We start from the raw sequence: 72,089 nt of genomic DNA on the forward strand, positions 1-72,089 counted from the left end.
AGCCACATGGCCCTCTTCTACAGAATCAATCTTTGCCCCAGGAAATCCATCTCCGGGGGCGGAGTCTTTTTTTTTGTGGATGTGGTCACATTGTCCCCCTCTACGGGGCCGATCTCTGCCCAGGAGATCCCATCCACCGCAGTGCAGCCTACATTTGTATTTTTTGGGGGGAGGGGGACAACATTGTCCCCATCCACAGGGCCTATCTCAGCCCCAGGGACCTCCTCCCCAAGGTGCGGCCTAATTTCTAGTTTGTTTCGAGGGAGGGGGGAGGAGGGCCACATGGCCCACTTCTCTAGGCAGATCTTGGCCCCGGGGACCCCATCCCTGGACGCGGCCCAATGATGTTTTGGGGGCAGATGGTGAGCCACATGGCCCCCCTCTACAGGCTGATCTCAGCCCCGGGGACTCCCATCCCCCAGGGCCTGATTATGATGCTGGGGACTGTGGGGGAGCCTGAAGGCCCCCACAGTCTCAGCTGCCTCCCCTCCTCCTGTGAGAACAGTTGTCTTTGTCTGCTTACCTGCATCTCGTGGGCAGGCAGACAGAGGAAATCTGAGCTTCTATGAAGGGAGAGCTGTAAATCAGTTTCAAAGCTGCCACCAAGTTACAGCAAACACTATGGTGGTCATTACAAACCTGGCGGTCGGTGTTAAAGCGGCAGTAAAACCGCCACCTGCCTTCAGGTGTAGAGAGGCAGTTGCAACAAACCAATGCATACCTGGAGGGCATTCATTCTGGTCAGGCAGCCCATCAGCGAGCTTTTCAGACTATGGCCTCAGCACTGATGGCAGCCATTGTCCCTGTCTCTAGCCTCCCCCATCCATCTTCCTCCACCCAGACCCAAACCCCTGTACCTCATCCCAAGCACACCATCAGGCCAGCATGCACACACGTCAACACAAAAGGGAAGCTTAGGCAAACATAAGCACCACACATCCCACAGGCACTCACGCAAGCATCATACACATGCAGACATACCAACAGCCACTGCCTCCACTGTGTCCCCCTCCTCCTCGTCTCCCTCCTCCCTCCCTGTCTCGTCTCCACTCACACCTGCATGCACTACATCCTCAGCTACTACGTCCATCACCAGCACACCCACGCCACACACCGCTCATGTGCAGTCACCACCCCACTACCATTCACACATCCCTTGTGTCCTCTACCAGTGTGTCTGTCAGCCCACCTCCCAAGGTACACAAATGCAGCCACACACCCACCCAACAGCCATCCACCTCACGACAGCCTCCAGCCCATGCACCTTCACCCAAAGTCACCAAACGTACACCTCCTACAACCACTACCTCTTCCTCCACTCCCAAACCCCCTCCATCTACCCGTCCCAGTGTTCCCAAAAATCTTTTCCCATCCAACCTTGACCTCTTTCCCTCACCTCCCCCACCCCTTCAGTCTCCTAGAGCCCGCCTCTCCAGGTCCCAACCCAGCACCTCAGCCACAACATCTGCGGGACCAGTGGTGCCAGTAGTAACCGGCTTCTGGAGTGCACCAGGCAGCAGGGCAGCCAGTGTGGCAAGGAGCCAGAGCACGGACAGTACCCCACCTGTAAAGCACAAAAAGTTGGCTAGTGCCCAGCGGGAGAGAGGAAAGAAATCAGCCACCAAAACCGCTCCCAGGGTACAGTTGGGAGTATGGAAACAGCTGCACCACCATCCAAGGTGGGGAAGGGGCACAGTAAAACCGGCAAGTCTGGGAAGATCTGCACAGCGGACAAGGCTGCCACCAGCTCAACTGCCCAGGACACCGCCGCCACCAGCACCGCTGCCCAGGACACCGCCGCCACCAACACCGCTGCCCAGGACACCGCCGTCACCAGCACCGCTGCCCAGGACACCGCCGGCACCAGCACCGCAGGCCAGTGAGCACCAAAGATTCCGACGCTACTGAGGCTGCCACGAGCAGAATGAAGCACTCTGGGCACAAAGCCCCCTCCAGATCCAGTGGAGTATCACATCCACTACCTCAGTCCTTGGCAGGAGGAAGCACTCTGGGCACAAAGACCCCTCCAGAACCAGTGGAGAAAAACATCCACTACCTCAGTCCTTGGCAGGATGAAGCACTCTGGGCACAAAGCCCCCTCCAGATCCAGTGGAGAAAGGCATCCACTACCTTAGTCTTTGGCAGGATGAAGCACTCTGGGCACAAAGCCCCCTCCAGAACCAGTGGACAAAGGCATCCACTTGAGAGACTGTGGCTTTGCACTCCCCAGGAGACAGCAGTGGGCAAACCTCCCACTGGAAAGACTTGTGAGACTGTGGCTTTGAACTCCCCAGGATAACGCAGTAGGCAAACCACTGACTGTTGAGACTTGAGAGACTGTGGCTTTGCACTCCCCAGGATAAAGCAGTGGGCAACCCACCCACTGTAGAGACTTGAGAGACTGTGGCTTTGCACTCCCCAGGATTGAGCAGTGGGAAACCCACCCACTGTAGAGACTTGAGAGACTGTGGCTTTGCACTACCCAGGATAAAGCAGTGGGCAAACCACCCACTGTAGAGACTTGAGAGACTGTGGCTTTGCACTCCCCAGGATAAAGCAGTGGGCAAACCACCCACTGGAAAAGCATGTGAGACTGTGGCTTTGCACTCCCCAGCATTGAACAGTGAACATGAAGCCCCCTCGTGGATCTGGCGTCGTGCACTCATTCGGCTGAGGTGCCCCCCCTTCCTTTCCCCCTGAGGTGCCTGTTTTTTTTTCTATCTGATGCCCCAGCCGTGTTCTCTGTTCGGGTATCTTGTGTGGGCCTCGCCCATGCCTTTCGGGCCCAGTGGTCCACGGACTATGATAGTGGAATACCTTGGACTTGTATTCTTGGTGTATATATTTGTTTATAGTGTGAATATCTTTATATATGTATATATTTTTGATTACTGTATTTGAATATATTGCAATCGTTTGACTCATTTCCTTTTGTCCTTGCATTCTTCCAGGGGGAGTTGGGGGGGTGTAACTGTAATGTATCATGATGTATTAGTGTGTGTGTTGTCGTGGGTGAGGGTGGGGTTGGTGGTTTTGCGTGTTGCGTGTGTGTGTCACTCAATGATGGCATTCAAAATGGTAGACTACCCAACTGTGAGGGACCTGAGGAGGTCAATGGCCTCCTCACTGAGGGCAGCAGGGGTAACAGGGGCAGGGGCTGAGGTGCCTGGGGCGAAAGAGATGCCCACCCTCCTGGGTGAGCGGGCCCAGGACACACGCTGAATGGCTGCTGGGAGGGCGGTGCTGGTAGTGGGGGTGGTGGCTGTACCTGTAGATGCAGGGGGCATAGAGGGGCCCGCCACCACAAGGGAGCTCCCATCAGAGGAGGAGTCTGTATCGCTGGTTCAGCTCCTGTCCCCGCTGTGGAGCTCCCATCGCCCTCCGTCCCACTGGTGAATTCCGACTCCGTTGTGTCGCCCTCCAGGGCCATGTGGGATGCAGCTTCCTCCTGCTCCGGTGCCACTGCTCCTCTGCCTGATGATGCTAATGCACATCAGAACAGGTAGACCACAAAAAGGAGGGGGGAAGACAGAAGAAAGACATGTTTAGTGCACGCAATACCGCTACCGGACACTACAGGCACAGAAGCCCCCTGCTCTACGCCATGCACTTAGAGTTCCCTAATCAATCCCAGGGACATGGGTTACAAGGCTATGCCCGATTGCTGCACACATGGCTGTCACAGGACCTGACTAGGTGTAGTTGGCACTGTACACAGGTGGGGTGGGGTACCACAGGGCCTGCCATAAGAAGGGACCTTGCCTACTAAAGACGCCCTGGTCTAGGGGAACGCACAGCCCTCGTCCCCCACCCAGACACCTCCAATACATGCTGAATCAGCAGAATGAGAGTGTACTCACCCCCTTGTGGCTGCTGTGATACCCTCAATGCCCATCCAACTCCGGGTACGCCACGGCCAGGACCCTGAACATCAGGGAGGTCATGGTGCGACGGGCACCCCTCCCACGTTGGGAGGCCATCCCCAGCTGGCCCTCCGCCGTCTTCTTGCTCCAGCGGCGAATGTCCTCCCATCTTTTCCAGCAGTGGGTGCTCCGTCTGTGGTAGACCCCCAGGGTCCGGACTTCCTTGGCGATGGCACGCCAAATGTCCTTCTTCTGGTAAGCGCTGACCTACAGGAGTAGTACAGGGGAAAAGGAGAAGATATTACCGTCCGCACCGTCACAGTCATTGGTCCACATCCCTACCCTTGCCATGATACACATGCACTCACCGTCGTTTCAAGCACACCTCATTCTCACCCCCGCATCTTTCATCCACACCACTCCAAATAGGCATTGCCCACACAGCATGCTCACAGTGAACTTACCTGTTTGTCTGGAAGACCATAGAGTAGCTTGTACTGGGGGAGGACCCCATCCACTAGTTTCTCCAACTCCTCCGTGCTGAAGGCAGGGGCCCTTTCCCCAGACACACGAGCCATTGTCTCTTCCAGACTGAGGTCACAGCAGCACTTGCAGTGTAGGTCCTCTCCCGTTGAAGATCAGTTATCAAGTGATTGAACAGAGAGAAAATGGTGGTCACGTCCACGGCAGTGCGTACCGTCACCGCTGGCGTGCATCGTCATTGGCTCCTGGGACCCATAGGGTCCAATGTTAACTAATGCAGGATTGCCCTGCGGTCTTCGACCGCCTACCGCAACGGTGTACAACGCCAGCACAGTTACCTCATATCCCCTTGTCCCATTTTACAGGTCAGGCAGCCGCCAATTCATGGGCCCACATGGCATTATTTTGGACTGCGTCACACATATCTAGGCCTTGCTTAAACACTATTACAGGCATATGTCGATTAGCTAATATTTTCAGATTAAGCTGTGTTTACGTACCTCAGAGTTGTTTGACTCTCTGCTCGCTGTCCTCCTCCATAGGCACCGTCCGCTGGGGCATGTGAGGAGATGGCGGCATCCTCCGGTGTACAGACCGCTGGTGGACCTGTCGACAATGGGGGAGCGACATGTGATCATCACCTACAGACTTGATCGTACCACAATCCTGGAACGGTGTACCCAGTTGGAGCCAGACCTGATGTCAGCTATCCGCCATCCCACAGGAATCCCCCCTCTAGTGCAGGTGCTGTCAGTACTCCATTTCCTAGCAAGTGGGTCTTTTCAAACTACAGTGGCCATAGCATCAGGGATGTCCCAGCCTATGTTTTCCAACGTGTTGTCCAGAGTGTTGTCTGCCCTGGTGAAACAAATGTGGAGCAACATCGTTTTCCCTCAGGTGGAGGATTTGCCTACAGTGAAAGGTGATTTCTATGCCCTGGGACATATCCCCAACATCATAGGTGCCATTGATAGGACACATGTGGCTTTGGTCCCCCCCGCAGGAGTGAACAGGGGTACAGAAACTGGAAGAGTTACCATTCGATGAATGTGCAGATGGTATGTTTGGCCGACCAGTACATCGCCCATGTGAATGCCAAATTTCCTGGCTCAGTGCATGACGCTTATATTCTACGGAATAACAGCATCCCTCATGTGATGGGGCAACTCCTGAGGCACTGTGTGTGGCAATTAGGTGAGAACATGGACCCAATACAGTGTGACTAGGTGTCTGCGTCTGGGGATGTCCCTATGAGTTAGTGTGTGTCTAACAGTTGTCCCTCAACATTTGCAGGTGACTCTGGTTACCCCAACCTGTCATGGCTACTGACCCCAGTGAGGAATCCCAGGACAAGGGTAGAGGAACGCTACAATGAGGCCCATGGGTGAACTAGGAGGATTATAGAGCAGACCTTCGGCCTCCTGAAGGCCAGGTTCCGGTGCCTCCATATGACAGGTGGTTCACTATTCTACTCACCAAAGAAGGTATGCCAGATCATCGTGGCCTTCTGTAAGCTTCACATCTTGGCTCTGCAACGACAGGTGCCTTTTCTGCTGGAGGATGGTCCAGATGGAGGTGTTGTGGCAGCTGTGGAGCCTGTGGACAGTGAAGACGAGGAAGCAGAAGAAGAGGACATAGACACCAGGAACACAGTGATCCTGCAATACTTCCAGTGAGACACAGGTAAAAAGACAACACTGCCTGCTACATCTGATTTGATTCTACCACCTCTCATCTGTCTGTTGATTTCACACAGTGTATGGTCACTGAGTTGTCACTTTCCTTTACGGTTTCACAGATGTGGGTCCCATTGTGTGACATCTGCTTTGTTTCCACATGGACTAGAGCTTTGTGACATAGGTATGTTGACATTACATTTTATAGCACTTTGCCACTGTAATTGCTAATACACATTTTCAAAAGCACAGACAGACTCCTGATTGTTTTGTGATTTAAGGGTGTTTATTTAGGTGCTCAATAGTGGAGGGCGTTGTAAAATGGGCAGGGGTGATGGTGGAGGAATGTCCATGGCAGAGTCCAGTCTATTAGTCTCACAGGTGCATTGTCCAAAGGGGCATAGGAAGTGGAGCTGGGGCAGCTTAAGTATGGACATGGTGACAAAGTGCGACAGAAGGATGACAATCAGGGTGGTCTAATTTCTTGGCGGGGGTCTTGGCACTGTTCTGTGTCTTTGTCCTGGATCTCAGAGACCGATTGCAGGGTCGTTCTCCATCTGCAGGGGGTGGGGTGCTGGTGTGGTGGTCCTGTGGTGGTGCCTCCTGTCCAATAGCGCCGGTGGAGGTGGTGGGCAGTTCATCGTCCAAGCTAGTGTCAGGGGCCAGTTGTTGTGCCACAAAGTCCCTCCTGGTGTTCACGAGTTCCTTCAGCACCCCTACAATCGTGCCCAGGGTGGAATTGATGGATTTGAGTTCCTCCCTCAAGCCCTCTGAACTGCAATGTGGTGTCTTGAGACCACGGAACGCACCTTCCCCCATAGGTCATTCTACCTCTTCCTGATGTCATCCCGTGTTCTTGGGTGCTGTCCCACTGCGTTGACCCTGTCCACGATTCTTCACCATAGCTCCATCTTCTTAGCTATGATGGCGTGCTGCACCTGTGATCCGAATAGCTGTGGTTCTACCCGGATGGTTTCCTCCACCATGACCCTGAGCTCCTCCTCAGAGAACCTGGGGTGTCTTTGCGGTGCCATGGGATGGTGTTGGTGATGTGTGGGGTGGTGTGTGTTGTGATGTGTGGGGTGATATTTAGAGGTGTGTTGTGTGAGTTGTGTGGATGTTGTGTGAGTGATGGTGTTGAGTGCCTGTGAATTCTAGTTTGTAGATGGTGGTGTCTCTCTCTGGCCTTCTGTCGCAATTGTTGACATAAGGACTTGTGGGTGATGTGGGTGTGTGTTTTATATTGTTTTGGGTGTGTGGGAGTGGTGTGTGTATGTGTATCAGGTGTGTGTATTTGGAATTGTCCAATGTGGCTGTGTTTTGTAAATGTGTGTGTATTTTGAGCGCAGCGGTGTGTACTGCCAATGGAATACCGCGGTTGAAAGACCGCCGCGTGGATTCGTGGGTCGTGATACTGTGGGTGTATTCCTGTTGGCGTGACAGTGGAGGTTTTGTTTTTGCCAATTTATCAATGACCTTTGGTGTGGCGGACTTGTGGGGGTGTCTGGAATTTTGGCGGATTCTGACCTGTGTGTCATAATCACTGTGGCGGAATCCCACGGCCACGGCGGTGTGTTGGCGGTCTTCTGCACGGCAGTAAGCGGCTTTTACCGCCAATGTTGTAATGACCCTCTATGTCCTGGGGAGGGCACCCCAGGACATAGCAGGAGTTGGCCGTGGGGGTCCCCAGGGCCATCAGTGGCTCCTTGAGGGGAGCCGTGAGACCTCCTTCACCATACAAAGCCCCAGGAGGTGGAGGTCCCTGGGGCTGAGAGGGGCTGCACACCCCTCCACTACTATTCATAATTGCCCTGGAGAGGTGGTGGTCCGTAGGTGCTGCGGGGGCCAGCGCAGCACCCAGTTCATAATTGTTGAAGTGCCCAGGGGAGATGGTGGTCCTTAGGGCTGTGAGTGGCCACGCGGTTCCCACACATCTTTTAATAAATGCCCCTGGGAGGTGGTGGTCCTTGAGGCTGTGGGGGGTCTGCGTGCCCCACATCATATCACCTAGTGCCCCAGGGAGGTGTCTGATATGGGTTGTAGGGGGCCGTGAGGTCCCCCACACATATTAACTCATCACCCCAGGGAGGTGGCGCCCCCCTGGACTGAAGGGAGCCCTAGGAGAGGGGCCAGGTGAACCTCCTACTACGTTAGAGACCGCCCTTATTTTAAAAAAAATATATCAGTAAAATTCACGGATCCATGGAATTTCCCAATTTTTTAAAATACTTTTAAACCCTGGCAGGGTCTCTAAGGGACCCCAGCACTAGAGCTAAGGAGTCAGGGTGTCTCTAACCTGGCCCCTTTTCTTTTTTTAAAACTTTTTTCTTGGAACTCATCTGAAGTCGAGTCCTAAGTTGGCTGCCAGCACTTCTATGTAGAGATGTTGGCAGCCAGTCACATATCAGAACGAGGACAGTACCTACATATCTATATTTTTGGCCTTAAATTTCTCCAAAATTACTGAATGGATTTCTACCAAATTTGGTGTTATCCGTCCAGTGATTTGGGCTGTGAGCGTGTCCAAAGGTCTCATGGAAAAATGAATGGGGAGCGTGTGTTTTGGGACCCCCCCTTTTTCTTGGCCCCTGCTTGACAATCACCCCAAAACTTTCGATACAGCAGCTGCACTGACCAGAGTATGAGTTTTGAAAATTTTGTGAAGATTCATCAAGCGGCGCTAAAGTTATTGGCAAACTAAAAAACGTTGCATCTATGGAAACTGTGTCCAAACTTTATCTACCTGGGGGTGACTGCCAATAGGTAATATATAATTTACCCATATAGAATAGTGATGACTTATGGCATATTGTCTTTTTATACCATGGATCTAGTTTATAGTTCTGAAGTTTAAGTTTGTTTTTTTATCAGTTGTATTGTAATAATTCTGCTCTTATGGATTATGTACTTCTTTGATATATCCACGATGGAGTTTCGCTCTTTTAACTGTACATATTTATTCATGATTTTTTTATATATATTTTCCTTTTATGATCCGAATGGTCGAAATAAAGTGATACTGACCGATATATATATATATATATATATATATATATATATATATATATATATATATATACACTCACACAGACACAGTTGGCAGAGGTATGTACCTTGTCCAAGTAGGGATCACAACCCTAGTCAGGTTGTCACCACACAACCTAAATTTTCCTGTATACATCCTCTGGTAGCTTTGGCACAGAGCAGGCAGGCTTAACTTACAAGGCAATGTGCAAAATATTTCTGTAGTAACTCATACAGTAACTGTAGGAGGCTGGCCTGGTTTGTAGCGGGTACCAAAGGTGCTTACACCTCATACCAGGTCCAGTTATCCCTTATTATCGAAATGTAGTCAGTGTCTAGAAGCCAGGCTGTCTAGAGGTAGCTGTAGGCAGAGCAGGCAAGGCTGAACTAGGAGGCATGCAAAGCTCTTGCAATACCATTGTAGTCATACAGTCCTCACACACCTGAAAGACAATCCTCAGTGTTACAAAAATAAAAGTATTTTATTTTAGTGACACAAGGCTAAAAATATGTTCAAGACTATACTCCCTTTGATGGTAAAGTAAATCACACAATATATTCACTAGTAACTAAAAACAGGTAAGTACACAGTAGGAAAACTGTGCAAATAGTGAAAATCACAATAGGTTGCAATGGACCTAGGGGAATACTAACCATATACTAAAATAGTGGAATGCGAAAGTCGGTTTTCCACCTAGGCAAGTGTAGTGTAGAGAGGGGCACAGGGAGTGTAAGAAAACACAATAAGTAAGTAAAATACCCCACCCCAGAGCCCATGAAAGCAGGAGTAAAACACAGCAAGTTTCCTAAAACCCACTAGAAGTCATGATAGAAGATAGTGCAAGAACTAGAGGAGACTTCAAGACACCAACGATGGATTCCTCAACCTGAAGACCTGTGGAAGAAGGGGACCAAGTCAAATAAGCACTGAAGATTTCAGGGAGAACAGGAGCCCTTGTTAACCCAGATGAAAGTGCAAAAGAAGAACCACCGGTGAGAAGACAAAGTCAGTATTGCAACAAAGATGACAGATAGAGGTTCTTGGTTGCTGCAGAAGATGTCCCACACCAGATGGATGAATGCAGTCTGATTTACGTCACTGGATTGCGCCAACAAGCCTTGGCACCTACAAAGCTCGCGGTTAGTGGCAAATGGTGCTGCCCAGTACCGGGAGGGACCTGGTGGCCTCAACCTAGGAGGGGAAGGCAGAGGGGGCTCTCAGCAACTCAGAGAGCCCCCAAAAGACCAGGCAGCATGTACAGGAGTCCCACAGCACAGGGACAAAGAAGGTGCACGTGGAAGACCATGCAGCATGACACAAAGGATTCCCACGCCCCCGGAGAACCATTGAGGAAGCTGTGCGTCGCAGAATGAAGTGCTGGGGGACTAAACTGTGCTATGCACAAAGAACTTCTTGGAAGGTCGCGCACAAAACTTGTTAACTACAAATCACGTGGTGCACGGGGGTACTGTCTTCTGTGGGGAGGCAAGCCTTTACCTCCACCAAAGTTGGCTAGCAGGATGTCGGGACTGTCGGAGTCACTTTAGTCCACCACCTGTGTTGCTGTATCCACGCGTTTCATCTGGAAAGGGGACCCAAGCCACCAGTCGTTGTGGCAGAGAGGTGCCAGCTGAAGCAGGGAAGTGACTCCGTCACTCCACTGGAAATTCCTTCGGTTCTTCTGGTGCAGGCTGAAGACAGGCAGTCCTCAGAGGATCCACGACCTGGAAACTGTTGCTGTTGCTGGCACAAGCTGAAGTTACAATGTGGCAGAAGTCATCTTTGCTTCTTTGTTGCAGTTTTGTAGAGTTCCTGGAGCACTCAGCAGTTGATCCATCGGTAGAAGATGAAGAAAAGGATGCAGAGGCTTCCTGCTGGAGTCTTGCAATCCGAATCTGCAGAAACACCTAGAGGAGAGACCCTAAATAGCCCTGAGAGAGGGGGTGGTAACCTATACCTATACCTATCAGGAGGGGTCTCTGACATCACCTGCTGACACTGGCCACTCAGATCCTTCCAGAGTGCCCCACCACCTTGGAATCCAAGATGCGAAAACCCAGGGACATTCTGGAGGAGCTTGGGCCATCACCCCTGGGGTGGTGATGGTAAGGGGAGTGGTCACTCCCATTCCTGTTGTCCAGTTTTGTACCAGAGCAGGGACTGGGGGTCCCTGAACCGGTGTAGACTGGATTACGCAATGAGGGCACCATCTGTGCCCTTCAACGCATTATCAGAGGCTCTGGGAGGATACCCCTCCCATGCCTGCAACACCTATTTCCAAGGGGAGAGGGTGTGACAGCCTCTCCCAAAGGAAATGCTTTGTTCTGCCTTCCTGGGATTGAGCTGCTCAAGCCCCAGGAGGGCAGAAGCCTGTCTCTGAGGTGTCAGCAGCTGGGGCTGCCTGGAAAATCTCACAAGGCTGGGATGGCAGTTCTGGGAGTCCACTGTGGAGCTCCCAGAGTGCATGGGATTGTAAAGCCAATGCTGGAATCAGTACTGGGGTACAATTCCCAGTTGTTAGACACCTTACTTGGCCATATTCAGAGTTACCATTGTAAAGCTGGACATAGGTATTGGCCTATGTGCAGTGCACACTTAAAATGGCATCCCCACACTCACAAAGTCTTGGAAAATGGGCCTGGACGAAGTGGGGGCACCTCTGCTAGTTCAGGGGTGCCCTGACAGACAGGCACTTTGCACCCAGCCTTCAGGGTTCGAGGACCTGACATACAGGTGACTTATAAGTGAACTGGTACAGTGAAAATGGTTGTGAGATAGTGCATGCACTATTTCACACAGGCTGCAATGGCAGTCCTGTAGAAGCCTTTGCATGGGCTCCCTATGGGTGGTAAAAGACATTCTGAAACCCATAGGGATACTCAAGAACCCCAATGCCCTGGGTACCTAGGTACCATATACTGGGAACTTATAAGGGGGGGCCAGTATGCTTATTTGGAGTGAAATACTGAGTTACCAGTATGTGGTGACACATTTAGAAACAGAGAGAGCATGAGCACTGGGGTCCTGATTAGCAGGACTCCAGTGACAATTTAGAAAACAGTGAAACCACACTAACAAGCAAGCCATAAACCATAAGCACTGGGGTCCTGACTAGCAGGATCCCAGTGACACAGTCAAAAGCATGCATGCTGACATCAGGCAGAAATTGTGGTTAACATGCCAAAAATAGGGTACTTTCCTACAGTAACACTATGAAAAACCACTAAAAGTATTGCACACCAGTTTAGGAAAATAGATAAGATTTGTCTGAATAAAATAAGACCAAAATGACGAAAATCCATTATGCACAAGTCAAGATATCACTTATTAAGGCTTAAATAAGTCTTAAACCACAAGAATCAGTGGTTGTATCCTTTTAATACACAGTACCTGAGATGTGTCAAAAATAATTAAGCAGAGGGGTACAGAGGAGGAGATACGTTGGAAAGTGAAGCGATGCGTTGGTTTTTCCAGTGCGTCAAAGGCGATGTGTTGTTTCTTTACACGTGGCAGGGTGATGCATCAATTTCCGGGAGCGGAGTCTTACATCCTCACTGCGGTGCAGGGATATGTTGTTGCCCAGGGACAATGTGTGGAAAATCCAGAATGCACTGGTAGAATGGGGCAGGTGCTGCGTCGGCCTGGTAGGTGATGCAGTGATTTTTCAGCCACAAGGCAGTCGCTGCATCGATTTTTGCAGGTTTTGCTTCATATTTTCCCACAAGCTAGCTTTTCTCTCTTTGGTGAAGTCTGTGATAGCCCTGAGACTTCGGAAGAGGAGGCAAGCTCAGTCCAAGCCCTTGGAGAGCACTTGTGGGGGAAGGCAGAGTTCTTCCAGCAGAGTCAGGGGGCAGCAGGCAGCGGTGCAACAAGCAGGAGAGCAGTCCTTCCAGCAAAGCAGTCCTGATGAGTCCTTTGGGTAGTACTGCAGTCTCCCTGACAGAGTCTAGTTGTTGGTCCAGATGTGTCTGATTTGTTGGGGCACAGCCCCACTATATATACCCAAATGTGCCTTTGAAGTTGAGGACACTTCAAAGAGTGGTTTTAAAGTGAACAAGTTCCCCTTTATCCCAGCCTTTTCTGTCAGGAGATCTGTGGGGGGTGATCAGTCCTTTGTGTGAGGTCAGGCCACTAGCCTTTGAAGTGTAAGTGTGAGCTCCTCTGCCCTTCCCACCCAGGAAGACACATCAGTATGCAGATAAATGCAGATGCAGCTCAGTGTCCTGTGTTTATAGCTGTCTGGGTGGAATGCACGAGGGAAGCTGTCAACCAGTACAGACCAGATGTGTCTTGGAGATAGGCTGTAAGGCACAAAGAGCAGAAATGCCAACTTCCTAAAGTGTCATTTCTAAAATATTCATGTGAATTCCAACTTCACCAGTAAGTGGGATTTCTCACTACTATTCCAAACATACCATACATGACAAGGTTACTCTTCTTAGATCAAAAATAACCACTTAAAAGTACATAAGGGAATTTCCAAAGCTGGCCTGTGAGAGAAGCAGGTTTCAAAGTAGTGAAAAACGACTTTGGGAGTTTTTCACTACCAGGGCATGTAAAACCTATAAGTACATGTCCTGCCTTTTACTTACATAGCACCCTGCCCTATGGGTTACCTAGGGCCTACCTTAGGGGTGACCTATATCTAATAAAAGGGGAGTTCAAGGCTTGGCAAGTAGTTTTAAATGTGAACTCAAAGTGGCAGTGAACGTCACACACAGGCCTTGCAACGGCAGGCCTGAGATATGACTAAGGGGCTACTTATGTGGGCGGGACAATCAGTGCTGCAAGCCCACTATTAGCATTTCATATTCAGACACTGGGCACATATAGTGCACTTTCTTAGGGTCTTATAGATAAATTATATATTCCATTTGGGTATGAGCCAATATTCCTATTTAGGAGAGAGAGCACAAGCACTTTGGCACTGGTTAGCAGTGGTAAAGTGCAAGCAGTACTAAAACCAGCAAAAATAAATCAGGAAAGTAGGAGGAGGAAGGCAAAAAGCTTTGGGTGACCCTTCAGCGAGGGCCACTTTCCAACACTCACACAATATATATATATATATATATATATATATTTATTCACTGAAAAAAATAAAAGTTACTGGGATGTCATAGTTAGGTTGATTTTTTACCCATGTAAAACCATAGAAATTTGGCAGTTATAGTTATACTTATAGGTATACGTATTTTAAGAAACTATACCTCATTGCCCAAAGTTACTTTCTGGCACAAGTTATAGGTTCTTCAGATAAGTATAACTATAAGTATAAGTATAAGTATAACTGCTGAATTTCTATGGCTTTGTATCGGTAAAACGTCGATCTAACTATAACATCTCTGTAACCTTTGTTTTGTTTTAGTGAATTTCTATGGCATTTTTTAATGCACACGCTAATATTTCTGTGCGGTTGTGGCCAGCCAATCAGGGCCTTGTTTTCCCCAGAATCTGAGGAGGATCCTCGTATCCATGGATAGGCCATAAACAAAAAAAAATGATTTTTTTTTGCCCATGATGAGTGCCTAAGTGAACTCTCCATGTGTCCTATGAGGTCAGGATACCTGTATCCTGACCCCTTATATGGTTTGTAGACTGCCCCCCCCCCCCCCCCCCCCAGGCAATGCGAGAAACAAAATGGGGGCTGCAACTTTTCTGTCAGGTTGCGGCCAGCAAATCAGAGCATTGCTTTTTTCCAGGATGCGAGGAGGATCCATGTCAATAAATGTAAAAACAACAGATGATGGACGGAATGCTGAGCAAATCACACATTCACCCCCAGTCACAGATTTGGGTTTAATCCATCAGTTTTTTTGCTTGCCATGCCATTCCAGTTTGGACCCAGCCACATGCAAATCAGTCTTGACCCTGTTCCCCATGGGAAGAGTCCATCCAGAACTGCCAGGCCAGGTCCACCCTGAACCAGAAAGAAGCATCCTGGAACCGGTTTCAGAGTATCACCCTTCATCAGCCAGGCTAGCTTGAATCTGGTGGCATAGCAAGCACGGGACCCACGTCTGGCATACCCTTCCGACTTGGGGTGACAAAATGCAAAAACAAAATGCAAAAACAACAGATGATGGACGGAATGCTGAGCAATTCAAACATTCACCCCCAGTCACAGATCTGGGTTTAATCCATCAGTTTTATTGCTTTGCAAGCCATTCCAGTTTGGACCCAGCCATATGCAAATCAGTCTTGACCCTGTTCCCGGATCCGTGTCAATATACTTACAAATTTGTTTTTTTATTTATTAACTAGAAAACCACTTAGCGGATTCACACCAGATTCCAAAAAGGTCACTTTCTGGACCAGGACCTAGCATTTTGCCAAATTTGGTGTAAATCCATACAGTGGTTCGGCCACTATTCCGGTTCAAAATCCCTATGGAAAAATGAATATGGAAAAAGCGTTTTGGGACACCCTTTTTCTCAGCCCCCGCTTGATGAATCACCCTGAAACTTTTCATGCAGATGCTGAAGTGAACATCGTAATGTTTTTTTTTAAATCTAAAAATAAAAAAAACTATTTTGGTAAACTGAAGACTGTGTCTGCGGTGCTGTGAATCTGACCCTGGAGGTGGGAGGAATGTAAACGAATATATATATATATATATATATATATTGCCTAGTGAGGGTCGCAAGTAGGTAGTTATAGTTTGAATCTAGTTTCTATATCAAAAGCGTTTTTTTACTTGCCTATATCTTTGGCGCCACATGACGAATCTGCACAAAACTTTCTAGGCAAATTTGCCAGAGCCTTCACCTGCTGCCTGGAAAGTTTCGGGGTTATCCATCAGGAAGGGCAGTTAAAAAAGGGGGGTCCTAAAAGACTTTTCCCCCATTAATTTTTCCATAGGGATTTTTTACAGTAGTAGTGCAAAAACTACTGGAAGGAATTACACCAAATTTGGCAGGAAGGTAAGTCCTGGTCCAAAGTATTTTTTTGTTTTGCTGTAATTCCGTTCAGTAGTTTTAGGAAAATTAAAGAAAATCCAAATTTGTATATCTAGGAATGTGAAGGATTTGTGACCCCTGCTGATCTCATGCAGAGATCAGATTGGCTGAAAGCACTTCAACCACAGAAGTTGTTGAAATGCTGTCAGCCAACTTAGCCCCCCAAAAAAAGTTTAAATAAAAAGAAAGCAGCAAAGGTACGGACGCCCTGACCCCTTAGCTCTGGTGGTGGGGTCCCAAAGGGACCACCTCAGGCCTAAAAAGCATTTTTTTTATTTTATGAGCGGAGGCAAGGTGGCTACACAAATCTGCTCATAAAATACAAGAAAAAACAAGCGCAGTCTCCCACGCTTCATTAGTCTAATATCCCTGGGTGGGCCAAGTCCCAGTATGGGGACTGCCATCTTCCCGGTCCTTCTATTTTTGTGTGTGGGAGGCCTGTGCCCTTCCCTGCCCTGGGGACCACCACATCCGAGGGGCGTTGTGCTAATATTATGTGGGAAGGCCTGTGGCCCCCCTGCATCCCGGGGACCATCAGCCCGGGGCAAAATAGAATGTATTTGTGAGGGGCAGTGTTGCTGAGCGCCCCGGGGACCACCACCCCAGGGCAAAAAGTATTTTATTTGTGGGGGTGAGTGACCCCCTGTCACCCTAGGGACCACCAACCCCGGGGCAAATGTTCCAAAAAAGAAAACCCATCACCTCCCCGAGGCTAAGTACTTGTTGGAGGGGTGCTGCATGGCTCCCCTCATGGAGCCACTGATGGCCCTAGGGACTGCCGTCTCCCAGGGCTGTCTCCTGCTATGTGCGGAGGGTGCAACTCCCAGGACATAGCTGTTTGCTGTGGCTTGGCTGCAGCACTGCAAAAGCAGCCAGGCTAGAGAAAACACTCTGCTGTTTGACAGTGGGACCTGTAAAGCAGGCCCGCAGACAAACAGAAGAGTTTTCATCTCTGTTTCCTGCATACTTGCAGGAGATAGAGATGAAATGCTTCAGCAAGCACAGAGTTACTATCAAACAAGCTCTGTACTTGCTGAAGCAATGGCACTGCAGGGGAAGCCTTAAGGCTTCCTGCAGTACCAGATAGACCATAAAGGGCATTTTATTTAAAAAAATTAAAAAATTAAAATAAATACATAAATACATAAGGAGGGACCGTGGAGGAGCCCTTAAGGGCTCTCCTGTGGTCCCAGATAGCCTGTAAAGGGCATTTTACTTAAAAAAAAATTGAAACAAAAAAATAAAAAAAGAAATAAGAAGAGACTGCAGTGGAGTCCTTAAGGGCTCCCCCATGCTCCCAGATTGCCCATAAAGGGCTAGGAAGAAAAAAAGAAAGCCCAGTAGCTCAGTGTGAAGGTCACAGACCTTCACACTGACCTATGGGGGTTTGAGTCTAGCTCAAGTCATTTCCATTTTTTTAAATAAAAAATTATTATACTTTAAAAAAAAATATATATATATTTTTTTTAAATCCAACAAAAATATCTCCTTCTAAGTATATGAGATAATAAAGCCTAAATAAGCACTCTATTTCGCTCTCACTTTCTTTCTCTCTTTCTGTCTTTCTTCATTTAATTCTCCCACTCACACACCCACGCAGACACTTACACACCCACTCACATTCCCACTCAGACACTCATGCACCCACTCACAGACCCACTGAGATACTCACGAACCCACCTCACAGACCCACTCAGACCCTCATGCACTCACTCACAGCCCCAGTTAGACCCTCAAGTACCCACTCAAACCCACTCAGACAGTTATGCACCCACTCACATACCCACTCAGATGTCACTCACCCACTCAAAGACCCAGTTACACCCTGATGCACCAACTCACAGACCCACGCACATACTGATGCACCCACTAAAACACTGATGTATGTGCTCTTACACCCAGAGAGACACTCTGGCAGACAATCTTTCCCCCAGATACAGCCTCTCATACCTATTCTCACACCCAGAGAGGCCACAGACAACTTGCGCAGTGAATGAGCACAGGGCAGTGCACAGCATTGGTTTGGATGGTTATGGGGATTTGCAGGAGGGACTGACAGCAGGCTAGCCCCTGTGGGCAACCTCTACTATGCACAAGAGAAAGCCGTTCACAGTTTGGTGCTTTTTGGGGGGTGGCCTCAGGGGGACAGCTGCTGCCACACACGGCCAAATATTGTGCATGGCGGTAGTTGGATTGAGGTATAGTAATGATTACTACATGTTATACAAATATATAGAAATTCACTGAATTAGGGCACGAGTTATAGTTACTTGAAAGAACTCTAACTGCTAAATGTTCATGGTTTTGTATGAGTAAATTTAGAACCTAACTGTAACGTCCCTGTAACCTTTGTTATTTTCAGTGAATACGCGTGTGTTTGTGTGTTTGTGTATGTGTAACCCAATTAGGTGTAATTATTAGCACAATGTGCACTATGCATATAAAGATGATGAATATATGTTAGACAGGCATCATACACAAATGGCCAAGGTTCAACAAACCAGAGATTAATTGTAATAATACATTTTGCACCAAAGTGGAATTAAATGAAACATCAATGATTGTCTTGAAAAGGTAGTTAATTTGTGCAATTCATTGCAACACTTCTGAAGGTACAGTGTGGCTTAGCAGTACCATGGATGTCATTTAGGGGTCCCTTCCGACCCCGGCAACCCCTTTGTAACCTCTGGCATCAGAGGTGGCATAATCAGTGCCAGGAGCACCGGGGGAACTTGTCCTTATGGACATTGCTTGGGGCTCAACTTCCTTGTTTTTAATTAGTCTTTTTATAACACTAATAATGATTAATACATTATTCACTATTAGTGTTATAACAATGGAGTACAGTTAGCTCGAATATAACCCTCCTTGGTAGCTGAGGTAAGTAAAAAACACTTTTAACTGTATGTTGCGTGCATGCTTGGGGATGAGAGTGTTGTTATGTAGAAGATAGTGTGTGTATGAGAGAATGTGTGTTTGTGTAAGCATATGTGTGTGAGTGAACGAAAAGATGAAATGGCATCAGATGTCAATTCCGCTACCCCTGACATTTTGGTGAATTGACGTCCATGAGCAGCACTCCATTATTTTACCTCTAGCCAAAAACGTCAAGCTGATGCCTCAAAAATAATCAAAGAATACGATAAGGAGTCAGTGAAGTAAATCAATGAAAAATGAAATTTTAAATTAAAGTAATATAATTAATTTGATCACAAAATAGAAAAGTGGCACTTGGGTAAAATAATTGCAGACAAGGAGATAGGTTGAATCTCACTTGCTGTGAAATTCTGTGATTTGAAACTTAAACACCTAATTTGTAATGAAGCGTGCCAGGAGTTGGCTAGCACCATAAACTGGCCTTGTTAGATCATCTGGGACTACTCTGGCGGAAAAGAGAAGAAAGTAAAGAAGTAACAAAGTGGAACATAATGTTTCCATTCAAGTTTAAAAACAGTAAACAAACGCTTTTCACCATCATGAAAACAGGGAAACATCAACGAACACCCTGGTGCGAGTGCTCTACTTAACTAAAAACAGAATTAAAATTATAATACACAATGTTATTTTTGAGGCACAAGCGTTACTGAATGCGTTCTGAACACTTTAAAAGAACTGAAACAGAAAAAATCAATAAAAAGTTAGCTAAATACCTAGGCTGCATGGCTAAGAACAACTGTATCCCACCTCTGTAACTTTCCATCGCAACAGGGAAGCATCAATGAATGCCTGTTGAGAAAGCTCTATCTGAAGAGAAAAACAGTAAATCAATGAGACCACTCTCCTCAGATAGGTGCTCCAAATATGTTTAAATGGAAGGTTGGAAAGCTATAAAAAATACATACACTACGTCAAAGAAGCTTTTATTTTGTCTAAAAAAGCTCTTGCGTTCAAAGGGTCAATGCTATTCTAAGGTGGTAAACCTCTTTCGATGTGTTAAGGAGCTGGATGTAAAGAACAGTATATTATCAGGACAAGTGAAACAAAATTACGGACTTTGTATGTTATAGGTTAATTTAACATTGCTTCAGAAAGTGGATGGATAATAAAATGGTAGGCTGGCGACCATATGTTTTTATTGAAACAGTTTTAAAATATATTATGTTAATACATCCATTGAGACAATTAAGGCTCAAATTAGAGTTTGACGGATAGTATACTCTGTTGTAAATGCCACAGAGTACCTTGTCCGTCAAACCTTCAGTCCTCCCACCTAATTTAGAGACGGGCAGACCTTAAGTTTTCATTGTGGGAGTCCCTATCGGTCATGATGATGGAATGCTTCCCCTCATGCTCGACAGAGTTAGGTCCATCAGTGGAAAGACATTATCACACATGTCCTATTTAGGGTGGATGGTGTAATGTGTTTTTTCCTTTCCTTCCTCAACAGAAAAGACCAAGGGCCTGATTTACACTTTTTTAGCACCGCATTTGAGCCATTTTTTGACGGAAAAGCGGCACAAACTTACAAAATATAATTTAATTTTGAACATTTGTGCCGTTTTTGCATCAAAAAATTGTTTCTGAAAAACGAAAAAGCTCAAAGGTTTGTTTGACGGCCAGCCACAAACAGGGGCATTCCATCAAACTCTTAGTACATTCTTAGTGAGAAATATGTTGCCTTAGAGAAATATAAAAGAGTTCATACAGTGTTGTGCGATCAATTAGTCTCAATGCGGGAATTTATCATAACACTCCTAACATCTAAAATGCAGGGATCAGATTCACAAATGGCATTTGGAGTACATAAACTAGTACTCCAGTAGTACTACTACATTCACAACAAAGTGCAGCTCTCAGACCTCTGGCTGGAAATCGCTACTTCTTTCTCTCCTATATTTCTAAGTGGATATTTCTGTCCCAGCGGCAGAGATCACCAAACACATAGGTAGATGTTTTAGTAGTAAATGTGGGAGGAACAAGGAGGGCTGGAAGGGAGAGGTTTAGTAGAATTTAAGGTGTGCTTAGGGAAGGGCAGGCTAATTCAAAACACACACTGACATATTGCACTTCTAAAGTTACTACAGTTCTAAAGCTGTCAATACTTGTGTAAATGTCCTCCAGCTTAGCCTTTAAGTGAATCAAGTACCAAACATAGCCCACCACTGGTACTAAACAACTGGTACTACAATACACTCCCATGAAACACTAAAACCAAAAACTAAAACACAGTAAAACGAACTAATATAATAATATTACATTAATTAAGCTAATCCAACACTTAAAAGTTATGTATACTTTTAGTGATTTTTTTATTTAATAATAATCTTTAAAAAATTATACATTTAACTTTTACATTTATTTAGGCATTTTCAAGTTTTCAGTTTGATTAAGAATTTAACTTTTATACAGGTTTACTAAATATTAATATGCACAAATCATACAACTCAAAAACAATCAATGCAAATATAACCTTTGGTTCTAAACTGTAATACATTTATCATATGAAATAAATAATTATTACATAAAACAGATAAATTGTTGTAATAAAGAATGAAACAGGTCATGAACATAAGCATAAAAATAGTGTTCTTTTTAAAATACAAAAAGCTTTAAATGAAATCAACCATTATAAATAATATTTGAAAATATATAACAAACACTACTAGTTTTAAATTACAAAATAAAAGATTTAAAGATGTTCAAAAGGAAAACAGCCGACACGTGTTTTGTCTTCAAGACTTTGTCAAGGCTTTAGCTTTGCGGATGTATGTAAATAAGAATATAATGCAGCAGAGACCAGTGAATTCAGTTGGATGATGTAAAACTAACCATCTGTCAATCATGTGGAATATGGTAGCAAGAAAAGGGGGCTATATTAAGTCTGATATTAGATGCAGGGTAACCGTGCCGGTCGCGTCGGTGTAGGTCCAGACCTGCTACCATATTCCACATGATAGACTGATGGTTAGTTTTACATCATCTAACTGAATTCTCTGGACTCTGCTGCATTATATTCTTATTTACATATATCCGCATAGCTAAAGCCTTGACAAAGTCTTGAAGACGAAACACTTGTCGGCTGTTCTTGCTGTTTGGATCTGCACTGTATGTGGTCATTTGATTGGAACTTTGACCATTTGTGCTCACCTGTAATAAATATCCAGTTTCACCTACTTGCCGGACTTCTATTCAATTCTTGAAACACCACTTGGATCTACCATACGAAGTTTTACTTTGGGTGTGCCCTGGCCTTCATGTTCTAAAAATGTCCAATCTACAGCAGGGAAGAATTGTACCACAATATATGATGATAGTGGCCAAGCCAATAAGAAACACCCACCATATGAAACAACACCAAATGCAATGCCACCCCAAGTGCACTAGTTCAAAAGTCAGATATTACTAACCACCAACCACATCAAATAGATCATCAATCAAGGTGAAACAGCATAACTGTAGCCACACCTATACACGCTATTCATGAACATCAATAGGTAGAAAAGTAATGGCAGGGACAATGTGTAGGAAAGCAAACAACTGAACTTCATTTGACGATGAGGCCAATGGCAACTCCTTTGTTAAAGGTGTGCCGAGCACACTGCTGTGCCCCACAACTTGCCTCATAGATCACTGCCACAGGAACCTCCATAGGAAGGGCATCTAGTGGGTATTCCAGGCACCTCAATGATCACCCTTGGGCGGTGTGGGGGGTCCGGTTTTGGATGGGTGGGTTGGGACTTAGGGTGCTTTTACTTTGGGAGGGATTGCCTGGCTGATTCTGGGGGTAGGTGATACAGGGGAGGACTTCGATGTGGAAGGGATGGGTTGGGGTGTGGGCAGGGTCCTTTTTGCTTTGGGAGGGGTGTGGGTTTCACACGGGTAAGGGCAAGGGCAAACATCAAACATTCTTGGGGAAAATGGGGAGGGTGTACAGGTGGGATTAGAGGTTGGGAGGTTGAGGAAGTGCATGTGTCAGGTGTGGCTTTGGGTGTTGTGGCTTTGGGTGTTGTTGATGCTGGTGTGTGAATGTCTGTAGTATGTTTGTGTTTATTTGGTGTCTGTTGCATAAGTGAATGTGGGCGTTTGCATCTTTTAGTGGGTTGTAACATGTATGTGATGGGTATGATGGGAGTTGTTGATATGTCTGTGTAGGTGGAGTGGTATCTGGAGGTATAGCGGATGTGGTGGCTGTATCAGTGGGTGTTGGGGTGGTGTCTGGAGGTATGGTGATGTGGTGGTTATGTCTGTGGGTGTTGGGATGATATCTGGGGATATGGTGGAGGTGTTGGCTGTGTCAGTCGGTGTTGGGTTGGTATCTAGAGGTATGGTGTATGTAGCAATTGTTTCTGTGGGGGTTGGGGTCATGTCGCACGGTATGGTGGATGTGGTGGTAGTTGTGCGTGGGGTGAGTGACTGTTGAGTGCTTACTTTCTTGTTTGTCTTGTGGAGTTTGTGGTTATGTGTGCTGCATGTAGCTGTTGAAGTGTGTGCATTTGTATATGTGAGTGTGCTTGGACAGGTATGGGAATAGGAAAATTAGATGGGGAGAGGAAGGGGGTGGGTGGGAGGGTTTTGGTGGGTTGAAGGCTGTACTGAGGGAGGAGGCCAGAGCCTGAAAAAGATCTCTGTAGGGCTGACATAGCGCTGTAAATGCCTTCCAGTTATGCAAGTATCTAATGGAGCTGGGTACCCTGTCCCTGGATGGCATTCAGAATGGCAGTCTGACCCACAAAGATGATCCTCAGGAGCTCAATAGACTTCTCACTCAGGGCAGCTAGTTTAATGGGGGCAGGGGATGAGATGCCTGGTGTGAACAAGATGGCTACACTCTTGGAGTGGGACTGGCCAACTGGATAGGGAGCAACAGGTAGGGTGGATATGGAACTGGGGTTGGCGGATAAGGAAGAAGCAGGTGCAGGTCCTGAGTGTTCCGCCACCACTACGGAGTGTCCACTAGAGGTCAACTCAGAAGAGGATGATGTGGAGCCGGTCTACTCCATGGCACTCCCCTCACCCTCTGGGCCACTGGGTCCCTCTATGTTCTGATGTCTTGTGACTGGAGGTACTGTGGCCCGCTGCTTCCACACTGATTTTGAAACTGTCTCCTCTGCTTGCCTATGATGATGCTAAAATGACAAATACAAATAGGGTCAGTGGATGTGGCTGAACACACTTGAATAATGACTTTGATTACACAACATTACTAATAAGCGCAGGAGCTCCCAGCCACAGGGTCCTCAAAAGTGCCTTCAACATTAACAACACCACATGCATTTGTGCTACATGAACTGTAAACATGTGCACATGGGAAAATCAGAATCACAGACAACTTCACTTATGCAATTTGCATGAGTGAAGTTGTCTAATCACAATACCCATCGATCAGGTAGGAGATCTGTTCACCTTGAATATTTTGGCTCTTGAGCACCCCTCACTAACCTGTGGGTATCAAATATAATGGCAATGCCAAGGACATTATCACAGATTCCACACAAGGTCCTGCAATCAGCAAATGTTCTTATACACAATACCACATCATGATGAAATGATGTCATATTGCAGTTAGAAGTACAGTAGTTTGAGGAAGGTGACATGGAAATGCCCATGTCACACTGTTAAAACTCACCAATAGTAATTTCACAATATGTACATTGTCTAAACAGTGTAATAGAAGTGGTGCTTTGCTAGATAACACATATTGCACAGAAAAGTACACTTGAGACAATCTGGTCTAAATGTCTGGGAGATTTGTTGACAGATATCCACAGCACAATGAATCATCTAGGCCTAGGGAAATCACCTGTTTCGATTGTCACTGCTGAGAACACCCTTTTAACATTACAAAACTAAAAGGCAATAGTCCATTGGATGTTTTTGTGGCTCAGGGAATCACCAAAATCTGAAGAGGGCCTTAAACATTTTTCTCAATAGGAAGGCACATCTCTGAACCTTTTTATGTCATACAAACACAAATTCCATTGAAGTACTGAGTGTACACACTCACATATGATCCCAACATTTCTGCATGTCACTCCCTGATGCATGTCAACAGTCAGGAAATGAACCTTCAACAATTGACATGTACAAAGCACTTAACCACATGATTCAACATCAATGGCATGGATTTGCACATTGTGAGTAAGTACTGTAGGTCTACCTGTCATGTCCTTCATTGTTTCTGGAACTGTTCATGAGAAATGACACGGGATTAACAGCTTAGGGTATCTGTGACCCAACAAACAATGTTGACACACTCCTGTCTGTGGTACCACATGAACTGTATCCCCATTATTTGAAACTATTTTACATGAGATTTTGGCATGCACACTTATGTAATGGAATCAGACTTCATCAACCAATGAAAACAGGTAGATCATGTATGGAACAATAGTGGAAACAATACTATAAAAGTGCAACGTACACATGCTGACATGTAGACACTAATACTGATGCCAGCAGTGATGTTACCCAAATCATTTACCTGTATGTTCCGTACTTATCAGGGGGAAGTATGCTCAGTGATTGCATACAAAGGACAATGTATGTTATGTCACATGTATGATGGCCACCACCACATGAGAAACAGTAGTAAGGCACCAGCACTCTTGACACACTGAAGAAAAGTGGCCTGTTGGGTATTGATGCCAAGATACTCTTTGAGCAGACACATGGCTGAGTACATTTATCTGTTACCTCATGTTGTTTGATGTTGGGGTTGATACACTGAAGAAAAGAGTACTCTGAAGAGCTCAGTGAGTTTTACATTGGTCTCATACCACAGTTTGCTCAGAGGTACATTGCAGCTTGTGAGGAAGAAAGGATGGTTTTGAACATAGTCAAATATGTATGTGAGATAGCTACCTGTTCCTCTGGTGAGCCATAGAGGGGACCAAACAGGGCAAGGACCTCTTCAACAAGTTTCTCCAGCTCCTATGAAGAGAAGGCAGGGGCCCTTTCACCTGCTTGGCTTGGCATGATTTTTCCAAGAGGGGGCACCTAGCAGCTGAAGTTGAGGGGGTGTTGATGGCAGCAGTGTCGGGAGGCAAATTAGTTATTTTATAAATCGCTGCATTGCCATCGACGGGTATAGCCATTGGGCTGCAACCATTACAGTCACCAACGTTAGCCTTTGGTTGTGTACGCCATGGTTGGAACCGCCCACTTTATGGTTGACTTCCGCTGGCAGCAGGATGTTCCTAAAGTCCAATGAACAAGGTCACGCATCTGCCATTTTGGCAGTGGAAACTACAGTTTTGCTGACTTTTAAATGTGGCACAACACCTATTGATTTGTAGTAGCATCGCAACAGATGTAAAGTTCCCTTGACTTGTAGATTCTCCTACGCAATTATCAATGTAGTGCATTGCTGGTCACAGATGCCATAGTACCACGGTGCACTGTAGCCTGCTGGTGACTGTATGTTTGGCGCTCATAACATACTTTACAATATCAAGAGGCACAAGAGGAGCAGATAGGTGTGTTATGTGCACATTCATGAATTAGAGACATGCCTAGACAACCATGGGGATCATAGCTGGACCTTGAGTAGTAAACAGTTTTGATGTGTAATGGATATAATGTATTTCCAGTCAGTAACGTTTAGTCACAGGACTTTGGTCTTACTCATCAGATATGTTGGTCTGGACACAATGACTAATGCTCCAAACCATTTAATTCTACAAATAGGTACCCTGGGAGAGGGAGGATGTGACAACCTCCAGTCTACCGTCCATTCCCAGACCTCCCTACTATGGAAGAATGTGACATAATAAAGCAGTTCCGTCTAAATAGGCAATCTGTTCAAGATCTATGTCATCAGTCAAAGCCAGGTCTCATGCCTCAAAGCAATAATCCAGCATGTATACCACCCATTGTGAGAATCATGGCAGTATTACACTTCCTGGCCACTGGGTCATTTCAATATAAAGTAGCTATATTTGGTGGTATTTCACAACCTATGTTCAGTGGTGTTTTAAGAGATGTGCTTTCAGCAATAATGAAACACATTGATGCTACATCAGGTTCCCCAGACGTGAGGATTTAGCCAGTGTGTAGGTTGACTTCTATGGATTTGAGGAAGATATGATTTTGGGACTCGGAAAGTGCGAGTCGCAAAATCATATGCAGAATGGTGTCCGTCACACCATCTTTGAATCGCAAGGGGGTCGCAAAGACCCACCTCATTAATATTAATGAGGTGGATCGCAATTTGCGACCCTCTTGCGATTCGAAGGTGGTGGGACCCCTTCCCTTTTGCGAATGAGTTAGCACCCACTTTACATTGGTGCTAACTGCGAATTGCTTTGCGACTGCGTTCGCGGTCACAAAGCAATTCTGCATCGCTGTGCAAATCGCAAATAGGAAGGGAACACCCCTTCCTATTTGTGGGTCGCATTCCCATTTTGTGAGTCGGTACCGACTCACAAAATGGGAATGTGCATCGCGATGCCCGTTTTGCATGGCGCAAACTGCAGATTTCGTAGTTTGCGGCATGCAAAACGGTTGCTATATCTGGCCCCTGGTCACCTCCCACATGTTGTGGGAGCCATTGATGGCACCCACATTGCATCGGTATTACCACATGACAGGAACAAGTCTATCTCAATAGAAATCACTTCCTTTCCCTTTGTTAGATTTATACATTTCAAACGTCTTTGCCCAGTTCCCAGGTTAACCTCATGATTCCTTTGTTATGCAGAACAGCACCATATCCCAGCTGATGTCACAAATGTAACCAGAGAGGGCCTGACTTGTTGGTAAGTTACATCTGTTGTGATCTTGTGTGTGTAATTTCAAGTGTTATAATCAGAAAGTGTGTGACTCATTATGGCACTTATGTTTCATTACAATACAAGAGACTCAGCACATCTCAACTATCCTTGGTTGTTACTGCTGAGGAATCCACCTACGACATGGAAAGACCGCTTCAGTGAGGCCCCTGGAAGAACACAGTGGCCAGTTGAAATGGCTTTTTGGCTCCTGAAAGTCAGATTTTGCTACCTGGACAATAGCGGGGAGGCCCTCCTCTACTCACCCGGGAAGGTGTGTCAAATCACCATGGCATGCTACATGCTACCATAACATCGCTCAGCGAAGGAACATCCCTTATATTCCAGAGGAGTCGGAGCCTGTGGCATCACTGGGTGATAATCCGGAAATTCCAAATGAAGACAGTTGTGAAGAGGAAGGAGCTGAATTGCAACAAGATCTCATCAACAGCTTCTTCTCCTGAGTGTAAGTACGTCATGAGATGTGATGACGTTGACTGTACAATGAACTCTTGTTGTGATGATGTGAGGAGTATATTCATTTGAAAAGTTCTGAAGCTGAAGCTTTAGCAAATACTGGCAAAGTGTGTCTGATGGGTAAGCTTTTGACAATCATATTTTGGAGATGTTTTGTTTGTGTGAGATTTATAACATGGAATGCGTTCTTCAGATGTTTGCCATGTGAATTGTGTCATACGTATGGTTTGATAATAATACTCGTTGTTTTTGCATTTGTTCAGGTACCTTCACCACACTGTGTAAAATCAACATATCCCTACTTCCACAAGTAGCTCGCATTTTCATTGTACGGTTCACATTTTCTTACATATACACATTGATAAATGTGAAAAAAAAGACAGCAGCCAATCAGTTTGTGACTTGTTAATTTATTGCATTGCTAAGAATGAAAACAAACTTGTGGCAAAAAATGAAACATAAATGAAAAGCAAAGGGGTCAGTCATGGTGAATGATATCAAAGGAGTAGATGCCACACCATCTGAAGTCCACAGTCCAGAGTAAACCTTCCAAGCAGAAATGGAATGGGGCTGAGGATCAGTCCACAGAGTGAATGTGTGACACACAAAGTAGGACATTAAGGATGAGGTTTCTTGCTGGCAGTGGTGGGTGTCTTGCCATCCACACCTCCTGGATTATTACATGGATGGGGTCAGCTGCTGCAGAGGCAGGGGTGTCTGAGGGTGGTTCGTCCTCTGGCAGGGCCTCCCTTCCTGTGTGTGCCAAAGATGCACTTGGGCTTGATGGAGTTGACCTACAGGAAGGGGTAGATGTTGGGGGAAAAACCTTGCTCAGGGTTATATGGATGCCCCTCAGCAGCCCGATTACGGTGCCCATGTTGGAATTATGGTCCTCCATATGATGATACATGTCCCTCTGCAGCTACTTGATTTGAGTACGGTTAGCACCTGGCCCATCACTCCTTAAGACTCATGTTAGACCTGCAAGACCAGTGGCCTCACTCTTCCGGACCACAGCAAACTTCCCACAGACCCTACCCACACAAGCCTGTGGCCTAGGCACAGGGTGCCCCCTCCGACTAGGTCCTGGACCCTCAGTGTCAGGATTATTGATTTGTATCTCAGGATCCTGGGCCTGGTGGGCACAAAATGGTAGTAACAGTGCTAGGTAGACAGGTTAGGGGACAGGTTGTTGACTGTGATGTTGAAGCAAATGGGCTGGAAGATGTTGTTGTGGGCACAGTGAGACTTACTGTTGCCATCTGACCAGCCTGCCCAGATGGGTCAGGACCGTCATCCACAACCACATTTCCAGGATTGTCGTCATCGCTGAGGTCTTCATTCAGAGAAGGATTGGGAGTCTGGTTGGTGGACAATGTCAGGCGAGGTGCTGCACCAGTTCGACCTGTTGAGAAATAGCGAGCATTGTTATTGTTTGAAGTGGTGGAATCTACATCCAAAGGTTTTATGTGATGTAAGCAGAGACTTTTGACGCTCTTAAGTGGGAGGTTTGCTAATTGTGCTATGTTACCATGATACTGAATTTGTTGACATGACAAGCAGCTCAATTGATGTGGTGATCAGTTGTACATTAGATGAGGGAATGAACATGACATCTTCGAAACAGTTAAGGCAACACAATGTGTATTTGACCATTCCAAGGCCTAGTTGTGTGAGATACAAACACAAAACATTGTGGTTTATGTAGCTGTAGCCATCATCTGAGCAGTGCTGAGTCAATGTGTTAACTGCCACTACTAATCTAATGAAGCAGCTTAATGCCTTTGGAATACTTGATCTACACACTTGGTAAGGTGCCATTCCTATCCTCATTAGTATCATTTTGGGACAACAAGACAAGAGCAAGCTAGATAGACAGACACATGTCTGAGTTGAGCATGATATGTTGATTGCTCACTCCCTTGAGAGTGAATATCATTTGATAGTTGACACAGGTGTATTTGGGCAGGTGCAGAAAGACTTGGTGGTTTAAAGTACAGAAACAGGGTCTCCTGGTAGCTGTAGTCATGTCACTTGCTGACTCCTTACCCTGCACAAATGTTACACTCCCAGGGGAGGGTACATAATTTGAGAGATGTCACACAGGTGTATTTGGGCAAGTGCTGAAAGGCCTGTTGGTTTGAGTTACCGAAGCAGGGCCTCCTGGTAGTTGTAGTCATGTCACTTGCTGACTCTTCACACTACACAGTAAATGGACAAAAGTTTGTGAAAGGTGTTCAATGGGATGGTGAAAACAATGAAGTAAAACAGTGATCTCTGGTCTCTTTCTTTCAGTGTAGCGGCAAAGGATCATGGTCAGGGAAAAAGTGTGTTTTATAGTGTGTTTTGCAAGTTTGTCCATTGGGACAATATATGCCAACTGTGTTGTTTTTTAATCCATCTAATAGACACTTGTCTGTTACCATGCTGAATGCACACAATGATGGCTGACCACAGTCAGCTGACCCCTGCCAGGAGACCTCCATGTGAACTGTGTTTTTTTAATGGGCTCGGCAGTTCCACACGGCCATTACGAGGTGTGCTCCGCCAAGATTGCAGGCCGCCGCACAGCTGGCTGGCAGCCCTTTGCTTTAGCAGTCGACGGTTCATCCTGCCTACATCATAATGCAGTGATTTGGAGACCGCCCGCACAGCGGTCTTTTATGGACCATCATCTCGGGGGTCTGGCGGTCCAACCACCAAACTCACAATCAGGCCTACAGTCTTTTCCACACTCTTATGAAGTTGGGATAAAACAGCACCCACTCCGGATGCACTGCCATCCAATGTAAGAATGGTGTTCAATTTGATGTCAAAAGGAACCCAAATTCCTGATGTACATATTTCTTGCTTGTTATTATCAAAATGCCTTTGTTGTTCAACACCCCACCTGAATGTACACCCATATTGTCAACAACACATGTAAGTCTTATGTATTAGGGACTGATTACGAGTCTAGTGGTCCTCATACCAGCACACTTGCAGTGGCTGTCAGACCACCGCAGTTGTGGGGGTCCGACCACCACATTATGAGGTTGGCAGGCAGCCCCCTAAACTACAGCCATCTCCACTGGGATCTTCGATCCCGATGGGCTGATGGTGGCAGAAGTCGGAATCAGCCAGAGTGGCGCTGAAGTCAGCACTGCCATTCTGATTACGACATGGTTCTCATCCAGCCTTTTCATGGCGGTTTCACCGCCGTGAAAAGGCTGGCGGAGAACAGGTGCACAGGGCCTAAGGGGGGCCCCTGCACTGCCCATGCACTTGGCAAGGGCAGTGCAGTCTCCCGCTCAACACCCTTACAAATGCTCATCGTCTGCTATGCCTCTGGATCCCATCCCATCCTCCGAACTCCAAAACACCCCCTTAGTTGCAAAATTCTCAACCAATTTGGCATATTACTCTATAAGTCCTATAACCAACCATATCTGGTCTTCACACTTTTATACAAGAACCTAGCTTATGGCTTCTAATAAATCTTTTTTAGTTTTACTCCTTCTCCTGCAATTAATATGACCCAAGTACTCCATCTCTTTGCTTAAAAATATACTTTTTTCCTTGTGTTGCGTAAGACCCACACCCTAAACTTTCCTTAACACTTTCTTCAAGATTTGGCTGTGTTTTTCAACTGTAGCACCATATAGTAAAATCCGATCTTGAAAGAAAATCACATTTGTAAAACCCTTAAATATTTAGGTTATCATCTGTTGAACTATACTGGCAGACGAAGACAATACAAATGGCATTCTTGTGAAGTGGAAAGCCCCTTCCATGGTGATGAAAGCTGCCAGGTCTCTAAAATTCTCAAGCAAACGAATATGATGATAAATATTTCTCAAATCTAACTTTGAAAAGTACTAACCACCATTGAGTAATAATTGTAACTCATTAAAATTTGGTAAAGGGAAATTGTCTGTGACAATATTCCGATTAACCCTACAATGGACCACACAAAATCTTAAATGTTAATCAGATTTTTTGTTTTATAACCACAAGTGATATCCAATTGGAAGCCTCCACCAGCTCAATTATTCCCTCCTTCCGCATCTTACTCTACATCTGACTTCCTTCCTTCCTAACCACTACAGGAACCTTCTTAACTTTATGGCCATAATTCTGATCTCATACACGTACCCTTTAAATCACCCAGTTCCTCCTTAAACACATCCTACAAATCATCCAAAACGTCTTGAATATTCCTGTCCTCTATTATCATGACTTGTTCTGGAGCCAAAGGATTTACTATTATATTTAAATCATATTGAAGGCCCACTTTCAGCAACATAGACTTATCCTTCAGTTTTCTGGGTCTTAAATTCAATTGTCGAAGATGAATAGCCAAGTAAATCAATTTCCTCTCCTTGATGTCCCCCTGGATAAATATGATTTGAAATCAGATCCAGGTTTTATAAAACATGTCTTTGGGGATAATAGTATATATAGAACCTATGTCCAGCCACACCTTTTCCCAAAATGATAGCCATGCTTTGGGTCTATTCTTTCTCCTTTCACCCTCATCGGCATCACCTTTGCTCACAATACAGTCATGAATAGGCCCTCACCAATCTTCATTCATAACTGCTACTTTTGAATTAGACCATTCTTTGCACATCCATGCAAAATGGCCCTTATGTCCACACTTTCTGCACTCTTTGTCAATGGCATAGCATGATTTAGAATCACTTTCATGAAATGTGTTCCCAACTCTATTGCATGTCTTATTATTATATTCATTTCCTGAAGTTTTTCATTGTGTTTTTTGGTGTGTATTTTTCCTACAGCCCCCCACATTACCGCTCAGCTTATCCACCTCACCAACTACTTTGGCTACTTCTGTGTTTTCCTGAACTGATACCTGCACATTTGTTTGTTTCTTGCATACAATATTCCGACTCTTCAACAACTTTTGCCATTTCAGTGGCATCTTTTAACGTTAGATTTTTCACCGCCCACAAATGTTCTACTTGTGTATTGTACTATGAGCAGATCTCTTCTTAACTCATTACTCATACCACCAAATTGGCATTTCACAGATAATTCTCTCAACCTTGACACAAATTGATCAATTGTTTCTCCAATAAGTTGCGGTGTGTACAAAATGTATTCCCTGCCATTACAACATATATTTCTTTAGCAAATGTATTACTCAGTTAGTCCAGTTCTGGCTTCCCTAGAAACATCTGATATCCTAGAGCCATTAGCTCATGCTTCCAGTAAAACGTTTAACACTCTTCGGCATTCACAGCCCAAACAATTCAAAATAATTGCTTTCTTTCTCTCTGAGCTAAATTCTTCACTATCCAAGGCTATCAAGCAGCTGTCAAATATATCAATCCAGTCTTTCTAGTGGATCACTGGCGTCTCTTGCCACTGGAGAAAGGGAGGTGGCACTTTCAAAGTACTGTTTTTGGCTACACTTTATTGCAGAATTTCTTTGAGAGGTTCAGGGCCAGATGTATACTTTTCGAGGCAAAACTGCGCTAACTCAGTTTTGCATAAAAAATGTATGCTTTGACGCTTGGTGGCCCTAAGAATAGGTTAAAGTAACTTTTTCCTAAATCTAACCATTGCGCCTTGTCGTAAGGCAAAATGACGTTAACGCAGGAACAATGATTCTAATCCGGTTTGTAACATGGAAAAAATGTCGCAAAATGGATATGCACCATTTTTCCACGCACTAGCGTCAAAAAAAGATGCAAACAGTGCTTGGGAGCCCCAAAATGGATTCCAGAAGCCAGGAGAGACCCCAGACAACCAGGAACCAGCAAGGAGGACACAGACAAGACCCAGGGGAGAGACAAGAAGAAAAGGAATTTTTGCTTAAGCGCAGAGGAGCATGAAATTCTGGTGAGAGAGGTGACTGAGCCCCAGCATCAACTCTTCATCACCTCTAAATTGGCAATTCGGGGGAGAGAGGCAATTTGGCAACAAACTGTGGACAAGATTAACAGTGTGGCAGAGGTCAGGAGAACTGTCATTGAGTGCAAGAAATGCTGGCATGACTGCAAGCGCAGGACAAAGGAAAAAATGGCAAGGAACAGGAAGACAGCACTGCAGAACGGAGGTGGAAGTACAGCACCGCAAGATAAATTGGACAGGGTGGAGGAGATGGTTGCAGCCATCATCCCAGAGGAAATCATCACTGGTATTGCAGGAAAGGAAGCGCAGAGTACCAGGAAACAACAAAGGGTAAGTTGCATGGGGGACCAAAGTACCTAAATGTCAAGTGCAAGAAGGGGAAGGAACATACTTACTACACAATGCATGTCAGCCGTGAAAATCAGGCAATGGAAAGGGAAAAGGGGCACTGCACAGGACTCCCTGCACTGCCCAAGCCAGGTGCATGGGCTGTGCAGGGGCATCCAGGGGTACAGCACAACACAACACCAACATCCTTTGCATGGGGGTACACTGCCATGCCAAGGCTGCTGGAAATGCTGAAGCAGACCAGGAGGGTAGGGTAGAACTTAAAACTGGTCTGCTGTCACAGGACAACTGGTATTGTCAGAATGTAAAGACAATGGACAATGCCCAGTTTCAGGCTATTGGCTCAAGCAGCATTTACCATTGACAACAGTTGCTACTACTACCTGTGCTGTGTGCTCTGGTCAATTAAGAAATGGCAGGTAGATGTCCATCGCAAAAACACACTCAAAATGAGGGTTCAGTATGACGTGATCAATCCCCATCAATCCCTATCCAAGTGCAACTCCTGTCAACTGCTCGTGTCCATAGACTCAATAATAATCAGGCACTGTCACATACATAATGATGTACACAGCAGTAATCTCATACCCATGCTGCCCATTCCCTTGCTTACCCCTGTGCCTGTGTCACAATAGCTGAAATGCCATCATGCAACATCTCAGGTGTCATAGTGCTAAGATAACTACATTGAGGGGAGGACATATGTGTGTAGGAAGGCCAAAACACCCGCACAGTGACAAGAGGAAATGGTACTCTGCCAGGCTCATCAGTGCAATGCAATGTAGCACACATATGCAAACATCAACATGAGAAACTACCAATGGTAACATTTGCATTGTCTCATGGAAATGCCATATATGGTGTGGTGCTAGGTCTCAGCACCGCATAGGTATATGTGAAAAATGAGAGCCTGGGACAGGGCCATATTGTTATGTGTGGTGCTGTGGCATCAGCACACCAACAAGCATTGCAAGACCACACCATGTAAATGGAATGAGAGGGAGGGCTGATGAGGACAAGAAGGTGGCAAGCCACAATTTGGATAGAACCCACACCTAGAAGATGTGACACAGACAATTGCCCAAACTGCCCACACTACATGTGACATGCAAATGGGGCATAGGGCTGAGAAACTGCAAACATTAATGAGAGAAACAGTGCATGGGAACCAACCTGACAATGTACCACCAATAGGAAGTCAGTGATGTCACATTACAACTGGCTCAACACAGACACACTAATTGTACAATATCTCATTGCAGAGGACGATGGATCTCCTGTGCATCTGTCTGTCCTGGATTACCCTGATGACCTGGATGACCAGCTGACAACCATCAGCCAGGAAACCCTCCAAGATGTCATGGGGACCCTCCAGACACCACCTCCAGTCGCAAGGAGGAGCATACATGTAGCAGCCATCTCAGAGGACCCACCAACCACCCCAATAGAATGACCTGCCAGCCAAAACACAGCTGAGGACTCTGATGACACAGGGACCACCTTTGAGAGGAGAGTAGTGGGAGTACAGCGGAATCTGGCCAAGGAGGTGCAGGTGGGGATGCAAACTATGGCAGCCAGCCTGAGGGGATGCGCATGTGCATGATGACATCCGCAGAACAGTCAGCAACCATACATGTCACACAATCCCTACTTCAAGGAGTCCAACACTGTGGGAGAGACCTTACCACTGCTGTGAGGGAGTTGCCACAACACCTACCCTCCCAATCTTGCGGCTGCAGGCATGACAACAAGCTGGACTCCATGCACGGGAACTGGCCTCCTTCAGGGCAGACACGGCTGCCTACCACAGGGATGTTGCTGCCATACTCAATAATCAGCAGCTCCTCCTTGCTGCAGTTAGGCCATATGTAGTTCCACAGATGGCAGTTTCCGGGAATTTGGTGTCCACTTCTAAAACCACTGAAGTATGTGTTGCCTCCTCAAACCCACCAGCACCACCATCAAGGGCAGAGGATATGACACACACATCAGAGGATGAAGATGTGGAACAGATCATTTTCACCCGTAGGAGTACCCGGTAGCACAAGCCCATGCCACATGGGCACTGATTTTCCTTTGTCCTGTGCTTGACAAAACATACCAGTGTTGCTACAGTTGGTGAGATGCAGTCTTCACCAACACACTGTTAACCTTTCCACTGTGGACTACAATTGTCTCTCACTACTCCATCGGCAATTCATGTTCCTCTGCACTGAATGACACTTCATCACAGCATGTCCAATGACATGTTCCTCAACTTTGCACTTGTGTTGCATCACAATATAGTGCTTTACACTAATGGGGTCACAGACCTTCACTATGTAAATATTGCACTACAGCACTTTTAAATACACAGCACCTACACACCCACTTTGTCTCTGTGTAATGTGACACATCTACTTTGCTTGAGATTTGTCATGCATGTAACATGTCTATGGTCACAAAGTGTCAATACTAGAATGCAGAAATAATATGGGAAAATATCTACGCACAAGGGCCCTGATTTATACTTATTTTGTGCTGCATTAGCATCATTTTTGGCGCAAAAGTGGCTCAAACTTACAAAACATCATTGTATCTTGTAAGTTTGCGCTGCATCAAGTGAAGCGCTAAATAAGTATAAATCAGGGCCAAGGGATCTACAAGATGAAAGTCAATGCTGGCCACATCTCCTACAAGCAAGTCATTGTGTATGTGACATTGCTTTAAAACATATATGCCTCACCCACAACATACAGTAGGAATGGCTGTGTAAGAGTGTTTGGCCGATAACATCAGCTGGGAGTACAAGTAAAACACATATACGTGAAATATGTATACTTTACCTCATTTGAAATTGGCACTACTCAGTTTAGCAGTGTTGACATGAACTTCAGGCTGGAGGCAGACGTCCCACAGTGCCCAACATCAAGACACAGGATCAAAACTATTACAGCTTAAAAAGCACACCTACCAGTCCAATACATGGGAACCATAGTCACATTGAGTGGTGGGTACAATGGATGGCAGATGGATTGAGATTTAGACTTGTTGTAGTTGCCAATGTGACAACTCAGTTGGAGGTGGAAACTAACAAGACAAGAGAGGGATGTGGATGCAGTACAGAATACACAGGGCAACAGACAATTGGCACTGCACACTCATGCAAAGATCCTGAGCCCAAAGCATATGACACATGCAGTAAGGGAGTACCTAAATCTTTAATACCTATGTACGAAACACAACTTAAAACTTTATAACACTCCTATACTAACCTAATCTATCCTAACTATACATTACCCACAACTGGCCCTAACTATCCTATGCTAAGCTTACTTACCACATTTAACAACACACTCTAAACATTTGCCACCCACACCCTTATATGACGAGACACATGTAGGACAATATATACTAACCTAACCATATACTACCTAATACTAAACATATATTTATATATATATATAATACTTTTTTTTTAATACACAAAATCCCCAACATTAACCTCCACCCATCCACCCACCCATTAACTAACTTGTAATATAATGAACCCTTCCACCCAACTTATCCTATCTAAACTACTACCCTACTCTAAACTATCACTACACCCCTTAACACTACTACAAAACAGGATGAAGAACAGGGAGGAGAGTGAATTAGGGGTAAGGGGAGGCAAGAGTTCACAGGTTTGCCCTTCTTCAGTTTCTTTTTAATTGAGTTGAGCCTCTGGGTATTTTTGTCCACATCCTTCTGTATTGTGTCAAGCTTTTTCAACACTTTCCTCAGCTCAGCAGTTGCAGCCATGTCCATTGTAGCAGGTGTGGTGGTCTGTTTTGCAGATGTTGAAGGTGCAGCAGATGTGGTGGTCTGTGTTGCAGATGTTGAAGTGGAGCCAGTGTGGTAATTGGTGGCACCGAGGTTGACGGTGCAGCAGGTGGGGCTGAAGTATCAGTGGCCGCTGTGGTACTGGTTGCAGTTGTGGTGGTGGCTACAACTTTTGTGGCCAATTCTGGTCCTCCTTGGCTGAAAGCCTACCATTCTCCTGAGGCTCGCTCTCTCTGATAGCATTGTGCCATCCTTCGGTACCCAGACTTGACATCCAAGATGTGTCTGTATCTCACTGCCCACTTCTGGAAAGCCCTGATCTCTGCTAGATCCAAGTTGGCAGCTGTAAAAATGAGACAGGTGTACAGATGATAATCTAACACTCTGCCTCAATTTGCACATGCAGTCCCCATCACAATCCAGATTATATAATGTCCCTGATGAATGTAATGGCAACACTGCCTACCCATCATGTTTTGTACACCAAGCAAAGCACATAGAGAGTTGGACCAAATGAAGTGATCTGTGCAATGATATAGTCCAATGTGTCACAATGCAAAGGCAGCAACTACTTCACATGGGCCAGGCCGACTAAACTTTATCATCTGAGTCAAGTCCAAGGCACCCAACACCAGTGATTTGTAGATGTAATTGGCAGGATGGCATGCAGTTGCAAATCATAAGGGGTCAGTGTTGTTTGGGACGCATGCATGCTTGAATGAGATGACTGTCATCTACACTGTGACCATCATATCTACCTGCATATATGTTGTTCCCCTACCCCTGTGCCTCAGAGGGGATGGGCATGCAATACATTATCACAACGGCCTAGGAAAACCACAAAGGCATGTCCACTTGTACATGGATTTAGTGAGTGGAACATATGTGAGGAGGGTTGCCACCTAGGAATAAGGTATCCATAGGTCATTCACATCTACATTCATGTGTCCAGTTCTGGACAACCATCAACACCTGATCTGCCAACACAATTCCCAAAACACCCACATTGATGCCAGCACACGTCTGGCCTTGACCTGCATGCACATCTATTGCATACCACATAAGTGTCACATAAATGGAGAACAACTTGTGGGGCTAGATGCTGGGGGACAGTTAACCATACAGTCCTACATGTACATTACAATACAAGGATGCACACTTTTGTGTGGAAAACTGATGCATCAGTGTCTTGTGAGGATGAGGGTATGACCCAGTGACAATATACAGGCACTGGAGCACTTCCAAGTCACATGTGGGCCTACATGTGGCCACTAATCACCTTGTTCAAATGCTGCTGCCTATTGTGCAGCACAAGACTCCCAAGATATGACTCTCTGCCTGTGAATGTCTAACCCTTGCTCAAGCTTATCCCATGCCCTAGCTCTCAGTTGTGCCTTCCTAGTCTCCAATGCATGTTTATAGCTGGAGCGTTTATTAATTACTTTCTTCCCTGTTTCTTGGACGGGCCAGCAGGGCTTGTTTAGGTTCCTGACTTGTCAATGAGCAATTATGATCAAACCATCACAATTTTACTCTCTTTTCATTCCCAGATGTTGCTTTTAGGCTCTCTGATATAGCATTACTAAGTTGATTAAAAGGCCCTCATTACAACCCTGCCGGTAAATCCCGCTTACCGCCGTGATGAAGGCCGCCAACATACCGTGGCGGCGGCGGAAATCCGCTACAGGTATTACGACTCAAATCTCGGAATCGGCCACAATAGGGACACCCACGCAAGTCCGCCACACCAAAGGTCAGTGATAAACTGGCGATACCAAAACCTACTCTGTCATGCCAACAAGAATACGGCCATACTATCACGACCCATGAATCAACGCGGCGGTCTTTCAACCACGGTAATCCATTGGCAGTACACATCTCCGCTCTCAAAATTCACACACATTTACAAAACACAACCACATTGGACAATTCGAAATACACACACCTGATACACATACACACACCACACCTACAACACTATAAAACACACACCAACATTACCCACAAATCCTTACAACTACATTTTTTTGAAAAAGCTGAGAGAGAGAAAAGCAAGCACAACATCTGCATCCACAGGCACTCAACACCATCACTCATACAACATCCACACACCTCACACAACACAACACACCCCAACACAACACATCATACAGCACAACAAACAGCACCTCACATATCACCCACACAACATCATGGCACTTCAAAGACACCGCAGGTTTTCTGAGGAAGAGCTCAGGGTCATGGAGGAGGAAATCATCCGGATAGAGCCACAGCTTTTCGGATCACAGGTGCAGCACACCTCCATTGCTAGACAGATGGAGCTATGGCGGAGAATCGTCGACAGGGTCAATGCAGTGGGACAGCATCCAAGAACACGTGATGACATCAGGAAGAGGTGGAACCGCCTACGGGGGAAGGTGCGTTCAGTGGTATCCAGACACCAGATTGCTGTACAGAGGACTGGCGGTGGACCCACACCTCCTCCCCCACAACTAACAACACGGGGGGAGCAAGTCTTGGCAATACTGCATCCTGAGGGTCTCGCAGTAGTAGCAGGAGGATTGGACTCTGGTAAGTCATATTTAATTTACCACATCCCCTCACCCCATCTGCATGCCATCACATACCCCCACCCTCACCCTCGCCCCCATCACTCCAACACCTCACATATGCCCCACTATCACAACCCAGCCATCCCAATACCAAGGCCCTGCATGCAACACCTATGCATGGACCCCCATCACCAAAGCATGTCCAGTACAGATACGCACACAAACCCCAAACCAACTATCACAAAAGGGCAAACACAATAATGCAAGCACAGGAGTAGAGGGTAACTCACCCACTGCAGAAGATGGCACACACAGATACTAAAACTATGCATTTACACCCCAAAGGACCCATACCAAACGTCACCGGACAGGAGGTGCCATATCCAGTCCCCCCCACAGAAGAGGCCCACAGTGATGACAGCAGTTCTGCACGCCTGGATCAAGATGACCCATCAGGGACCTCTGGATAGTCGGTTCCCCTGCCACTGTCGCAAGCCACCACAGACCCTCCCCCCTTAGAAAACATCATCAAAGCACCCTCCCAGGGGGCCCATGCCACTGCCCCCAGAACACGTCAATCAGCAGTGTGTCCACCACTACAGGGACCCCAGGCAAACCCATCAACCCAATACAATCAGGGACCTGGGATCATTGGCAGTGGGCACACGGTTCAGGGGACAGAGGCACTGGACACTAGGGAAGCTGGGAGGACTGCTGTGCGACAGAGGGAGGACAGGCCCAGGGAACCGACCCTCCACAAGGCACTCTCCAACATCATGGGAGCATACCACCATTCCCAGGAGACCATGGGCATGGTACTCGCCAAGTTTCAGGAGACCCAGCGGCTGCAGGAGGAACACTACCTTGGGATCAGGGAGGACTTGAAGTCCATCAACACCACCTTGGTCACCATTGCAGGGGTGTTGGCAGACATGGCCAACACCATGGGGGACACAGTGGTACACAAATGGGCCCCTGACACTAGCCTGGATGATGAAAAGCCCTCCACCTCCGCAGGCGCTAGTGGACAGGAGGCACTGCCACAGAAACAACATGCCACCAGCACCCCACCCCCTGCAGAAGGAGAACCACCCCGCAAACGGTCCCTGAGATCCAGGACCAAGACAGAGAACATTGCCAAGACCCCCGCCAGGAAATAAGACCCTCCTGAATGTCATCCTTCTGTCCCACTTTGTCATCCTGTCCACCTTAAACTGCCATTACTCCCCTTCCTATGCCCCCATGGACAATGCACCTTTGAGACCAAGAGACTGAACTCCACCATGGACATTCCTCCACTATCACCCCAGCCCATTGCACACCCACTCCACTTATTAGCACAGAAATAAACACCCTTGAATCACAAATCAATCTGGAGTCAGTCTGTACTTTCACAAATGTGTAATTGCAACCTCTCAGAAATATAGCAATGTCAATGTACATGTTCACATATCAATGTTACACAGTTGTTGGCCAGCAGTAAACATAGCAGAGGGCACAAAGTGGGACCCAGATCTGTGAAATGGAAGGCAAAAGTTACATGTCAGGGTCCATAGACTGAGGTAAAAAGGCAGATTTATGCTAGGTCCTATAATAGTATGAGATGTGGGAAGCAGTTTCATCCTCTTACCTGTGTCTCACTGGAAGTATTGGATGATGATGTTGTTACGGTTGTCTACATCTCCTTCTTCTTCTTCCTCTTCTTCACTGTCCACAGGCTCCACAGCTGCCACAAGACCACCATCAGGCCCATCCTCCTGCAGAAAAGGCACCTGACGTCGCAAAGCCAGGCTTTGCAACATACAGCATGCCACGATGATCTGGCACACCTTCTTCGGTGAGTAGTATAGGGATCCACCTGTCAGATGGAGGCACCGGAATCTGGCCTTCAGGAGGCCGAAGGTGTGCTCTATTATCCTCCCAGTTCGCCCATTTGCTTCATTGTAGCGTTCCTCTGCCCTTGTCCTGGGATTCCTTACTGGGGTCAGTAGCCATGACAGGTTGGGGTAACCAGAGTAACCTGCAAATATCGAGGGACAACTGTTAGACATCCTCCAAACATTAGGGAATCTCCCATACAAAGACACCTAATTAAACTGTGTGGGGACCTTGGGCTCACCTATTAGCCACACATGGTAACTCTGGAGTTGCCCCATTACATAAGGGATGCTGCTATTCCTCAAAATATAAGCGTCATGCACAGAGCCTGGATACTTGGCATTCACATGGGAGATGTACTGGTCTGCCAAACACACCATCTGCACATTCATTGAATAGTAGCTTTTCCGGTTTCTGTACACCTGTTCATTCCTGCGGGGGGGACAAATGCCACATGTGTACCACCAATGGCACCAATGATGTTGGGGATATGTCCCAGGGCATAAAAGTCACTTTCCACTGTGGGCAGATCCTCCACTTGAGGGAAAACGATGTAGCTGCGCTAGTGTAGAAGCAGGGCAGATAACACTCTGGACAACACGTTAGAGAACATTGGCTGTGACATCCCGGAAGCCATGGCTACTGTTGTTTGAAAATACCCACTTGCCAGGAAATGGAGCACTGAGAGGACCTGCACTAGAGGGGGGATTCCTGTGGGATAGCGGATAGCTGACATCAGGTCTGGCTCCAACTGGGCACACAGTTCCTGGATTGTTGCATGATCAAGTCTGTGAGTGATAATGATGTGTCTGTCTTCCATTGTCAACAGGTCCACCAGGGGTCTGTAGACCAGAGGATGCCGCCATCTCATCACCTGCCCATGCCGACGTGCCCTATGGAGGAGAAGGGTGAGCAGAGGGTCATGCACCACATAGGTTTCACAAGGCTGTTTAGCACAATCGTTAAATTATCTCTATGTGCCTTTGTCTGTCCGTATTCCTGGCCTAAATAGGTGTGGCGCAGTTAGTTGGCTTGCCATCTGGCCCCCTGAAATGGCAGCTGCCTGACCTGTAAGGTAGGACAAGGGGAAATGAGGTAACTGCACTGGCATTGTGCAGCGTCGCGGTAGGCGGTCGAAGACCGCTGCACAATTCAGCATTTGTTATCATTGGGCCCTATGGGTTCCAGGGGCCAATGACAATGTACGCCGGTGGTGACGGTACGCACCACCGGGACGTGACTGCCATTTTCTATCTGTTCCCTCACTTGATACCTGACCTTCAACAGGAGAGGACCTACACTGCAAGTGCTGCTGTTACCTGCATCTGGAAGCGACAATGGCTACAGTGTCTGGGGAAGGGCCCATACCTTCACTGCAGAGGAGTTGGAGAAACTGGTGGATGGGGTCCTCCCCCAGTACACGCTACTCCACGGTTCTCCAGACAAACAGGTGAGTAAACCGTGTGCATGGTGGATGGGACATGATTGTATGGAGTGTTGTGGATGGAAGAGATGGGGGGACAGGCCAGCATGTGAGGATGGTGAGTGTATGTTTTTATGGGACAGGGTGGGAGGTTTGTGTTCAATGTGTGAGAAGAACTGTACAGGAAAGTAACATCCTTTTTAACTTCACTATTCCTCTAGGTCAGCGCCCACCAGAAGAAGGGTATTTGGCGTGCCAACGCCAAGGCAGTGCGGACCCTGGGGGTCTACCATAGACGGAGTACACACTGCTGGAAAAGATGGGAGGACCTGCGCCGCTGGAGCAAGAAGACAGCGGAGGCCCAGCTGGGGATGGCCTCCCAACATGGAAGGGGTGCCCATCGCACCATGATCCCCCTGATGTACCGGATCCTGGCAGTGACATATCTTGAGTTGGATGAGCGCTTGAGGGCATCACAGCAGCCACAAAGGGTTGCGTACACTCTCATTCAGCTGACTCTGCATGCTTGATGAGGTGTCTGGGTGGGGGAGGTGGGATGTGGGTTCCCCTAGGCCAGGGCAGACGCGCAAAGGTAGATCCATTGATTTGCAGGCTCATTCCCACTCCAACCCCAAAGGTGGTATTTGCCCTCTACACCTAGTCAGGCTCCCTTGGGTTCCAGCAGTGCATGAAATGGGTCTAGACAGATTCCCCCATGGGCATGTGCTTTTCCCCTGCCCTGTTAGTGCATGGCTTAGTGCATAGGGCTGCTCCCTGTGTGTTGTGTCTGCCAACGGTAGTGGTGTTGCAGGCATTGACCATGTGTCTCCTCTGTCTTTCCCCACTTTTGTTTTGTCACCCTGTCCTTGTGTGCATTAGCATCATCTGGTGGAGGAGCATTGGCACCGGAGCAGGAGGAAGCTGCAACCCACATGGCCTGGAGGGTGAAGTAACGGAGTCAGAAGGTACCAGTGGGACAGAGGGCGAGGGGAGCTCCACGACAGGGACAGGAGGAGACACCAGCGACAGCGACTCCTCCTCTGATGGGAGCTCCATTGCGGTGGCGGGCACCTCTGTGCCCACCGCATCAACAGGTACAGCCGCCACCCCCCTACCAGCACCACCCTCCCAGCAGCCCCTCATTGAGTTTCCTGTGCCCGCTCACCCAGGAAGGTGGGAATCTCCTTTGCCCCAGGCACCTCAGGCCCTGCCCCAGTCAGCCCCGCTGCCCTCTGTGAGGAGGCTATTGATCTCCTGAGATCCCTCACTGTTGGGCAATTAACCATTTTGAATGCCATCCAGGGTGTTGAGAGGTATTTGCAGCAAACAAATGCATACCTGGAGGGCAATTCATTCTGGCGTGGCGGGCCAACAGAGAGCATTTCAGGCTCTGGCCTCAGCACTGATGGCAGCCGTTGTCCCTGTGTCCAGCCTCCCCCCTCCAACTTCCTCCACCTAGTCCTAATCCCCTGTAACTCAGCCTATCCCAAGCACACCAGCAGACCAGCATGCACACTCATCAACACACAAGAGTGGATATGGCAAACATAAGCACCACACATCCCATAGGCACTCACACAAGCACCATCCCCATGCAGGCACACCAACATCCACTGCCTCCACTGTGTCCCCCTCCTCCACGTCCTCCTTCTCCCTCCCTGTCCCGTCTCAACTCACACCTGCATGCACTACATCTTCATCCACTATCTCCATCACCAGCACACCCATCACCACACACCGCTCACGTGCAATCGCCACCCCACTACCATGCACACATCCCCTGTGTCCTCTCCCAGTGTGTCTGTGAGCCCTGCTCCCAAACCACACAAACGAACGCAGGCACACACCCACCCAACAGCCATCCACCTCACAACAGTCTCCGGCCCATGCACCTTCACCCGAATTCAGCAGACGTACACCTCCTACAACCACTACCTCTTCCTCCACTCCCAAACCCCCTCCATCTTCCCGTCCCAGTATTTCTAAGAAACTCTTCCTTCTAACATTGACCTTTTCCCTACAACGCCTCCCCCACGTCCTTCCCTTAGGGCCAGGCTGTCCAGGTCCCAGCCCAGCACCTCAGCCACCAAATCATCCAGCACAGTGGTCTCAGCAAGTCCGGTCACATCGTGGGCGGCACCCATCAGGACTGTCAGTGTGCCACCTAGCGAGGCCAAGGATCAGCTCATTCCACCACCTGCCAAGGTGAAGAAGGTACCTACATGCCCGAGGGAGAAGCCACACCAACCACCAAGCAAGAGCTCCTCCAAGCCAAAACAGGACAGTGCCAAGGGACCAGCAGCAACATCAGGTGGGGAAGGGACACAAGGTGAAGGGCAAGGCAGGACAGGGCACGGAGGCTCCGGCTGAGGGACCAGAGTCACCCCTTCTGTCAACCAGAACATCAACCTGTATGGCGGTGGACACCACCACCTGCACCGCCACATGCACTGCCACCTGCACGTCTGCTGCCTCAGCAACTGTCCCCAGCATCATCCCCAGTGGGCAGCCATCTGAGGCTGCAGGAGACGTCCTACTGTGTCCCTCCACAGGTGCTGACACATGCACCACCAGTAGCACCTCTCCCAAAGACACCGCCGCAACCACCGCCACCAGCCCCGCAACATGCTCATACAATGTCACCACAGCTGACATGGCTATCATCCCCAGTCGGCAGCCGTCTGAGGCTGCAGGAGACATCCTTGACCCTGCACAGCGTACATGAGTCACGACACCGAGCACTGTTTGTACCTGCATATGGCAGGTGAAGTCGCAGCAGGGTGGAGTGTGTCTCTGCCTCCATGGAGTATCATGCTACCTGTTCCCAGGCAATCTCGTGGCACACACAACCAGGTGAGGGAATGAGACCTGCCACACTGCATGTGAAGCACTCTGGGCACAATGCCCCCTCCAGAACCAGTGGCGAATCACATCCACTCACCTAATCCTAGGCAGGATGAAGCACTCTGGGCACAATGCCCCCTCCAGTTCAAGTGGAGAATCACAGCCCCTGGCAGGATGAAGCACTCTGGGCACATTGACCATCCAGAACCAGTGGAGAATCACATCCACTCACCTAATCCTTAGAAGGATGAAGCACTCTCGGCACAATGCCCCCTCCAGAACCAGTGGAGAATCACATCCACTCAACTAATCCTTGGCAGGATGAAGCACTCTGGGCACAATGCCCCCTCCAGAACCAGTGGAGAATCACATCCACTTGAGAGACTGTGGCTTTGCACTCCCCAGGATAAAGCAGTGGGCAAACCACCCACTGGAGAGACTTGAGAGACTGTGGCTTTGCACTCACCAGGATAAAGCAGTGGGCAAACCACCCACTGGAGAGACTTGAGAGACTGTGGCTTTGCACTTCCCAGGATAAAGCAGTGGGCAAACCACCCACTGGAGAGACTTGAGAGACTGTGGCTTTGCACTCTCCAGGAGCAAACTGTGGGCATGGAGCCCCCTCGTGGAGCAGTGGCGTCGTCCGTTCATCCGGCTGAGGTGCCCCTCCTCCCCTTCCCCCTGAAGTGCCTGTTTATTTCGATCTGATGCCCCAGCAGTGTTCTCTCCGTTTCGAGTCCGGTATCTTGTGTGGGCTTCACCCATGCATTTTGGGACCACTGGTCCACGGACAATGATTTCATTACTATCCAGACTTGTGTGTAGTTGGTGTATATATTTGTATATACTGATATTTTAATTTGGCCTAACTGATTTTTCAATGATTACACTTGTTACACTCATTTCATTTTGTCCTTGCGTTCTTCCAGGGGGTGACGGGGTGTATATGTAATGTTGATGCATGTATTTGTGTGTATGGTGTTGTGGGTGAGGGTGGGGGTGTTGCGTGTTGCGTGTGTGTGTCACTCTCTTTTCCCTCCTCCCCTCCCCTGTGTGCTAGGTGCAGTACTCACCGTGGTCGTCGCCAGTGTCTTTGCTGTTTCTGATACAAGAGGAGGTAAAGCAACATGGGCAGGACCTGTAACTCGGGCTCCATGGTGTCCTGGTTCCTTGTTGGGTGTTGAAAGGTGAGTGGTTTACGTTCCACAGACTGTTTCCGCCGTGCTTTTGATGGGGTTGGTACCGCCCTGGAAAAGGTGGTGGAAAGCCCTCTTGTAATACAGTGAGCAGAAACTTGTCTTCCGCCTGTCTGTTGGCGGTTACCGCTGCAGTGTTTGTTTCTACCGCCGTGGCGGTCAGAGTGTTAATGTTTCTGTCTATGTTGGCGGTTTCCGCCATGGTCGTGATCTCATTTTTTTTTTACCTCCGGCCTGCTGGCGGTATTACCGCCGCTTTAACACCGACCGCCAGGGTTGTAATGAGGGCCTAAATCTCAAGTGGGCTTTGAATAAATTCTTTACATAGAAACATTTCTTGCCTATATCGGGTCACAATTTTTGTCATCAAGTCTGTCCATTTTATAGCAATTCCATTTTCCCTTTTTATTCCTATATTGTTTGCTAGTTGTTCTCCTATATTGTAGGGTTTAGCTAGTCAAAGGATAGTGGTCATTATATATGGTTAGCTTAATCTTTAAAGATTCAATCATAACTACATTATCCTAGAGATTAGTATGTGGTCAATAATTGAAAAATATCCTCTTCCTATAAACGTTAGATGCTTCACTCCCTTGGCCCCCTCTTGTTCCACCAGTTCTAGATCATATCTAGATATCATTACATTCAATACAGTTCCATAATTATTGTGTAAGAAGTGAGAGTGGGCATTTCCCCCCTTCATCAATAAATCCACATATTTTTCCTATAGTAGTATGGCACATCCCAATGTTAAACTCTCCAACCCATACTAATATATATGTAGATGTTATATCATTGAAAGATAGCTGTAAATCATCCTGGAGGGTCGATGCCACTACTTTTTTGGTATCATCAAATTTATTATATATTATATATTATATGGATTTATAATTGATTAATACAATTCCTGTGATGCCATTTATCCGGAAGTATAGGAACTGATAATAAGGGGAGTCAAGGAAGGATTTTACCGATATAAACAGTACTAGTGTTGAAATCAGTATTGCTAACTTTCCCTTGACCCCTCCACTAGATGAGGCGGAAGCTGGTGCAATGAATGCGGAGTATCCGTCAATATAGAAGGATCCCATATGCCAAATCTCTTGTAGGCAGATAATAGGTGACAAATGTATTATAGTCTGCCATTCCTTATCCGCTTTCCATTTATGGTTTACATTTAATTGCCTCGCTTGGTTAGTAATAGGTGCCTTAAGTTGAGATGATTTCCTCTGTGCGGAATAACAACATTCCGTGCCTCTTCTATTAGAGTTCACATTCCCTACCATTGTGTTATTCCTTGTACCTATATCCACTTGATTCTTATTTGGAGTAATAGCGCAACCAGGGGCCAGGTTTTTAGCATTAATCACTGAGTTAATGCTTACTTCTGTCTTGCTAATACGTTCTTTTATTTCCTTGATTTCTGAAAATACTTTGGACTCTATATTGTCTAATTTACTGTATAATTTCTTAAACAAAGTTTCCATACTTTTTATTAGGGGGCCATCGTGGCCTAATGATACAGCTAATGGGTAACCTCCATGCACTTCTATGGTTATTTTACCACCCTTAGAAGGCTGTGGTGGTGGAACGAGGTTAGATTTAGTTATCTGTCTACTTCTTTTCTTCTTTGGTGGCAGAGGGGTTGAGTCACCTATGCTATTCAAAGGTTCAGTTTCTACTATTGTATCTGTGAGTGCTAATGGGCCTAAAGAAGAACTAGAGACCACCTCAAACATACTTTCCTCTGGAGATTCTAGTTCAATAATCGAGTCTGCAGCCTCAGTACTCACTTCTATAATGGACTCATGTAGAACATTTTTGATTGCCACTAAAAGTGCTTTAGCATTAATAATTTCCCCATTGCATCTGTAAGATAGTTAGTGATCATATTAGTGGTACAAAAGGTTTTGGTACTAATACCGTTCCCCGCTTGGTGTTGCTTCCTTTTCCCCATTGTAAATATAAGATGTACTTGCTATATTGAGTAATCTTTAATAATCTAGACAGGATTTAAATAAATCCTCAGACCAAATAACCAACAAAGTATGCCCAGCCCAACCTCCTCTGGGCTCTGACGGGCGCAGATGGGCCCGCTCTTGGCCCAGATGCATCCCGCCCATGTCACGTGGAGCGGGTTTGCAGCATCCTTTTCACCTCAACCCCGGGCGCAAAATGGCATCTGGCGGCTCTAGTTCTGCTAAGGAGTCTGAGGCTTGTAGTTCATGCTCCCCCAAGCAAGGAGAAAGTTTGTCCCACGGAGCAGGTTTGCAGCATCCTTTTCACCACACCACTGGGCGCAAAACGGCAGCCGGCGCCTCTAGTGCCGCTAAGGAGTCTGGGGCTTGTAGTTCAGGCTCCCCCCAAGCATGGAGAAAGTTTGTGTTGACTCATTTGATGTGTGTAGTTGTTTGACTTTGGGGACATTACATTGCTCCCCCAGAGCAAGGAGAAAGTTTGTCCCACGGAGCGGGTTTGCAGTGTCCTTTTCACTGCGCCTCCGGGTGCAAAATGGCAGCCGGCGGCTCTAGTGCCACTAAGGAGTCTGGGGCTTGTAATTCAGGCTCCCCCCAAGCAAAGAGAAAGGCCGTCCCGCGGAGCGGGTTTGCAGCGTCCTTTTCACCAGGCCTCCGGGTGCAAAATGGCAGCCGGCTGCTCTAGTGCCGCCAAGGAGTCTGGGGCTTGTAGTTCAGGCTCCCCCCAAGCAAGGAGAAAGTTCATCCCACAGAGTGGGTTTGCAGTGTCCTTTTCACCGCGACTTAGGGCGCAAAATGGCAGCCAGTGGCTCTAGTGCTGCTAAGGAGTCTGGGGCTTGTAGTTCAGGCTCCCCCCAAGCAAAGGGAAAGTTTGTCCCTCGGAGGGGGTTTGCAGCATCCTTTTCACCGCGCCTCTGGGTGCAAAATGGCAGCTGACGGCTCTAGTGCCACTAAGAAGCCTGGGGCTTGTAGTTCAGGCTCCCCCCAAGCAGGGAGAAAGTTTGTGTTGACTCATTTGATGTGTGTAGTTGTTTGACATCGGGGACATTACATTTCACACGACAAACAAAACTTAGGGATGATTGAGGATGGCTGAGGAGTGCTTTGTCAGATATGTTACCCCTCATATGTAATTAATTGTTGGTTACGACTTCATGGTGACTTGTGTGTGAACTACACATATGTCGGCCATGTGTACAGGTTTGGTACGTACAGTGTTTGAGACACTGTGCCTTAATTCCACCCATAAAATGTTAGGTACACGTAAGTTAGACTCATGAGAATTACCTATGTTACTTATGTTGCTGTGGTTGACCTGCTGATCTGGTTGCATGTGTTCACATATTTTCAGATGTACATTCCACAGAAGTGTCCAGTTCAAGTGTGTGGGCATGTTTACCCTGTGTCAGGATTGGGATCCATGGTGTTACATTTTCGTGCGGGTCTAGTCAGGAGTCTGTTAGGTCCACCCCTTGAGTTCACAGAGTATCTCACAGGGAAGTAGTGTACCAAAGCAGAAGAGCAGCTAAAGGCATACAAGGGGAAAGGCCAGCTATGGCAAGGCAAAAAAAAAGAAATGTGAAGGCACAGCAACCTTAGTGTGAGCAAATATGGAACAGTTCAGTAATGGACAAACATGCAGGGCTTATCACTTAGAATTGTACACAGGTTAGGGCTCAGGACTATCCACAGCAATAGGTGACATCAGTGCCTCTGTGCAGATTAATCTTACAGACAGTCACCACACAAGCCCCATAGAAAGGAGGCAGCAGAAGTGATTCTGTGTCTGGACCCTTAGGGCACAAACAAGGCTTGTACTTACATACACGAGACTAGCCCTTGTGGGTCCAGCTGGAGACACAGTGGCAATTCCTGGAATACAGCCATAGCACACGTTCATTGTTAGACACTAATGACTATATGCAACACTAGACAAAGGATGGGGGCAGGATTTGCCTCCTGGAAACTAGGTGCCAGCCCAAATACAAAGGAAAACACTAGACAGGTGAGGACTGTTAGGACACTTACCAGACACGATAACCCAAGAAGAAAAAGAAAGCGAGGGAACCAACTAGGAGGCAAAGCCAGGCACAGGGAACAGGCTCAGGTTGACGCAAAGCCTGGAACAGGTCTGGGATACAGAAAGCAGGCTCTGGCAGAAACAAACATGAACAAGGCTGAGAAACAGGGAGCAGACTCTCAATGGAACAAGCAGGAACAGGACTAGGTAAACAAAGAGCAGGTTTAGGTGTGATCAGGACTTTCACACAATCCAACAAGGGGTCTGGAACACAAAGGAATAGTACTCCAATGCAGGACGAGGAGATTCAGGGAATGGCAGCTTCTATGCAGTTACAGGCAGCAGCAAGGCCAGGGCAGAGTCACATGGCTGGGCTGCACAAGAGAGGTCACAGGTGTGTGCAGCTTCAGTCTCTCACAAGTCCTAGAGGAAAGAATCCAGTATAAAGGGACAACCAGACTTTTCCCATAGAAAGCAATGGACAGAAGATTACAGGTCTTACCGACTACCAGGCAGTGCATTATGGGACCTGAAGTCCATGCAAACTAATGTAGTTCTTCTATAGCATGCCATATGGAAAAGGGAAGTAAACAGGAGTCAGAAAGGGACACTGGGTGAGTGTTAATGATGATTCCCAGAGTACAGATAGTCCATTTACAGCACCCCCTAGAGATGGAAGGGCAGAGGCTTAACACATGGCAGTGGCTGGACTTATTTCCAGGGATGGACTGCGCAGGGCATGTGTTGTGAACATTGCTTGTCATACATGGGACAGTCATGGTATCCATTTTCAAAAATGATGCCCTCCTTGTCACACAAGCTCCTTGCAGAGATAGCAAATGTCACACTTAATAATGTCAGGGGTCTGTTCATACATTCCTGTTTCCACTGATATTTCACATCGACTGCCTCATGTATGGGGCGCTCATTTACCTTATGATTGGAGATGTCATATATGTGTGTCATGTGGTACAGTAGACCATGTTGGCAATGTGGCTGTGTGTCATATGCTGTGGTCCATCGATTTTGTCCTCCATATGTGACATTCAAAAGATGATTTTTTTTTATATGTGTGTGATGTTTGCTGTACAATCATACACATCACATGTGATGTTGCATCAGAAGTAGTCGTATTTGTCTTTGTAACATGCTCCCTGAGGTAATACTCACATTCCTAAAGAACATGTGATGGAGAAGGAAGAAACCAGAGCAGGATTGTGTGATCAAGTAAGGTTTTTAATTACATATCCTAACAAGGTGTGTAGAGTTATTATTGTTTGAAAAAAAAATTAAACAATTTGCAGTCTGCACCACATTCCTGCAGCTGTGTTATGCTGTTCCCCCTCATTTCCCCCGGCACCATCCTCCTCCTCCTCAGGCTGTTCTTGATCTGGCTCATATAGAGGGATGTTCCTCCTCACACAAATGTTATGCAGAATAGCACATGTAATTATGATTTTGCAAACAATGTGTGGGGCATATAGGAGGTTACCTCCTGTGATGTCCAGGCACCTGAATCTGGACTTCAGGATGCCAACGGTCCTTTCTACAATGGTGTGTGTCGTCCGATGTGCCTCATTATAGGCACGCTCTGCTGCTGTGCTTGGGTTGGGGAATGGGGTCATGATCCATGGCTGGATCCCATAATCCTGATCCTCTGCAAAAGATAATAGGAGTGAGTATTTTGTTAGTGCTTGCAATAGGAATGTCATGTAGCATGGCAATTGATATCTTGTGTTATCTGTAACTCATATGTGTTTGTGGTATTGTGTGAGATCCTGGGCCTCTGTGAGTATTTTTCTGCAGTGGGTTGTTTGACTTGACAACTTGTGTTTGTGTCATTGACCTGGGATCTATGATTTTGTTTCCAAACTGCTGATCATTATGTATGTACCATGCGTTGTGTGGTGTCCTACGTGTTTTAGTGTGCTTTCACTGGAAGGGACATGATACTTCCAGACACACAATAGATTCCAATATTGTGGTAACATGGTTGCACTATATGGCATGGACATCCCATCCAATTAGACATATGTCATTGCAGATGAAATGCAACAGTGAGGCCCTTTGATTTGTCTTTGTGACAATGCACAACACATCTCCATAAGTTGGCAGCATTGAGGTGTTCAGTATTGACAATGTACAATTGTCACATGTGTGCACCCCAGGAGTGATGTATGATGTTGGGACTGCCTCAGTATTTCCGTGCCACCTACATGTGAGTCAGCATCATCATGCTATGTGTCTCATGGTGTTAGACCTGCAGCAACACACATTGCACACCCCTTCCACGCTACATACTACTTGGGAGGTTGTTAGATTGACTATGTGGCCTAATGTAATTGTAAATGGTTCATCTTTCAAGTTGTACTTCCAGTGCAGGCCATATCATTGTCACTGTGTGCTTTGACATTGATCCCTAATAGCTCTAGAGTGGCAGCTAATGTCTGTGGCAGCTGTCATTTGTCCACAGGTGTGTATCCCATTGTGTCAGGGTGTACAGCAGAAATACCTGTGGCACACCTCAGTTTCATCCTGCCCACGTGTCAATGTAATGGTGTATGTTTTGTGTGTCCTGCAGGGTTGCTGTGCTGTGTGTATATTGCTAGATTTATGGACTTACTGACAAGAATGCCATTGCCATATTGTCTGTCCTGGAAGTGCTGATTGATCGTGCTGTGGTGGAATATGAAGGAATCATGTACACTCCCAGGATACTTGGCCAAGATGTTGGAGAACAATCCCTGGTGTTCACCTATGGCCTGCACATTGATTGAGTGCATGTGCTTTCTGTTTCGGAATAGATTCTCTGTTGCTGCAGGTGGTACGATCCGGACATGGGTGCAGTTAATTGCACCAAGCACATACGGGAAGCCATGGATTTGATAAAACTCCTGTTTGATCTTCTGCTGCTGCTGCTGGGTGTTGGGGAAGCTGATGTGGCCTGCTGTGAGGGAGATGATGGCATTTAAGACCTTGGGCAGGAAGGCAGGGAATGAGGGCTGTGATACCCCAGAAACCAGGTATCCGTTGTTTGGAAGGAGCCACTTGTCAACATATGCAGGATAGCTAGCAGCTTGGTCACCGGTGGTATATTGTGTGTTGTCTGCAGGCTGGCTGTTATTTGTGGCTCAATTTGGCGCAGCAACTGCTGTAAGGCTTCACAGTTGAGTCTATACCTCCAGATGATGTCCTGTTCCCTGAGGCCATGGAGGGTTGTCCTGTTCCTGAAGACCCTCTCCTGCCTTCTGCGTTGCTTTGGGGTCCACGTTGGGGTGGTGGTGGCTGCTGCTGTTAGTCCTGAGCTCTGCGTCATCTTGCAACCTGCCTCAGTAGCACCTCCATGTTGTCCTATTGGGCTGTGATGTTGCTTAAGTAGTGGTGTGTTAGCCTCATTTTAACACCTGCCCTGACCAAGGCGTTAACTTTTGATGCAAATCGGGTTTAGCATCATTTTTTGGGTCCACCTCCCACCCGTGTGTTATTTTTGCCCTGTTGGATAAATATGAAGCTAAATATTTTTTGGGACAGGAATGCCTCCCTTGCATCTCATTGACGCAAGGCGGTTTCATTCGTCCTTAAAATGACGCTGACTCCATATTTTTGACGCTTGACGGGTGTAGCGTAAAAAAATAAATATGGAGTTAAGTTTGCACTAGATTTGCGTAAAACAAATGACGCAAATCCTGCAACAACAGAGTATAAATATGGGCCTCAGTGTGTGGGGTTATCTTAAATATTTGGCAGTCTTTGACAGTCAGGGATTATAACTTTGATCTTAAGCACAGGCTTTCATTCCCTGCAGGGTGCATTACCTGTAGCATTTTCCCTCTGTTTTGTTACTTTTGAAGAGTTTGTGCAAGAATCTTGCTTATGGCACTTAGCATTTGTCATTTACTCAAGCCAAACAGCAAACGGTAAGCACCACAAGCATATGATTCTGTACAGCCAGTGCAAAACCTATGTTAAACTCATGCAGACACCTTTGCACTAGGGTACAAAAGTGTGTACTTGGAGCTCGCCAGCAAGAAATAGCACCAGTTCTGGGGAAGAGAGCAGCAATGCCATATCATAGTATATGTGGCACTGTCCTCTCTCTGCAATGCAGTGCTGCAACATTAGCTTCTGTGTTGTGCCTTGATTGACAACTTGAACTGGCTAAATATCTAAAACTGCTCTTTAAAGACCAAATTAAGATCATGCAATCTACGTCAGTTGTTCCAAACATGTTATGAAACTGTGACCTGACAGCTATAATAAAATCTTTCAAACCCTGTACGACAAATGGCCCTAAAGTTGGGCCAGTGTTTTTATCAAGAAATTCCCTCTAGTGTGGGTTTCTATTTTGCTTCCTTTTCCTAGGGCATCTTTTCTTTCCAGCCACCTACACAATACTTAATTTGAGCCAGTGGCTGCAGGTGTGCTGCACGTCATTTTCCAAAAACCTTTAATTTGGTGGATTTATCACACCTGATAATTTCTGACTCAGCTGAGTGTGATAAATATCACATAAACTGAGGGGCTACTCACAATGCTTGTTTGCACAGGAATTTGTAATACAAGCAATGGTATTTACCACACATGGCAAATTGCTTAACTTATTCTGCCTAATTTGTAATGAGGGCCTCAGAGGGATCTAGTTATTATACTTGGAAATCTGGGTAGGTGTTAAGCCAACTGAGAATTCCACAGATTTGAACAAATGGAAGAAAAAAAAGGTTGTTTGTTGGCTACCCTCACTTTTACCATCTATTTATCAGATTAGCATGAGAATTTCAAAATGTTAATAGCATCTCTCCTAAGGTTGTTGTGACTCATGTGCATGCCCTTTATAATTCAGATGACGGTACTTATATGTAATGGTACAAATAGTATTCCAAATCATTGGAAATCTTGGAGAGTGTAGTTTTCTGGATAATTGTCAATAAATAATTAGGAACAAGTACAAAATTATGAATTTTAGGAACAACTTAAGAAAAAAGATTTGATCTATTTATAATTTTGGAAACTGTTCTAGAATACATATATTTGGATTTGTTAAATGACAATCATTTAACTTTGAAGTCACAGTAATGAAATGACTACTCCTATTCAACAATAAATATGGTGACATTATGCTCAAGCAACTACTACTGGTATTTAAGGTGTTCACGTTTATATTATGTATACAGTGTTTGGCTGGACTATGGGTGGCTTTGATCTTGATGGACTGGCTTGAAGGCAGGATGTGAAAGTTGGCACTTGGACTGAGAATATCTGTTCCCATACAGGCCATTGGCTCTGAGCTACATAGTGCAGTAGCCATCATCATACGTATTCTTTTACAGCATCAATACCAAATTAGATTGGAAGTGGAAAAAGCTTTATTTTGTGTTTGCCTTAATGTCCCTTTATTCGTTAAATACGGTATTTAGCTTGATAGACTGTGAAACTTGTATGTCACACTATCAGAGTTAACAATTTTAACTTGCCTGTTTATCACCTCTAGATTATTGACTAGCAACATGTTGTCAAGGTAAGCATATAAAAGGAAATATACATTTGCCAGTTTTAACTCCATATCTACATTTCTTAATTGCTGCTAGTGAATGCTCTGTACTAGATATAAGTGCAGGTGTGTATCAAAGTGTGATGGAAATACAAATGTCTTTGCCAAAATTTCAACAATGTTTTAAAATTCAAGACTTTTAAACGGCTTCCCAACATGGATTAGAAATATATGTTAATATAACAAAGTAAGTGAATTATATGAAGTTACACTGCCTGCACTGATCTTCTACTATATTGCAGTGAAGAAGGTCTACCCGAGCTAAATAGGTTGTACATTATTAAGACTTGAACAGCATCCATTTTTAAGTTTTAGTATTAAATGTTCTTTCAAGGAAATGCAAATTGTGTGCTCTTGAGAAATTCTCCTCTCTGTATGGTCTTCCTGATATTGCTTTTATGGGACTTTATTTACTGGCATGTTTTGATTCTGGGTACTTGGAGGCACTTAAACACCGCCAGGTCCCCCCCAACACAGTACCACAATGCATGTGGACTAGCCCCTAAAAATGATAATAAGTGGATAGTTGATTAAACATATGTGACCTTTTATTGAGGCCACAGTAATGTGGCACTGAGAGTGCACCTTTGGTCTTAATGTCAGATGTCACATGTGTGATGACATGATTTTACACAACCCACTTTGGGGGCTTTAAAATCATGGCTTTAGAATTGTCACTGCAAGGCTAAATAACTTTCAATCAATCAATCAATCAATCACTGCATTTGTAAAGCGCGCTACATACCCGTGAGGGTCTCAAGGCGCTGGGAAGGGGGGGGTGCTACTGGTCGAAGAGCCAGGTCTTGAGGAGTCTTCTGAAGGCCAGCAGGTCCTAGGTCTGTCGTAGGATGGTGGGGAGAGTGTTCCAGGTCTTGGCGGCGAGATAGGAGAAGGATCGGCCGCCGGCGGTGGTTTTTCGGATGCGGGAGACTGTGGCGAGGGCGAGGTTGGCTGAGCGGAGGCTTCGGGTGGGGGTGTGGAAGCTGAGTCAGTTGTTGAGGTAAGTGGGTTCGGTGTTGTGCAGTGCTTTGTGTGCGTGGATCATGAGCTTGAAGGTGATCCTTTTGTTGACGGGGAGCCAGTGCAGGCCTCTCAGGTGGAGTGTGATGTGACTGCGGCGGGGGACATCGAGGATGAGTCAGGCCGAGGCGTTCTGGATGCGTTGAGTCGTCTCAGGAGCTTGTTTGTAGTTCCTGAGTAGAGGGCGTTCCTGTAGTCGAGTCTGTTGGTGATGAGGGCCTGGGTAATGGTTTTTCTCGTGTTGAGGGGGATCCATTTGAAGATCCTGCGGAGCATACAGAGGGTGTTGAAGCAGGATGCGGAGACGGCGTTGACTTGCCTGGTCATGGAGAGAGTGGAGTCGAGGATGACCCCCAGGTTGCGTGCGTGGTCCGTGGGTTCCGGGGCTGTGCCTAGTGACGTGGGCCACCAAGAGTCGTCCCAGGCTGATGGGGTGGGTCCGAGAATGAGGACCTCCATCTTGTCTGAGTACAGCTTCAGTCTGCTGTCCTTCATCCAGTCGGCTACGGCCTTCAGTCCTCTGTGGAGGTTAGCTTTGGCGGTGTGGGGATCTTCGGTGAGGGATATGATCAGCTGGGTGTCGTCGGCGTAGGAGATGATGTTGAGGTTGTGTTGTCGTGCGACGTGGGCGAGGGGGGCCATGTAGATATTGAACAGTGTTGGGCTGAGGGAGGATCCCTGTGGGACACCGCAGATTATCTCGGTGGTTTTGGAGCGGAAGGGTGGGAGGCGGACGCTCTGAGTTCTGCCGGAGAGGAAGGATGTGGTCCAGGCCAGGGCCTTCTCTTGGATACCGGCGTCATGGAGGCGTGCTGATAGGGTGCGGTGGCAGACAGTGTCAAAGGCTGCTGATAGGTCCAGGAGGATGAGGGCGGTCTCGGCGCTGTGGTTACTGCGAAAACCAGATTGGGAAGGGTCCAGGATGTTGTTGACTTCGAGGTAGTCGGTCAGCTGTTTGTTGACAATCTTCTTGGTCACTTTTGCCGGGAAAGGGAGCTGGGAGATGGACCGGAAGTTCTTGAGGTCCTTGGGGTCCGCCTTGGGCTGCTTCAGAAGGGCGTTGATCTCGGCGTGCTTCCAGCTTTCTGGGAAGGTTGCTGTCTCGAAGGAACAGTTGATTGTTTTACGGAGGTGGGGCGCGATGGCTGCGCTGGCTTTGTTGAAGACGTGGTGAGGGCAGGGGTCCGATGGGGATCCGGAGTGGATGGAGTTCATGGTTTTGATGGTGTCTTCGTCGCTGACGCTAGACCAGACGGTCAGGCGACTGGTGCGAGTGGTAGTCGCAGGGGTGGTGGACTCGGTGGTGGGTGCGGGGGGGTCGGGGTTGAAGCTGTTGTGGATGTCGGTGATCTTGCGGTGGAAGAAGGTGGCCAGGGAGTCGCACAGGTCTTGAGATGGCGGGATGTCGTTGGTGATGGAGCTGGGGTTGGAGAGTTCTTTCATGATGCTGAAGAGCTCTTTGGTGTTGTGTGCGTTGTTGTCTAGGCGGTCCTTGAAGGCGGTCTTCTTGGTGGTCCTGATGAGTTGGTGATGTCTGCGGGTGGTGCTCTTGAGGGCTGTGTGGTTGTCTGGTGTTCGGTTGTGGAGCCATTTCTTCTCCAGCTTCCGACAGGTGTGCTTGGAGATCCGGAGGTCCTAGGTGAACCAGGCGGCTTTCTTGTTGGTGTGGTTGGTTGTAGAGGTCTTGAGAGGGGCGAGGGTGTTGGCGCAGTCGTTGATCTACTGTGTGAGGTTGGTCGTGGCAGTGTCTGGGCCGGTGGGGTCGGTGGGTGAACTCTTTAGTGAACACTGCAGCCAACATACATCAAAGGGAGTTATTTTTGACATGGGGGAAAAAAATATTTTGAATCTACATTTTAAATTAGCTAGGTCACCCATTCCTCATTCCATAAAGCCCAGAAGGCCTGTGTTAAAAATAAAAAAAGTGGGGTGTGTGACCTAGCACGCATTGGAGCAACAAGTAGAACTCCATCTCTCCGATCCCCTGACCTGCATCAGCCATCATACATAGCCCCGGGACCAGCTCACCTGCATGTGGAGCGAAGGGGGTAGTGGGGTTTGATGGAGTCCTCCTGTCTGACATCACCTTACTTTGGCAGGTTAATTTGAGTGAGCCCCTGCCAAACTATGACGGCTTTGAGAAGCGACCCGGCTCGTCCACACCCTCCCATTGAATGCTACAACCTGCACCACAGCACCATCGGAGGCCCTGCCATAGCTTTGATCAGCTGTTACGGAGTCTGGCCTAGAGGCCCCAATCCCTTGCCAGCCTGGAGACCAACGAAGTCCTCCTCTGACTTGCTTTGTGGACCTCTTGTTCAGCTGCTGTCACCACTCCAGGGTGTTGAGACCTGGTATAGGCAAGCAGTATGTCCCCCACCGCCATCTTGGATGCTGGGGCCTGAACTGTGGCAGCATCAGAGGCCTTGCCATGGCCTGGATGGGCATTTGCAGACACGAGCCCTGAGGCCCCAATCTCTCGCCAGCCCGGAGGCCTCTTGTTGGACCACTCTAGTTGCCACCATCCATCAGCACACTCATCATCCCAGGGAGCTGGGACCTAGTGTTGGCGAGCATCGCACAGACACTCTGGGGAAGAGGCAACACACATCCTGGCCTTCACAGGTGGCATGGAAGCATCGGAGTGATTGGAGAGGACGGTGGGACCCGAGTGGTTGCTCAGCACTACTGCTGCTGCCAGTCCTCTCACCTGACTCACCAAAAGGGGAAGAAGCACCCTCAAGGATGATACAAACCGAAGTGAGTACTCATGCGTTGAAGTCTAATTCGATATCCCCCACTGAATATTGCCCTTGGACACTAAAGTCATACAATAGGATTGGGGGCCTTTGGAGAGGAGCACAGTGGGTGATAGTGAAGGGCTACTGTGCTGGGAGATGTAGGACTGCCAAACCCGGATAGAGATACAGTTAGAAGGAAAACTTTGTCACCCCTGGACATATGACTTTTCTCAAGCTGACAAACAAGTCTCATCATCTGCTTACCAGCTGCTGGTGGGGGCCCAAACCCTTGCATTCCCTCTTTGCTTGCTAGTGCCCCCACCTGTCAAGGCCTCATCAACTAGACGTAACTGGGTGCTGCAACACTGAATCAAGTACAATTTATGGAGCAGCTCCTCTGACATTATTCCCGCAGGCGTCAGCAGTGCCCTTGCTGGATGATGGAGCACATTGACATGGACATATTCTTTTTGGACCATTGCTACCAGCCTGCCATTCTGCAGTGCCTCATCTGTCCTCACATGAGCTGTCCCTGTGGTGCCACACCCTTGTTCCATTTCTCAAGAAGGTAGAGTGCCAAATCAGTAACCAGGGTGGAGATAACTGCAGAAGGACCCTCAGTGGACACCCATGACCACAACAGGATGATGGCTACCCTACAGCATGCCAGACAACAAGCAGTTCAAAGAGGACTTCGTAACCTCCTTCTGGGCTAAAACACAGATGACAATGATGAAAAAATCTACCCTAGCCCAGAGTCAACCTTTGGAATCCTCCCTCCCTGTTCCCCTGACAGGAGACTGTATGAATCATTTCCTCCAAGCGATATACTCAGAGATTGGCTCACTCAGAGAAGACTTCAAGACATGCATTAAGGACATTAAAAAATATTCCTCTGAGATAGGGGACTGGGTCATTGAAATAGAATGCGCCATGGATTCCAGATCAGAAGAACAGAAAATGATATGGCACCGACTCACAGCCCTGGAGGAACGGCATATTGAGATTTAGACCAAACAGGAGGAATTGGAAAACCGTAGTTGCTGCAATAATATTCGTGTATGGGGGGGTCCTCAAGGGTAAGGAGGGCACTGACACTGTGGACTTCATGGAGCACCTGCTCCATGTCATCATGGGAGAACCTGATATCCCACCCCTCGTGTTGGATAGGGCACACAGAGTGAACTCAGTACCAAACCGCACCATTGCTTCTCCAGATATCCTAACTCGCGTCCACTACTTTACTGAGAAGGAGTCCATCCTCTGTGCTGCATGAACAAATGCTGAAATGGTCTTTAAGGGACACACCATCCAACTGTTTCAAGATCTTTCACCCACAACCCTTCACCGCAGAAGAGAATTTAAACTGATTACAGATAAACTGAGAGACATGAGAATTCAGTATCAGTGGGGCCATCCTTTCGCACTGTTTTTACATGGGAGAGTGAACGGCCAACCCTGCTCTCCTTGACTGAGGTGAAATGCCTACGGGGGATTCCACCTTCAGAACAGAGTGATCACGCTTTTCCAGTATGGACCCCCCACCCAGAGGGGCCCTCAAGCCCAACTGGACAAAGGTGGGCAAGCACAGATTGGATAATAGTCCTGTGGACTCAGTCACAGAGGAATCAAAAAGAGACTTCATTCAGCACCTATGAAATATGGACACAGAGGAGTCACCGGTGTCACCTGGCTTAGGCATGGTTTAGCAGATATTACAGCACACCAGTTTGCCACCCTGCTGCTGCTCATTTGATGGCAATCTAGCTGACATTTGTTTCTTCCTTTGGCAATGCCATGGGGGGACTGGAGAGGCAATTGGACACTCTACACACCGTCATCTTTGTGGGAAAGTGATGGCTGCCCCCACACAATCTGTGTCCCGAAAGGGTGACTCCTCTTTTGAGATGCAGGCACACTGGTTCCAGTCTCTGCGGGAACAGACACACAGGTTGGACCCAGTTGGTCCTCTAATGTTGATTGGCTCATCTTGTTTTTTTTAAAATCTGTGTTGGTCATTGAGCAACTGTGGACATTGTATGGACTGTGGGAGGGATGTGGAAGGTATTTTAATTGAGAGGTGCAAAACTCAGGAGGAACAATTTGTCTATTTTGGATTCTTTATGTACGCAATAACAGTTGTGCTTTCTCCATTCCCCCTTTATGGACAGTGGTCTCAAATCAATAGCCCTGAATGTCCGGGACCTTGACTCCCCCAAGAAATACAGGCAAGTCTGTAGCTATATTCTCTTACACAACCCTGATATCATCTTCTTGCAGGAGAACCACCTCCGAAGGGAGGACCACCACAGAATGACACACCCTCGATATTCCATACAGCACTGTGCCTTCACTGCTTCTAAGACTGTAGGGACCTGATTTAAGAAAAGTGGCACTGAAGCCAACACCCCTTAGCGCCCCCTACCACCACCATGTGTGCGCTGTATTTAATATACGGTACACCATGGTGCAGGGTAGGGGCAATAGCATTGACATTTTTGACACAGTTTATGTACTGGGTAGGTTTAGCACCAACATTTTGGAGCTAATCCTGCACAGTACAGAGGGGCCCTTTGAAAGCAATGGTGTGTCCCCTTTTAACCCATGTTCTGTGCAGGTTTAAAAGTAGCCACAAAAAATAATGCAGTGTAATCTCTTAGATTCCAACGCACCATATTTGAGATCCCCCTTACAGGGGAACGCCCCCATGCATACGTTATGCCTGGTGCAGGCATAATTTGGCGCAGGGGTTACAAATGCTTGCATTGCGCCACTTTGTAAATATGGCGCTGCAATTTTGGCCTTGTTGGGTCTGACAGCCTTAGTCTGGACACCCCTTACTTTTTGCCTGCCTCCCTACACTTTTTATATACTGTTTTTGCTGGTTTTAAGACTCTACGCACTTTACCACTGCTTACCAGTGCTAAAGTGCATATACTCTCTCCCTTTAAACATGATTACATTGGATCATACCCAATTGGATTATTTAATTTACTTATAAGTCTCTAGTACAGTGCACCATATATGCCTTGGGCCTGTAGATTAAATGCTACTAGTGGGCCTGCAGCACTGATTGTGCCCCCACTTAAGTAGCTCCTTCAACTTGTCTCAGGCCTGCCATTGCAAGGCCTGTGTGTGCAGTTTCACTGCCAATTTGACTTGGCATTTAAAAGTACTTGCCAAGCCTGAAACTCCCCTTTGTCAATATATGCAGGACATGTACCTGTGTAGCTACATATCCTGGTAGTGTAAAACGCCTAAATTTGTTTTTACACTGCTGTGAGGCCTGCTCCCTTCATAGGCTAACATTGGGGCTACCCTCATATACTGTTTGAGTGGTAGCTGCTGATCTTAAAGGAGTAGGAAGGTCATATTTAGAATGTCCAGAATGATGATACAACATCTGCCTCACTGGTGAAGTTGGATTTAATATTACTATTTAAAAAATGCCACTTTTAGAAAGTGAGCATTTCTCTGCACTTAAATCCTTCTGTGCCTTACAAACCACATCTGGTTGGGTTCAGTTGACAGCTCCCTTGTGCATTCACTCAGACACACCCCAAACACAGGATACTCAACCTCACTTGCATAGATCTGCATTTTGAATGGGTCTTCCTGGGGTGGGAGGGTGAAGGGCCTGACACTTGCATGTTAAAGGACAGTAGCCTTCCCTCACACAAAGGACTGCCACACCCCCTACTGGGACCCTGGCAGACAGGATTGAACTGAAAAGGGACTTTGTCCACTTTGAAGTCTCCCCCACTTTAAAGGCACATTTGGGTATTTAAACAGGGCCTCTGCCCCAACCAACTCAGACACTTCTTGAACCTGCATCCTGCCAAGAAGAACTGCCTGGCTGCCCAAAGGACTCACCTGACTGCTTTCTATGAAGGACTACTGCCTGGCTGTTGCCCTGCTGCCTTGCTGCTCTCTGGCTGTGGTGAGAAGACTCTCCAAGGGCTTGGATAGAGCTTGCCTCCTGTTCCCTGAAGTCTCAGGACCAAAAAGGCTTTGGGAGTCATTACGACCCTGGCGGTTCAGTGGTAAAGTGGCGGTAAGACCGCAAACAGGCCGGCGAAAAAAAAAAAGGAATTATGACCGCGGCGGTTACCGCCGCTGTCATCCGCCACTTCACCATTCCGACCGCCATGGTGGTGAAGACCGCTGGGCTGGAGATTGCGGTCTCCAGCCCGGCGGTCGTCACTAGACCACCAACGGTATCAGGATCCTTCATACCACCATGGATCTCGGGTGGTTGGGAACCGCCATGAGATCCATGGCGGTAGGCACTATCAGTGCCAGGGAATTCCTTCCCTGGCACTGATAGGGGTCTCCCCCACCCCTGCTACCCCCCACGAATCCACCCCCCACCCCCGCCACCCCCCAATGGTGGTACAACCCCCCTCCGCACCCCGACCCCGAACATGCACATATACACACCCCTACAAGCACACCCCGACATGCACATATACACACCCCTACACGCACACATACACCCCAACAACACATACCCGCACACATACAAACAGACATGCACACCGTCCGACCGGCACACATTTCCCATACACACAACACCCCCCGCACGCATACACTCACTCACTCACCTCCTCTACACTCTCACACGCACACCCCCCATGCACGCACACAACACACAACACCCCCCTGCCCCCTTCCCTAACGGATGATCAACTTACCTTGTCTGTTGATCCTCCGGGAGGGGACGGGATCCATGGGGGCATCTCTGCCACTAGAACACCGTCACCAAGACACCGCCACACCGAATCATGGGACGTGATTCAGTGGGCGGTGTTCTGTTGACATGGCGGTGGCGGTTGAGCAACTTCCACTTTCCCGCCGTCCACCAGTATGGCTGCTGGCGGCTTTCCGTACGAAAAAGGACGGCGGGCTGCCAGCAGCCTAATACACGGCGCGGAAGACCGCCACCACTGGCGGTCTTCAGCACTGCGGTACCTCGGCGGTCTTGCAAAAAGACCACCGAGGTTGTAATGACCCCCTTTATCTCTACAAGAAGGACTCCTTGTGCGGCAAAAATCAACACACAGCCTGCCAGAAACGAAACAATGCCTGTACTGCGGTGAAAAATTCATTGCACGCCAGACCGGAATAACGCAGCCTGACTTCGCAACGAGAAGATCGATGCAGCACCAGCGTAGTGACTGGAAATTTGACGCACAGCCCACTGGATCGATGCAAAGCCGAGCCGAAAGGATCCAGCCCGGCTTCCAGAGAGAAATCGATGGAGCACATGCTCTGTGGTAGAAATTTCCATGCAATGCCCACCGGATTGACACAGTCCCTGTGACTTTGTCCTGTCACCAGTGGAAATCCAAATCCACGCATCGTCCCCGGGGCATCCGAAAACTCCGCAACCCGAAGAGGATCCACAACCGAGCACCAGAAATCAACGCACAGCTGTCCCTGCTGGAAAACTAAATGACGCATCGTTGTGTGCAGCCCGAGAAATCGATGCACACCCCCTTGTTTTCCACGTATCTCCTCTTCTGTAGTTCTTTGTGGAGATTTTGAACGCAAACCAGATACTTTGTGCTTGAAAGAGACATTTATTGCTTTTTAAATATCTCAACATATACTTATTACATTTTAATCGCTTTGACCTGCACCTTATCAGATAAATATTATATATTTTTCTAAACACTGTGTGGTGTATTTTTGTGATGCTATACTGTGTTATTGCATGCTTTATTGCACAAACACTTTACACATTGCCTCTAAGTTAAGCCTGACTGCTCAATGCCAAGCTACCAGAGGGTGTGCACAGGATAATTTGTATTTGTTGTGACTTACTCTGACTAGAGTGAGGGTCCTTGCTTGGACGGGGGTAACCTGACTGCCAACCAAAGACCCCATTTATAATAATGGTGATCAGCAGTGAGGATAGGACTTGTGTTTGTGCAGTGACATACAATAGCTAAGTGTTCATTACCTATCCACAGTTGAAGGTCAAATTGATTTTTTACCTTTTTCTGCAACTTCGTTTTTCTACCTGACAATTGTTTAACTACAATCCTCAGGCAACATGTGTCTGGCTAGGTCTCAAGCTGGAAATGAAGATTTTGACTTAGCCATGCTGGAGACATATACTGTCAAACAGCTGAAAGGGTTCTGCAGGGATATTGGAGTACCCACCCAAGGTGCCTTCAGAAAGGAGGAATTTCAAATGGCGCTGAGGGCCTGGGCAGAAGTCCATTCAGAATAGGGTGCTGAGGAGGAGGGTCCAGAGGATGCCCCCTCAGAGGATTTTTTGCCATAAGTGTGTGATGGTACCACTGCAATTGTGCCCCCTGCCAAACCAGGGAGCAGTGTCTCTGATTAGGGCCTGATCGCAGAGGAAAAGAGAGAGGGGAAAGAATTTCATTTGCAAATGGCAAGATTAAAAATTGAAGCTCAACAGGAGGAAAGGAGGGCAGAGAGAGAAGCAAAAGCAGCTGAGAGAGCCTTGGCGAAGAAGAAACTTTTGTTGGCTCATGAACTGAGTCTCAAGGAGCTGGAGATCAAGGCGATACAGTCTGAGTCCAGCAGCGATGGTGGCAGCATACATGCAGGACCTGTTGGAGAGAAAAAGGTGTGTATACCAAAGAATGTGGTGCTGAGTTATGTGGTGGGAGATGACATTGATAAGTGGTTGGCTGCCTATGAAGTTGCACTAAGGGCTCATGGGACCTCTGAGGAGCAATGGGGGGGTGGCCTTGTGGTTTTATGTACCAGTAGTGGGGAGGGACGCACTCCTTACAGTAGATTCACATGATCAGAATGTCTATGCACCCATGAAAGCCGCTCTACTGGCCATGTTTGGGCTGACCCCTGAAAAATACCATCAGAGGTTTAGGGACAGCACCAAACTTTCCACACAGACTTTGGTAGACTGTTTTGATTTCTCCAATAAGGCACTGAATGGATTGGTGTGGGCATCAAAGTAAATGATTACAAAAGGTTATATGATTTGATTCTGAGAGAGCATATGCTCAGTATTTCTTTTACAGAGTTGCACCAGCACTTACTAGACAGGAAGCTTGCTGAGGAGGTGAACCTCTGGGTTAGCACCAGAGTGTCCAAAAAGGTATCTGAGGGGGGACACCCACAAAGGTGGTCAGGGTTCCCAACAGAAGAAAGAGGGGGGAGAAAAACTTAAAGCTAAGGAACTCTCAAAAGGCCCCCAAAACAATTCCTAAATGGGGGTGGTAACCACTCCTCTTCTAAGAGTGGGAAGAAACCAAGGTACTTCCATAAGAAGATAGGGAAGTTCATCCCCAAATGCTTACAGTGCTACCAGCATGGACACTCTAAGAGTGACTCCCAGTGTTCCAAGAGAGCATAGCCCACCACTGGAGGGCAGACACCTCGGTTTGCTAGTGTAGTGCTCGAGGGGAGACAGTCCCAGTTAACTTTTGGGGGCAGACAGAGGTGTCCCTAGTGTCCCTGGGAGATAAAGAGATGGTGCCAAAAGCCCACATGCCTGAAAATACTTCCAAGTATAGGCAGTGGGTCCATATTGATGGGCAAAAGATGGAAGCTCTGCGTGACACAGGAGCCAGTATGAATACTGTCAAGAGTCATCTGGTGTCAGGGGAGCAGATAGTCCCTAATACATTCCACCAGGTCATAGTCGCTGACAATCGCGAGAGTCACCTACCAGTGGCTCTGGTTCCCTTTGAGTGGGGGGGGGGTTCTGGTACTCTAAAGGTAGCTGTGAGTCCTGCCATGCCTGTAGATTGTCTGTTAGGCAATGATCTAGAGCATACTGCCTGGAAAGAGGTAGAGCTCAGGTCCCACCTGGAGATGATAGGTTTGCCTGAGTGGGTCTGCATGACCACAAGGTCCATGGCTGCCCGGGAAGGGAGTCAAGGGCGTCTGAAGCCTGAAACAGTGGCCCAGACAGCTGCAAAGAGGAAGGGCAAGAGGCGTGGGGAACCCGCCTCAGATATTCCCACAGTGGTGGATGGGGTTCCAGAGGAGGAGCCCCCTGAGCCAACCGGGGAAGATATTGCTGACCTGGGCCACCTGCCTGAACTTGCTGGCTGGCAAGTAGAGGGTGGGCCAACCAGGGTAGAATTCTGCAAGGCGCAGAAGGAATGTCCCACCCTTGAGGGTCTGAGGCAACCAACAGGCTGCAGCCTAAGCAGCTGGTGAAGCCTCCGGCGATTACCATATCTACTGGGAGGATGATCTCCTTTACAGTGAACCTAAGGCTCCAGCCACTGGGGCAGAACTTGTGCTGGTGGTTGTAGGAAAGTAGCTTCTTTCTAGCATGGTTACCCCCACTTTTGGCCTGTTTGTGAGTCTGTGTCAGCGTGTTTTAACTGTGTCACTGGGATCCTGCTAGCCAGGACCCTAGTGCTAATAGATAAAAACCTATATGTCAGTATGTTTTGTCCGTCTCACTGGGATCCTGCTAGCGAGGACCCCAGTGCTCATAGTTTGTGACTTAGGCCCTCATTCCGACCCTGGCAGTTTGAAACCGCCAGGGTGGAGGGCAACGGAAGCACCGCCAACAGGCTGGTGGTGCTTCCAGGGCTATTCTGACCGCGGCGGTAAAGCCGCGGTCAGAAAAGGGGAACCAGCGGTTTCCCGCCGGTTTCCCCCTGGCCCCAGCGCCGCCATGGGGATTCCGACCCCCTTCCCGCCAGCCTGTTCCTGGCGGTAAAACCCACCAGGAACAGGATGGCGGGAACGGGTGTCGTGGAGCCCCTGGGGGCCACTGCACTGCCCATGCACTGGCATGGGCAGTGCAGGGGCCCCCTAACAGGGCCCCACCATGATTTTCACTGTCTGCTAGCAAGACAGTGAAAATCGCGACGGGTGCTACTGCACCCGTCGCACCCCTGCCACTCCGCCGGCTCCATTCGGAGCCGGCTTCCTCGTTGCAGAGGCTTTCCTGCTGGCCCGGCGGGCGATCTTCTGGAGATCGCCCGCCGGCCCAGCGGGAAAGTCAAAATGACCCCCGCGCCATGAAATCCATGGCGGTAAGCACTATCAGTGCCAGGGAATTCCTTCCCTGGCACTGATAGGGGTCACTCTACCACCCCCACCCACACCCCGACTCCCTCCCCTACACCCCCGACCACCCCTGCCTCCCCCCAAAGGTGGCAGGGCCCCCATCCCCACCCCGACCCCCAACATCACATAACTCACACACACACGACACGCACGCAGGCACCACCAACACACACACGCACACACACTGACATACATGCCTACATCCACACACTCAGTCAGACACGCACACCCATATACAGACATACACGCACACATCCATACAGACATACATAGTGACATACACTCACTCATTCCCAAAACACGCAACACACCTGCAAGCATACACGCACTCACACACCCCCTCTACATACAAAGACGCACACCCCCATGCACCCATACAACACACAAAAAAAAACCACCCCCCTCCCCTAACGGACGATCGACTTACCTTTTCCGTCAGTCCTCTGGGAGGGGACGGGAGCCATGGGGGCTGCTCCGCCGACACCACACCGCCAACTGAACACCGCCACGCCGAATCACAGGACATGATTCGCTGGGCGGTGTTCTGTTGGCGTGGCGGTGGAGGTGGAGCAACCTCCACTTCCCCGCCGCCTGCCAGTATGGCTGTTGGCAGCTCTCCGTCCTAAAAAGGACGGAGAGCAGCCAACAGTCATAATACGCCTAGCGGCAAACCGCCACTACTTGCGGTCTTCCGCATGGCGGTCCCTCAGCCGTCTTGTTAAAAGACCGCTGAGGTTGTAATGACCCCTAAGGCTCTCATTACAGCCCTGGCGGTAAATTCCGCTTACTGCTATGCTGACGGCGGCCAACATACCATGACCATGGCCGTATTCCGCTACAGGTATTATGACCCACACTGAGAATACCGCCACAACACAGACACCCACACAAGTCCGCCACACCAAAGGTCAGTGATAAACTGGAGCTAGCAAAACCCACACCGTGGCGCCAACAGGAATACGCCCACAGTATCACAACCCACGACTCAACGTGGCGGTCTTTCAACCGTGGTAACCCATTGGCAGTATATACCCCGCGCTCAAAATACACACACATTGGACAATTCAAAATACACACACCTGACATACATACACACACCACACCCTCACACTCAGATCACTATAAAACACACACCCACATTACCCACAACCCTTTCAACGAACAAATGAGAACAAGCAGACAGAGAAAAGCAAAGAGCACAGCTTCACCCAGAGGCACAGAACACCATCACCCATACACCATCCACGCACATCACATAATATATCACAACACAGCACCCCACACATCGCCTCATACATATCACTCACACCACATCATGGCACCTCAAAGACACCCAGGTTTTCGGAGGAGGAGCTAAAGGTCATGGTGGAGGAAATCATCCGTGAAGAGCCACAGCTATTCAGATCACAGGTGCAGCAGACGTCCATTGCAAGGAAGATGGAGCTATCGCGGAGAATCGTCGACAGGGTCAACGCGGTGGGACAGCATCCAAGAACCAGGGATGACATCAGGAAGAAGTGGATCGACCTACGGGGGAAGGTGCGTTCCGTGGTTTCAAGACACCAGATTGCAGTACAGAGGACTGACGGTGGACCCCACCTCCTCCCCAACAACTAACAACATGGGAGGAGCAAGTCTTGGTGATCATGCGTCCTG

This window comes from Pleurodeles waltl, chromosome 8 (genome assembly GCF_031143425.1).
Source record: "Pleurodeles waltl isolate 20211129_DDA chromosome 8, aPleWal1.hap1.20221129, whole genome shotgun sequence".
NCBI lineage: Eukaryota > Metazoa > Chordata > Amphibia > Caudata > Salamandridae > Pleurodeles > Pleurodeles waltl.